Source organism: Lucilia cuprina, chromosome 5 (assembly GCF_022045245.1).
Source record: "Lucilia cuprina isolate Lc7/37 chromosome 5, ASM2204524v1, whole genome shotgun sequence".
Classification (NCBI taxonomy): Eukaryota; Metazoa; Arthropoda; class Insecta; order Diptera; family Calliphoridae; genus Lucilia; species Lucilia cuprina.
The window spans coordinates 1-72089 of record NC_060953.1 but is presented as its reverse complement, the minus strand read 5'-3'; the positions used below and the strand labels follow the sequence as shown (position 1 = coordinate 72089).

The window sequence follows — 72089 nt, the reverse complement described above, 5'->3', positions numbered from 1 at the left end:
GCCAATTAATGAGCAAGAATTTTTTTAATCCTGTTTTTGGGTCTTCAATTCGTACGAAGGCATACATTATTTTTCCACTATTCAAATCCTCACATAACTCTTCCACGCCACCCTCTCCACTTGCCACTAGTTTTAAGACATTTGTCTGACCCTCATATCCAAACAATGCCCTGTTGCAAATACACCAAATGTGAAAGTATTAATGGATGTACATTATGCAAAATCAATAAAAGTGGGTATCTATATAATTACCAATCAGTTGATGACTTGTCGTCCAAAACATCTTTCCAACCAGCTTCAATCTGCTTCCTATACTTATCAAAGCTAATGGCCATAATTTGCAGCTGTCTGTTTAGTTTGTTTTATTGTTACTTGTGCTTTTAGGAAAACCCACACCCAAAAACGAAGCAAAAACTAACACCACTGAAAGCAAGTAGACGTCGACCTTGAGTCTTCTTAATTTATGAACTACTGCCACCTATTTAAGTTACCGGTATATTGATGAGTCAAAATTTCCTATTTATAACTTTTTAATCCGCTAAACTTTACATGAAAATATTCTCACACTTTCTCTTCTTCCTCAATTAAAGCAAGTGCATTTTCTCCTTTGAATACTTTAAATTTTGGTGACTTGCCAATAATCGTTTGATTAAATGAACGATTTAATTAATTTATGTTTTTTGACAATTAAATATTCTTTGGAGCTGCAATGTATTTTTTAGCAAAACACCAATAATAAATATTTTAATACATCTTTAGCTCTCCACAAAAGTAAATGTTTCTATTCCTAACATTTATTTCTTTTATTTTTTCACAAAAGTATCAACTACATCAAGGCGAATTCACATAAGGTATTGGCAATTCACCAACTACAAAAGGCTTAAACACATACAACACTTTGCCTCCAATTGCGACTGACAGCTAAGCAATGTATACTTAACACCATCAATGTACATTAATTATAAGGTAGAGTTTAAAAAACAGCCAGCTGATTGCATTTTGATAATAGGTACACTCTTAAGTGTACACTTTTAAGGGTGATTGTTATTAACAATTAATAATTACCTTATGAAGTCACCTTGGACAATTGTTAACAAAAATTTATTATATTGAAGTTCGCATCTTTGGAATTTCCGTTCTATTCCATAAATTCCAACTTGTATTCACTGTATTGCTATGAACATAAATATGGCATCTCTACGCGAAATGGTATTGAGTGGATGGCAATAAATGTCATGTCAGATGCAGAATGTGCTAAATAAGCGACAAAGCAAAATTCCATTGAGATTCTTCGCATTCCACTTATAAAATTCATACAAGAAAATACATTGAATTGGTTTTAAATTGTTGATTTGTTGCAAAAAATTGCTAAAAGAAATGAACAAAAGTAATAAATATTTCATTAATATTACCGTCAAAGACTAAAAAGTGAAAATAGTTGAAAAAAATATAAAATTTAGCTTTTATAAAAAAGATTCTCCCCGCGATAGTGCAAAATGTTTAAATATTTTATATACGCTTGTGTTCGTTAATCAAATATTTCTATATGTATAAAAATATACTTTCATATTTATATTTACATACATATGTACATATCAATGTATATACATATAGTATATAATACATAAGTGTATTCGCTGAATAAGGTAAATAAATATTGAATTCATTCTATTTAATAAAGCATTTATTTAGTAATGTTTTGGATAATAATTTACGTAAAAGGCATGGTGTTTTGAAAAATTCAAGTCTATGGAGAGTCATAACTGGAGAGTAACTTGAAATTAATCAAATTTTAAAGATCAAATATATATGTATGAATGTACTTACATTACATACATACATGGTTTTATGTACAAAATTTGCAAAATTGTTTATATACCTATCTGCAATATATTATAATTAATATGTAGTTTTATTTTTATAAATTATAGTATCTGATGTGAGCTATAGTCGGTATGGATACTGCATGTGCATCCTATGCTATAACATATTTTTATAGTAATACATATTGTAAAACACTACTTCCATCTTAATTTATTAAATACTTTAAAAAGTTTTGAGAATTATTTTGTGGAAATGTAATTATATACATAAATAGTATTCAAAAATTGAGCTTTTAAAAATATTTGTGGTAATAGAATAAAAATTCGAAAGCATTCTGAAACGTTCTGTACAAAATTTTGCTCAAGTTTCTTTTTGTTATAAAAAATATATTACGTTTGTAGGATGTATGTATGTAGAAATACAAACCTGTCCAAACTTCATCGTGCTTATTACTTCTTTTACGTCCCACTGATTTTGCTGCGTATCCATTATAACAGAGTTTAAAACAGCTGCCTGACTTGTACATACAAACATATAACAATTTCTTAAATGACGGCCTCCACCTCTGCCTTCTCATAATCTCCAGCTTTTGTATTCTTCAGTACACTATGACTAACAGCATACATACAAAGGCATTAACATACAGATATACATACATATGTACATGAAATACCCATACAGAGAAAATAAACTATTACCAGCAAAAAGAAGCATTAACAACAAGTTGTTACCATATGGGCTTGTTGGTTTGTTGTTATAGCTCAGCTTATTAATATCATGCTACTACTTTATCGATGGCGACCCAAACACCAGTAGCATTTTGTTTAGTTTTTCTCACCCATTCTTAAAATAAATCTGAAAAACAATCTGAATCCTTAAATCTTCCCGTACACATCCGTGCTTTAAATAATACAATGTATTCCAGAATATCTACATACATATGTATGTACGTATATAGTATGATCAAATGAAAATTGCGTATAAAAATTAATTTGCATTAAATTTACAGTATTACTCATGTATGTAATGTATGTACATATACAAAAAAATCCGAAGTGTCGAATAAAGGGTAAATTTTAGTCGGTTTTGTCTGAATTTTTAGATGAATTGTGTATATGTTTATACGATTCGTTTCTTTTGGTGCTTTTTAAGTGTGTGAGTGTTTGCTGTTGTGCTCATTTGCCGGTTTTTACTGCCATTTTTCTGAGCCGTTTTGGTTTTCTTCGATTCGTTTTCTTATACAATTTTGTTTGACTCCAACAAGTTTTGTATGTTGTGCAGTTGCATCCCAAATATTAAACAATATAAACTATTAGCTTCAAAACTTAAAAAGTAAAAATAATAAAAATTCATGGATAAATTTTCTTTTAGTTAACGTAGGTTAGAATTTTAAGATTTTGATTAAAAATAAAAATAAAATCGAATTTTAATCTTACATTTACAGATTTCCATTGGAATTTAAAACAACGTACAATTTAGCCAGTCAGGATCGTTCGCACATTCAATATTTGCATTGTGGATATATAAAAAAAGCTCTAAGATACTTAACTTAAATTTAAGTAAGAAGTTGTCAATTACTGACATTGTTGTTTTAGTTTTCTTTAAAGTTGCAGTGTTTAATGAACGAAGTTTACGCGCTTTTAATTATTTTCTAAATGATAGTCTTTCGTTTTGGTTCGTGTATATTTTCTCCTCCCACTCACCTACAAACGTAAACATTTTTTTAAAGAAAAATAAATATACTTTAAAATTGTAATAAAAAGATAAATAATTTAGCCACGCCAGACATACTGACGTCGATTTAATCGAAAACAATTATTGGTTCTTATGTGTTTGAATGCTTGTGTTTAGTTTGCAACAATATAAAACTTATTTCAATAAAAAAGGATTTATAACGAAACATTGCAAAGTGAAAGTGAACAAAAGGTATTTTATTAAAAAATATTTTTTACGACAATAATATCAAAAAAGGCTGTTAAAAAGCATGGAATCTGCGTTAGATGTTTTATCACGTGCTGCTACAATGGTGCAGGATAATGCAAATGGTATGTATTTTTTTTGTTCCATATAAACTCATTTTAAGTAACATTAGACTTACTCAAAAATTACTTTTTTATGAAGCGATTGCATTAGTAATTACTTAAATTTTAAATAACTTAAATTTTTAAATTAAAAATTTAAATTACTTAAATTTTTCATTACCATTATTTTTGAACCCATTCGGCCTACAAGAACTAGTTAACTGTTATAAAAATTTTAGTTTTCTATTTTTTTAAGTTTTTTTTATCGACATATTACTTTAAAGACATAAAATTTTTTTCGAACATGACTTCGAATTTCCTAACCCAATTTCAAATATTCGAACATATTATTGTATTGTCATTAGCTACCCAATTTCAGCTAATTTGGGCTATGGGAAAATTTTTCTGAATTCATATTAAATATAAAAACATTTTTTGTTTTTATTTGATTCAAGGACTTCTAAGGACATTATCAATAATTATTTTTTATGCCCTTTTTTAGGAAATTGATTTGTAGTGGTTTCCTGGTTTAACGAAGTCTCAGTTTATCGAATTTGGGATTTAACAAACGGGTAATGTTTTCCATTGAATACCTTATAAATATTAACAGTGAATGAGTAAATTTAATACAAAAGGCCACTAAATTTCATTATTAACTAAAAGCTATTAATAATCAAGATTCTAAATTTATCTAGTTGGGTAAAAAGTACCCTTTATAGGGTAACCTTCACCTTCGTTTTTCAGAAGACCCCAAATATGAATTTTTATTAATTCTATCAAAAATCGGATGAAATAGAATCAAAATATATAATATTATGGTAAATTTTGTTATTCTTGTTTATAAAATTAAAGCAGAGCCAGAGCAGAATCCATAAAAGGGGATTTATTTTAGTTTTCAAAAGGTACTTTTTAAATTTTCTATTGAACCTAGAAACATGAAATTAAGTATGTAGAGCCCGGACTAGGTTAGAACCTATAAGGGGTGATATTTTGGTACTTTTTTGTTTTTCAAAAGTTACTATAATATGGAACTTTTTACCATATCGTGGTGAAGGGTATATAAGATTCGCAAAGCCCAATATAGAACTCTTACTGGTTTTAGCTCAAAAAAAACTTAGTACAAAAAATATATCTGATAAATGTAATTCTCTAATATCGTTTTATGCGAATGTGAATTTATGCGTTTTTAGAATTCTAAACATTTTGTTTGCAAATATAATTTTGAGGAAAATGTTGGTTCAAATACATCCAAAAAAATTCTCAACAAGGAACTACTACTGATTTTTCATCAATTCCGGTTCAGATATGTACGTATTGTTTAAATTCTTTGTACATGAAATACTATTTTTACTTTAAAGATATTATATGTATTTTCGTTAAAAAATCATATATGTATATGTTCGTTACCTTTATTTTTTATGGTTTCAGTAAAAAATTAAATTTTTCTTGATTTTTTATTTGCGATTTTGTTAGATTTTTAATGGAAGGATTTAAAAATTCAATTAATCGCATAAAACGAAATTTGAGTGTACATACTTCGTTTAATTTTTCCTGGGAAGTTACTCAAACAATTTCGTGTGTAGTGTCTATCGAATTTCTTGAGTGAAAGATTTTAAACTTTTAATTGAATATTTTTATAATAAATTATAAAAATATTCAATTAAATTTCAGTTACTCAAACAATTTCGTGTACTATATAGTGTAGAAATTATTGAGTGACAGATTTCGACATAAGGAAAATTATGTTGTATGTTTAAAATTATTTAAAAACATTGAAATATGAGAGGTTGAAGGTAATAGGGAAAAATGATATTATTTTGATGTATATTGAATATGTGACACTGCTCTTAAACATTCACGCCCATATTCATAAACTATTATTTGATAAAAAGTTTATATAACATAATTTTCATATAAAATTTAATGAATGAGTGCTATCTTTTAAAAATAAAGGAATTTTATTGAAATTTTCATATATGATTTGTAGAATTAAGATCTAAGAAGTTTTTCGGGGAACATTCATGTTTTTAAGAATAAACTTCTAGCTTATTTTAATCTCTAGTGGGACTTTTAATGTTTTTAGTTTTTGATACTCTAAGCATTTAATTATTAAAGAGATGATGATGTTTTGCTGGGGAACACTATTTATTTATAAGGAGTGAGATCGAAAAATTCTTAACATACATATATGTTTATAAAAAAGAAACCACTAAACTTACAGCTTTATTTTTTTTTTTATTTGATTCAAATTATTATAACAATTTACAAAAAAAAATATTTTTATAGTTTTAATCACTAGTGATGAAATTTTGAACCCTTTTCGGAAACCCTTCCATTAACGTTTTTATAGTGCTTTCTGTCACTTTGCTCGAACATGTAGTCCATCTCCGTTTAAAATCTATCACACTTTTGGACACCTTTTTTGTACTCTTCAATTCTCTTTTAACAAGAGCCCAATATCTCTCCACTGGCCTTAGCTCCGGGCAGTTTGGAGGATTTGCCTCTCTTGGTACAAATACCACATTATTGTTCTTGTACCACTCAAGGGCTTGTTTACCATAGTGACAGGATGCCAAGTCAGGCCAAAAATAAGTGGACACATTATGAAGTCTTATGAATGGAAGCAGCCTTTTTTGTAAACATTCCTTGATGTAAATTTCGGTATTTATAGAGCCCTTTGTAACAAATGATTGGCTTCTTTTGCCGCAACTGCATATTGCTTGCCATACCAAGAACTTTCTGGGAAATTTTGTCTGCTTTTGGGTCCTAAACTTTTCTTCAACATTCCCTCGATCATCAGCAACATAAAACTTTTGACCTGGAAGTGGCGAAAAATCTGCCAGAACATACGTTTCGTCATTCATTATGCAGCAAGAATATTTTTTTATAAAACTTGACTTCAATTTCCGTGCTCTGTTTTTGGCCTCTAAATTTTTAGCAGCGTTCCTGTCAGGAACTTTTTGAGCCTTGTATGTTTTTAAACCTGCATTAGCTTTAACTTTTCGTACCAAATAGTCCGAGCACTGAGCTAACCGAGCTGCTTTCCTACCGGATGTGTTGGGAGCTCTTTTGAAAATGCGTTCTATTTTTTTGGCTTTAGAAACACCATGTGGACCATTCCTTCTACCTGAACCAGGTTTTCTATCAACTGACAAGATCTCCCGGTACTGTTTAATAACATTGGAAACAGTTTGAAGGCAGACCTTTGTATGCTTGGCCAACTTTTTGTAAGACCAAGTTGGGTTTAGTTGAAAATATTTAATAATTTCAGTACGCACTTTTTTCTGGTCACTCATTTTAATCAGATTAACAAAAAAATTAATGTAATTGACATTACACATAATAACTGACATGTTTTTCAAAGGTAACTTGATCAAAAAAAAAAATCAAATAATACTTTGGTTGAAAAATGTAATGAAAAACGTGTGTTAAGAATTTTTCGATCTCACTCCTTACATATTTTTTATATATATTTATATATTTTATTTTTTAATATCTATTAATTTGGCCAAAAGGCTTTTGTATTATTAGATGAATAAATAAAAGTAAAATAAATAAATAATCTACATCTTTCTTCATTATAATTGTATCAACTATATATGTAATTAAACAAATTTTACTTAAATTTATTATTATTATATTTATTATTATGTATACTAAAATGAAAATTGCCAAAATTGCAAGGAAGGATTAACCTTGTAAATGGTTAAATTGTTGAAATTTTTCGCATATTTTCTTTATAATTATAAACTTATAACTGAAAATAATCCTAAATCAAGCCTTAAAAATATTCATAGATGTTACATTTATCATTAAATTCTTGTTTCATAGTTATGTATATTAAATAATAATATACATATTTTTGAATTTTTAAATTCCACTGACGGAATACCAAATTCTCAAAAATTGTTTATGAATAAACAAAAAGAAATCGTGACAAATTAAAAAAATATAAGTGCACTTCTCATGTGTAAAAAATATACAGAAATAAAGTTATTGAAATTTAGCTTGCCTTGGAATTTCAAGTATTTTTCAAACACAGTTTTTGTGTATTTTATTTTCTTTATTTACTTTTAAAAAACTTTGATTTAAGTGCAAACAAATATTTTCGAGTTTCTTTATATTGCTACAATTGATTATTATTAATCAATAATACATATGTTTAAAAATATTATTGGTAGATATTATTTCAATAATGCTTTGCCGCCGTTATATTTCCACAATGGATTTCATTAATGTAAATGCTATAAAATAAGTTATTAATAAAATTTTTCATGATTTCTAATTAGTTAAAAATAAAGGCTTCTCGAGGTGATATGTAAGTTCTATACTGTACGCAATCTTTGTACGTAGACGTTTTTAAATCGTTGTTCTTAGTGTTTCATATCTAAAATTATCTAGTTTTAATGGCAAATATTTTGATATAATTTCGGTTTCTTTTTTTTTACATGTTTCTAGTTTTAGTTTGACGTTTTTACATTGTTATTTACTTCTGTATTTATTGTAAAGTTGTTTAACAACTTTTCCTTTGAGTACTGATGATGTTATTTTGTATCGAATCAAATATAGATTTTTGTGAGAAAGAAAATTCATGTATCTTTTTCACAAAAATCTAATTATTTTCATTAATTTAAAATGAATCTAATAAAATATTAGTTAGGTTATTAGATCATAAAATAACTAAATTAAAAAATGTCGAATTTGGCCGACGAGCATACATAAAGTGATAGAAATGTTAAAATAAAACAAATTTTTATTGAGGCAACAGACTTTAGTTATAACTTTTGATTATAAATATAATTTTAGGTAATATTTTCATATTCAAGATAATCATAGCAAAAGCAAATAATAATTGCTAATTTTAAATAATAGCTAAAAAATTACATTTTGCAGTGACTGGAGACCATCTTTGTAGAAATAATATTATATTTAAGAAATATATTTATGGTATTGGTAGATAATTTCATAGAAGAGTCCGTATGATGTGATTTATTACAAAAAATAAATAATAGAGCTAGTCATAATAAACTAATACCATAATACTTTAAAAAAGGATAAGATGTCCATTAAATAATGTTCGAGACATCTGGAAGATATCACACTAGATGGCGTTAGAAATATTTATATATAAATAATGCTAGCATATCATTAGATCCGGCAAGACCCTGTTTAGATAACCCTTATTTCGAGGAAAACCAACGTTTTAATAATAAAGTTTGTTTCAGTTCAAAATTTAGTTTTTAAGTAAAATAGTGGATATCTAAATAAGAAAATATCCGACACCCAATTCAAAAAGATTCCAGAAAAATTTATACTGAGGTCAAAATTTTCAATCGCTGGTAGGGAACTGAAGATCTTTTTTTTATAAAAATACTTTTAATTTTCTCGTGTTTAGTACATTAATGTGTTGTTTCTAAATAACGTGTTAGTAGTTTGAGTTAAAATTTTACTTGTATTTTGTTTTTGTTACAATAAAAAATACAAGTAAAATTTGTGCTCAAACTACTCGCTCGTTATCAAGAAACAGCACATAAAAAGCATCGTTTAAGAAGTATTACTCCTAAAGCAAACAATAATATAAAAAATATATACGATTTATTTGTGTCGATTTATGGGACGTTATGGGTTAATATTATGCAAATACGTAGACATCATTGTAAAAACAAAATGGATAATGAACTTTAAAAGAAAGCACATAGGTAGAAATCCCTACAGCTAACAATTCCATTTTTATAATAATATTACCATTAAAAAAACCAAACTGATAAACACTAAGCTACAGAAAACAAGAAATTGCAAAATAATAAGAAATATCAAAAAAAAAATAATAATAAAATAAACAAATAAAAGTAAAAACAAAACAAACAAAAAATACGAACAGTTGAGGCATCAAAAAATAAAACGGAAATTGATTAAACAAATAATAGTAAAAAGAGAAACATTACAAAAGAGAATATGAAAGCAAGCTTTATGTATGTAGTATGTATCTAAAGATTTTTAAACTATATATGTACCTACGTAGGATATGTAAAAATAGGTATATTCTTTACCACCTTACCTAGTGTTCTTCGCCACCCCATTCATAATGGAATAAAATAAACGAAAAAGTACCAGAAAAAAACTAAACTTATATGAGCCAAATTCCTCCAAAAAATGACTTTAACGCCCATTACTGGCTTAAAAATACATGTTTATCTCTAAATCTCGATATACATAATATGTTTCTTACTAGCAAAAATCTATCTATCGAATTTTATGATGATCGGTTCATAATTAACCCTCAGAAAATTACTTTAAAGCTCATTACTACCTTTAAAATACAAGTATGGTACAGAAATTCAACACAAGTAAGTTTCTTATGAGCACAAATTTCTCTACCGAATTTTATGAGATTCTTTCCATAACTGATCATACCCAAATATATAAGTGTCCCTGGCTTATAATTGCGAGTATAGCTTTTAAATGTTTCTTACAAGTCAAAATCTCACCTTATGTTTATAGGAGAACATTTTATTTAGTGCATACGGTTTGATGGTGGGTATATAAGATTAGGCATAGTACCTGATTGCTTGCTTTTATATATTTAGATTTATTATAATAGAAAAAAAATACCCATATATCCCATTCTATAAATTCTCATTATCTCTGGGCCCCCTATGCTTAATTTACTGTGCCGGAGTTTTAAGAAACGCCCCGTTAATATATTGTTAATAATTTATTAAATTTAGTAATTTCTATAATTTTATTAAAATTTTCTCAATAGTTAAATTGACAAGGAGTCAAAGCATCCGAAGAAAACAGTGATTTCCATTTACGTCTAACCACCTGATTGACAATATACGGATGTATTCTTTGTATACGAGGGTGAAGGCAATCATTTCTTTAGTGTCTCCTTTGTAAGCGAGAGAGTGGACACTGAAAAACAAACTCTAAATGGTAGGTTTAATAGGTAGTTCGGGACTGACGGACCGAACTGCTGGGTAATTAAAAATTTTAAGTGATCTTTTAGTAATGCAAAGCTTAGAGTTGAGATCTCATAGTTATTTAATAAAATGTGATTTGCATGTTTTCTTTTAATAAAACCGAGTTAGTTCCGAATTTGAACATGTTTGATATTTATTTTTATTTTATACCATAAATATGTACTTATGTATTAATATTTTGTAACTCTGCTTTGCTTTCTGTATTTTGTGAAAATAGGTTTATTATTTACTCTTTGAAAAAATCGCGGCTTTTCTGTATTCTATTGCTTTTTGAAGTTAAAAAGTTGACGACGCTGCTTTATAGTCAAGCTATCGTGTAGAGTTTTTTAACAGAGTTTAAGAGAGTATTGTTCGTTTTGTTTTTGACTTTGTTTTCTTTTAAGAAATTGAGTAGCTGCGGAGAGTCTAAGTAAGTGAGCTTCAGTCAGTTTTGTAAGTCGATAATTAAAGCACGAGTTAACGGCATTGCAATGCCTGCAAACAAAAGTTTTTCAAACAAAAAATATACCTACTTACACATATAAATAAAAATATTTTATTTTGCAAATTTTATTAAAATTGTGAAGACTAAACAAATCTTAGAGATAAGTGTATGTATTAACAAATACATTCATAAATAAAATGCAATCGAAACCATATGTTAAAATACAAATAAATTATAGAATGTGATGTTAAAAACATATAATTAGTGTCAAACGATTTTTAAATATTCAGTACAAGAACAAGAAATACATATAAACGAGATAAATGTGGAATGCTTTTTAACTAAATGTTTAAACTCTTTTGAAGAAATTTTAAGAGAATAATAAACACCCACTTTATTTTTGCATTCCCCTCAGCGGTTTGGCATCGTCATTGCTTCCATCACAAACAAAAACTTCGATCGTAAAACACCGCTGTCAATCTTTCTAATTTTTAACTTTTCACAATACTTTTAATTCAAATTGAGTTCTGTGTTATTGCCAGTTGGCAATGTGCAAATATATTTTATAATATGAATAAATACATGTATATACATGTGTATATGAATACCAGTATACATACATATGTATATGTAAATACTGATTTACTACTGTGTATATAATCTTTAAGTGTGTAAAAACGTGTACTTCGCGAAAGTCAGCAAAAAAGTAAACTGAAAGAATCGTTTTGCATAATATAAATATCTATATTCGATATATGCCATACTTACGTATGTATGTATATATGTATGTACATATATACATATAAGTAAACGTACATTTGTGTTTGTTTATGATTTATTTGTTCATTGTTAAATAGTAATGAATAATAGTAGAAAATGCTAAAAAGAAAATAAAAAATATACAAAGTAAAATATCAGACTTGTTATTGGATAATGATTAAGGAGAATTGAAATATAATTGTTGTCGTTTAACACAAATTAAAAAAAAATGGATTATCTTTATATTGTTAATGCTTTTAAACAACAGCAACAACAATTTTTGCTGCATCAACAACAACTGCAACAACAATTACAAAGTCAATCTTCTACAACAAACACTTTATCGCTCCAACAACAATTAGATAGCTCCAATATGTCCAATAGTTTAATATGGCAACCTTGGCGAGATTTGCAACAAGCTGCTGTTCACCATCAATTATATCATCAACACCATCAACTACTGTTTAAAAAAGGTTTGTTTCGACATACATAGATCCATTTGAAATGATATACAAATGTATTTACATATCTAGATAGGTATGTAAACATATTTTTTTCTAATGTCGAAAATATCGCAAAATGACAAATGAATAAATACATACAAACATTAGATGGATTCGCAAAAAGTGGTTCTTAAAATAGTCGTTGTTATATCATATGGCAACTTAAATTATTTTGGGTCCAGCTCATTCGTTAGCTGGACAGTTTTCAAGAAAATGTCTAAGGGGGACACTTTAAAGTTTTTTGAAGCCGCGACTTAATTTGTATGATATTTACATAATTTGTACATAACATTTACACATGTATATTAATCCAATAATTTCGTTTTTTTAATATAACCGTTATGAAGAGACGGTTATTTAACTGAACAAAATTAAAAAAAAAAATAAAGTAAGACGATATCATATGTGACGATACCTATGTGTAAAAGTATACGAAAAGCTGTTTTCAAATGGCATCCTCTTATTATGAAAATAGGCAATATGGTTTATATATATTTTTGATCTGCCGATTTTTGATGAAGACAAATGTGAAATTTTGCATCAATTCCAAATGTTTTGATCACTACTGTGTGTATATAAAATACATAATATGTGTTTTTCTATCAAAACATCAGTTGGCCAACGCGTGCTTAATACGTGACTATTTGAATTGTCTATCAAATGAATACGTTTGGGAATAAATCCTTGCAATAGAAATTCAATATGTACATTATTTTCTTTACAAATTCGGGAGATATTGCATTTTAAAGTTTTAACTGTTTCTGAGGTTATTTTTGATAATTTAAATTTAAAAAGAAAACACACACACACATAGAAAAGTAAAAGACATGAAATTAGAGTCAATTTGAATTATTATGCATTTATATTTATTTGTTATGCATTTATACATAGTATGTCTATGCCTGAAAACTTTTTTCAAAATTAAAATAAAATATCACCTCATAAAAGTTCATACTTTAAAACGCTCCCGATTTTGACCCAACTTTTCAAAGCGGAGGATGCCACTAGATTCTACGACCCTAAATTAAGTTTAGGTGTTTTGGCGTTTTTCTGTGTCTTTTTGATATACAGTGTCATTTTAGGAATACAAATTTCGTAATTATCAAAAATGTTTGCCTTAAAATCGTGGTAATATTTATTTTAATTGCTCCAATATTCAATATAGGGGGAATACATCTAATCTAAAGCTCTTGTTTTTATCACAAGAATTCGCTTAAAGTGTAACGTTTTTATTGTTAAATGTTATAAGTTGCCATCAAACTTATAACATTTAACAATTTCGAAACAAACAAATTTTCTTGAATTTTGAAATCATTTATTTGATCAATGTTTAGGTTTAGGTAAGAAAAATTCCATCAACAAATTTTACAACAAGGGGAATTTTTCACGATAAAAAAGATAATGAACGAAAAAGTGAAAAGGGAACATATTTAGATATGAGTATATGAAATTTTTGCTTAGAAAATTTATAACAAAAATTTAAAATAAAAATTATTTTTGATTTTTATTCTTTCTGTTCCAATAAAAAATATTTCTGATTTTTTAATACTCACCCAGTAATTTTTATTTATTCAAAAAAAAAAAAAAAAAAAAAAAAAAAATAGAAATCAATCAATGATTTTTATTTTTCAAAACAAAGAATGAAAATCATCTAAAGAATTTGAATTTTTCAATTTTCGAATCTAATTTTTGCACAATTTCAGCAAATTTGGTCGATGATATCAGTGGTAAAAAATTATACCAATTTTTTATTAATCTCTGTTTAAACCCGACAATTTTTACTGTCTTTTAAAGGTAAATATCGCATAATGAGTTTTATAATTAATTTCAAAAAATAAAAATCATTGCCTGATTTTTATTTGTGTCTTATGGCTTAAAAAATATTTGTGTTTTTTATTATTGATTTTCATTTGCAAAGTTCTCAGTAATTTTTACGGAAAATATAAAAAATACAAATCAAAAGTAATTTGTATTTTCTTAGAAATAAAATACAAACCAAATAAAATTTTTAATTTAAATTTTAATTTAAATAATAAAAACTTCTGTCTCTATTATATTCACAATTCGAAAAATATCAAAATCGAGTCTAAAGTTTTTTTATTATTTTAAAAATAAAATGCTTTTTCTATAAAAGTTATGACACATTTTGTTTTGCATGGAGTTTTATGAATTTTTATCCATTATCCACTACTTCCGTTATTGCCATTGACATTTAGACGTATGCATGTACTCTCATGCTTTAAAACAATATATAAACAATTAAAAATTTTATTTTAATTTTGTCACGTTTTTTTGTATTTTTTTTTTTTGTATTTTTTTATTTATTAGGAGTTTGGAAGGAATAATAATGTTATATAATTACATGCATATATAGTCACTTAAAATGCATTCAACCCCAAACTAACAAAAATTTAAATTTTCATCGATTCTCGTGTATTGCATCAAATGCGATTTCGCATTATTACGCGCGAATTTGATACAATAAATTTAAATTACGATTTAAAAACTGAAAGTGGTTTCATTCCGAAAGACTTTTTGTTTTCTTTTTCTGATTAATTCCACTATCGATTGGCATGGAATTCTTTAACAGGCCTCTATATTGACAGTAAAATATACAACCCGATATACAAAAGCAGTCAAAAGACGTATCAAAACAATCGATGATTTATTATTTAAAATTTTAGATATGGCCTTTTGCGTTTTTGGTAACGATATAGTATAGGTCGTATATGTACATATGTATGTATATCATAAACGGAAGTTCAAAATAAAACATTACAAAGAAATATGATTGATATAAAACATAAAAAATATTTTTTTCATTTTGGATCACGGTACTCAATTTAGCTTATACACATAAGTTCGTTTTAACATAAAATTATGAACTGTTTTTTTAAGGTATTTTCCAAAATTTTATAAAATATATTTTGTTTTTTTGTTTTAAAGGATTTATAAATCAAATTTCGTATGGAAATTTTGTTTTATAAACCTTTTATAAAATAAAATGCTGTTTATGAAAAAGGGGATTATAAAACAAAATTCCCATACAAATTTTAACTTATAAACTGTTTATAAAGTTCAAGTTTTTTATGAATAAGGGGTATATGTATAAAATTCATATAAAAATCTTAGAATTTTTCAAAACTTAAAAATCGTTATTTTTAATAATTTAATCTTGTGGCATAATTTCTTAAATTTTTTAATTTTCTATGATTTTTTGACTCAAGGATTTTAAAGAGAGTGGTTGATTAAACATGATTGCTAATATTCTTTAGCTTCTATAAACCTTAAATAAATTGGAAATCTTGAATACTTTGTTGTTGTATGGATATTATTCAAATAGATTTTAAACAATTATTGCAGTTTAAATTGATATATTAAATAGAATAAGACAACGACAAACAAAAATTTCTCATGTAAAATATCATACTGTTTATAAACTTTTAAAAATCTTAGAAAATATTAGAATTTTTCAAAACTTAAAAATCATTATTTTTAATAATTCAATCTTGTGGCATAATTTCTTAAATTTTGTAATTTTCTATGATTTTTTGACTACTATTTATGAACTTTTAATATTCTGAATGAAAAAAAAAACTTATGATCGATCATACTATTTATTACAAAATTTATTACAATATGAAAAAGAATAACCAATTCCATTTCGTTTCATAGCTTTACGATTGTGTATATGTGAAAAAGTCAAAATCGACTTTTTGATTGATTTATGATGCATCGTATCAAACTACATGTTCCTGCTAAATTTTACACTCCTACAATTAAAATCGACGTCCCTATCAACGATATTCTAAAAGATTACGTTCTAAAATTCTAAATTCATAAAAATTTCAAAATTCTTTTGAATTTTTAACTTTGAAATTGAAAATTGTTGTAATTTGGCATTAAATAAAACAACGACACTTTAAGCGAATCCTTGCGATTTAGATATTATGTACCTTAACAGCTTCATAATTTTTTCAAAAATGTTAACAAAAACAAAAAAGCCTTCCAGTTTCGTCCTATTTGACCAACAAAAACCGATTGAAATTAAGTTAAAAATGTTAAACCTTACTATTTTTAATGTAATTTACGCCCCTTTTGGTTTTCAGAAAAAAATAATTCTCAAGGGCGTAAGTTTCATATCTCCGTATGTAAAGCGTAAACCGCAATTTTTTCTTCAAATACTAATTTATTAATAAAAAATTAAGTTAACTTGAGAAAATGTTGAATATTTTTGGTATATTTATCATTTTAGAAGGTTTTTTTGCTTCTCCTGAAAAAATTGTTACTTAGGGCTTTTTGGATTTTATATAACTATATGTACATACATTTTACGATACTTTACTATTTATATGATGACGAAGTGGTCCGATTTATGCTGATGTTTGTAAGCGCATATACGTACATTTATCATTGTATGGCGTAAATGTAAAAGCAATTCCATTATAACTCAATGAATTCTGCCTCTTTAAAAAACGGCTAACAATGGCGTATTATTTACTAAGCCCGTTATAAATGATTTGTTAAGCCCTCAAATTTTTGACCACAAAACAAAAATTTTGTGAAATTGAAGAATGAACTAAACTTTAATTTTTGTAGCGAACATCGTGACCACCCTAATATACATTTTTTACATACAATTTATACATACAAAATACATTCTATATATACATAGATTTAGTTGTTGTTTGTAAGTTAGAGTTTCCTCCAGATTTTAGTTTTGTTTTCATTTTTAATTTATATACATATGTATGTATGTTTAATATGTATGTACATAATATACCACCAATAGATCCAATGTACTAAAAACAAGTAGGTATCCATTAGGAAAACATAAACAACAGCAAAAAAACTCGTTTTTAAAAGAGAAGAAAATACATAAGCAAAGCGAATGAGAATATGAATTTTATTAAAAATATCACGTTTGTTGCCAAAGTCTTTTGTTTTTTTTTTTTTTTTTTTGAGCGAGTATATGTGTATGTACATATGTAGATATATTTTGGTTTTGCCGCAAAAACCTAACGACTAGCTAAAATAAAGAAAACAAAATAAACTTTATATTACAAAGATCAAAATGTGTAATGTGTATTGAATGTACACTTGGATTTTGTTGAATATATGTATGTACATATGTAGTATATAAATTTATGATTCATAACGCCCACTTGTAGTAAATTCGAATATGTTTAACATGGATGAGAAATATTTCATAAGTGTTTTATTTGTTGTTGCAGAGACCCGGTTAACTTCCAAAGAATTGCCAACTACAGCATGGCGCCGTGAACGACGTTTACGTACGGGTGAGTATCATCATCCACACCATCACCCATCGCCGGGTTCCTCGACAAATAGTGTGCGTGCTTCGTCCCCCAGTTCGTCGCCGCCGCCAGCTGCCCATGTCCAACACTCTCCCATATCCTCTGGATCAGTATCTAATGCGAACACGCACATACACACTAATGCTCATCAGATTTCAATAATGATGGCTGCCGCCGCAGCAGCAAGCATGCGTCCTTTAAGTGAATCTGCAAGTTGTTCCGCGTCATCTACACCGCCCCATTCTACTTTAACGGGACAAATTAATTTGGGTCAAATTGCACACTCTCAGGTTTTGCAACATATTCACTCGGTTCAAAGTGACGACGCGCCATTAGATATGTCTGTTGGTACTTTAAAACAACGCAATTCACCTCCACCACCCTATCGGGAGCCATTACCTGGTTCTCAATTTGCTTCATCGTTAGCGCGCCCTAGTGTAATAACACAAGCACCACCAAAACGAGATGTTAGAGAGTCACCTCTAGTAGCGAATCGAGAAAATGACAATCGTAGTTGCGGTAAATAAATTAGAAATATTCGAGAATTTAAGCAATGTTAATACATTAAACAAATATTTTTCTTTTAGAATCTATTGACGAACATTTTCGACGTTCGCTGGGTCCGGGCTACCACGCATTATTTTCGAAGAGATCTCCTGCTAACCAGTCGACGAAAACACCATCACCCCAACCCCAAAATCCACAGCCACCAAGAGCTCATGTCAGGAGTCCATCTCCAACATTACCGTCATCATCTGGAGCATCATCCTTGCCCTCTCATACTGTCTTAACACAATTAGAATTGAATCCTCCACCCGCTTACCCAACCAGTTTACCCACAGACAATCATCAGCATAACACACAGCATGCACACCAGAACCAAGTACATGTAGCACCTAAAGCTAATTCTGTTTTACTATCACCAGCTGCCATAGCAACCCAAATTAAAATATCGACAAGACCAAATTCTCCACCTTTGCCATTGGTGGTTAGACCATGTGGGCAGCCAAAACAGCAACAGGCTATTAGCTTGCAGAAGTCTTCGTCGTTAATAGCTATTACGCCACTAACTTCACCACATTCACCTGCACCAATACCAGGGGTTAAGTTGGGCAACACTACGCAAACGCCAATATTTAATGCGGTTGGGTCCAGAACAGCTTCCCCATTGCCTTTGCATCAGCACCAGCAACAGTTACCGGCAGTTGGAGTGACTATTTCTCATTTTGCCTCAATTGATAATTCTCCATCATCATCACCACGTCGTACGCCACCGGCAATGAACGTGCCAGTTTCAAACCCTTCACCCAATTTGCCTGCTATAATGCGTATAAAAACTGAACCTGGGTTGCAAAATGTTAAATCCCATAATCCAACTCCGCCAGCTTCTCCTACTTCTACCACTAATCATAACGTAAGTTCTAACTCTACAACCTTTTCTTCTAATACGTCTTCTCCTTCACCGTCCTCCCCTATAACTTCAAACTGGAAATCTACCAATGCCGGCAATGCAAGTGCTGAAGTTTTAGCATCAGTAGATGACCATTTCGCAAAAGCATTGGGAGATACTTGGAAGAAATTACAAGAAAGTAAAGAAGTTCGTAAATGAATTCATTAAGAGAATAAAAAAACCTTTGCAGTTCATACGTAAAATGAAATGGTTTAAAAAAGGTAGAACTTTACAAAAAAAAAAAAAAAAAACAAGCTAAATTTTTAGGAAAATTATATTAAAAAATCATCATCGATTGAATGCAATTTATTAAAACATTTGGAGTGATATTTTTACAAAGTGATATTTGAATAAAAACTTAGTTTTCGTTTGAATATTAAAATAATCTTATAAAATCAAAAAAATATATAATACAACAACATATCGTTGATTTAATTCAAAATTGACTTGATATGTTTCAATTAGACGAAAATAAACTTTGGAGCTGTAACCAGTCATTTATAAACACAAAGGATGTGTTTCGTCCCACATTAACTCATCGGTATATAAAATATACTCTTAATACGTATGTGCATACCAACTGCAACGTATATTTATGAAAGATCTCAATTTAAAATGTGTTTTGTTTGAACAGTTCATACCACAGTTCTATTTGCTTGAGTTATGAAACGTAACAAAAATGAATGAGATAGGACTCTAAGTATTACTGAATCTGAATTTACCCTTACCTTTCTATTCATTCATGATGAACGAAAAATCATTTTTTGTTTTTGCTTTAATAACTTGTAACTTTAATTAGTTACATTCTGATCTGTATAAATTGCTTTATTTAAGTTTAATAGTAATAAAAAGGTGTATATCCTTAACCTTCTCTTGAAGTAATATGTTTTAAATTAAAAGTTTTGTTTTAATTTTTTCTCATATTTTAATTAAACTAATATAAATTATTCTAACAATAAGAGATTAAAACATGATCTTAAAAAAAATTTCCTATAATTTTTTAGAATTTGTATAATATGTATAAGTTTTATAATGAATTCCTATTATTTGCTAAAAAAAAATTAATAAGCATTTTTTAATTAAAAAAATAGACAAAAATAAAGAAATTTAATAAAATTTCAATGCTGGAATTTATTTACATATGGCATTATTTTGTCACAAAGAACTAAAAAAAAACTTAGTGGAGTGTCGATTTTTTTATTTTTCAAGTAAGTAAAACTCATTAATAATTTTTATAATTGTAATCACTTCAATAAGATAAAATATAAAACTGAAATGAGAAAAAGGGGTCTTATAAAATAAACACCTTAGTTTTTAAATTTTGATTGGAAATTTTATATCTGATAATATTTTTTTGTTTAAATCACAAGCAATTTTTCAAATTTTTGTTACTATTTTTTTGAATATAACTTCAAATCTCTAAAGGAATTTTGACGGTACGTTGTTATCTCCATATGTTCCAAATTTGAGCATATTTGAGCTACAGGACTTAAAAATTCAGTTAAAATTTTCACCAACATTTTAACATATCATCGAATTTTAGAATTTAATTTGATTTTTCAAACATACCATTGCATTGTTATCAAGTATCTTGAGTGTCAAGTTTGAAACAAAACGGGCTACGAGAATTGGAATCTAAAGCGGATTTTTGTAAAATGTCCCATGAAAAACGTATTGTATTGTGAAAATAAAATGCAATAAAATGTTTTTGAATATTTGAATATTTTTGAATAAACAAATAATAAAAAATTGTTATTTTGTTATTTAAGTACATTAGGGGATCCCGTGGACCACTTTTTAGGTGGAATGCCTCTTTAATGTTTTAATATACTTAACACGAGAAAATAAAAAAAAAACGAGATAATAAAACGATTAAAAATCTTGATCTTAGTATAATATGTAGGTATGTTGAACTATTTTTTCTGCAATCTTTTTATAACTATACTTTGAATATATATGTTTTTATTGCTAAAGTGCAGACTGAAATATTCCAGTGTTTTTAACGTAGCTTTAAGTTAAGAATGATAATTATACGATAATTTTGTAAAACAATTTTATTCATCTTGTTTGTCTCGTTCAAGACGTACAGATTACTTGCGTCGTCTATACCTGAGCAAATAAACATTGTTCAATACCCGGGTATGTCATACGAAAGTACGTTTTTTTTGTAAAAAATAAGCACTAATATTTTATTTATTTTAGTACTAAACTGAAAAAAGGAGACAAACAACATTACACAATTATTTTTAGAAATTACATAACATGAAATCCTTATCTCCTGTTTACTGTTTTCTGACAAAATTATTTTCTAGTTTTTTATTATCGACTGAAAAACTAGCCAAAGTTGGTACTCAATTAACCGGAAAATCGAGAATGCTTTCGGTCCCGACCATCGGTCCAACGAGGTCAAACTGTAATTTTGTCAGAATACAGTAAACAGTAGATATGATCAGGATTTCATGTTATGTGATTTCTAAAAATAACCGTGTAATGTTATTTGTCTCTTATTTTCCAATTTAGTATTTTCGTTTTACGGGAATTCCCGTAGATGTATAACAAGGTCCTACTGTATATTCAATCCAAAACGAATATAAAAATGTTTGTCGCCGGCTGTTAAATTTTAATCGGCGGCAAGATTTAGATGACTTTAAGCATACTCGCCGTTTGTTTCTGACCCAAAGTCGTTTGACAATCCATTGTCCCAAAATATCACAAAATGTCACAAATCTCATAACTGTTGGCAACACTTACCAATCATCGTTTCGCAGGTCGCTTTGTGTAAAGAATTTTCGTGGGTTTAACGAAACAAAAAATTCACAAATAATTTTAATAAATACTGTTTAAAGTGTACAAATTAAGAAATACAATGTAAAAACTGAAATGTTTTAACAAATTTCTTAGAATATATTCATGTTTTAATAGGAAGAAGGTATTTCTGTATATTTTCCATCTACATTACTCTTGCTGTCAAAAAAAAAAAAAAACAAATTTGACAGATTGGAAGAAAAGTAAAAAAGAGGAAATATTAATAATGGTAAAAATATTATAAATAAAATACTTTCAAATAAATTGTATTTCATAAACAATGAACGTGAGATATTAAGGTATAAAAAGTAAGTAATAAATAAAACAAACAACAAAAATTGTGAAAACAAAAATAAAATTAATTACAAGAAAAATGTGAAAAGCGAAACAAAAAAGGTGAACATGCAATATGAAATGTCAAACAAAAGAAAGAACGCTATTTACAGCACTGCCACACCAAAATTAGTTACAAAACAATTTGATTATAAATGAAATAAAAAAATAAATAATAAAAATAAAAAGTAAATATTTTATATAAAAACATTGTTGGAATTATTGCGGATTTCTCCCTTTTGTTTAATACTTGTTTTACCAAACCCAAATGGCTATATTCCATCAGCTGTGGTTGTCAAATATGTTTAAAGAAGAAAGAAAGAGAGCTTGAGTGTTATAATTCAAAAGAGTGTAAAAGCAAGAAAGGAAAATCACAAAAAATCGTGTCAAATGCAAACAATTGCAAAACAATTTTCTCCCTTAAAAAAAAACGAAAAATATTATTTTTAAAAGTTTACAAATTAAATAATATTAACTAATCAATCTATTAATTAATAAAAAAATTAATAATACTTGTCTGTAACTTTTTAGATTCAAATTATAGTTTACTTTTTTTTCTATAAAATGAAAAAAGTAATGTGCAAAAAGTGCGTATAAACGATGGATAACAATGTATGAGTGTAAAGGACCCAATAATATACAAAAAAAATAAATCATAAAAATTTATTGTGTTATGTACAATTAAATCCTAATTATATAGTTTAACTCATTGATTTCCTTATTATATATGAATATAAGTGTTGCAAAAAATTTTTGTAATTCATTTATTTTAATGTGACAAATAATATTTAAGCAAAACAAAAATTACAAAAAAAAAATTAATTTACAGAATGAACTTTTTATAGAATAATAAACTAGTTGAAAAATAGCGCTGAGATTAATCCAACTAAAAAGGCTTAAAGCGATAAAAAATAATATCCATCAAAATTAACAATAACATAATATACCTCTGCAGCAACATTAATAAATATATATATTTTTAAATAAGCAACTCTGTTTTTGTCTGCCTCTTTTTCTATTGGAGCCTTTATACGTCAACTTTATTTGTTATAAAAAAAACAAAAACATCACGAAGATTTATAAAGGATTATTAGTGTCAATGGCACCAGATGAAAAAACTAACAAACTATTTTATATTGTATTGTGAATTGAAAAGTAAAAAAAAAACTATTTACAAAGGCTTCAAATTTTGGACTTAATTATTAAATCTGAAATCAAATGTGCTTATAGAAAAAGTTCCTTTTAATGAAAATTGAATCAATCGAATTATAAAATTCCATGTCAATGCTCCAATTGATTTGTAAACGAAAGTCACTACTGGCACAATGCAAAGCTTGGATTCATCATGTCAAGAAGCTGATGTAAGTAATTTAGTATTGTTTAACACTTTTGCTGTACATATAAATTTATTTTGATAACTTCTTCTTGTAGTTCATAATAAATGACACATTGAAAAAGCTTAAAGGCTCTAACACTGCTAACAGTAGCGCAGGAAGTACTGTACAAACATTGGCTTCAAATAATCCCACAACGGCGACAATACTTAGGCAGCAGCAACAACAATTAGCCTATCAACACTTACCAAATTCATCAACATCCCAGCAGCCACATAAATTTCAGTACCATCAATTACAATCTGCTTTGCAGGGTACAAATGTCTCCTCAACAGCTGTTAATATTGCAAGTGGGAATAATAATTCAACGACTTCCTGCATACAAAATGTGGCTCAACAACAGTTATCACCGCCTACTCCACCGACATTGGTATCATCGTCATTTTCTGTTACGTTTCCTCCGAAGTCATCTCTTATAGATAACAGTTTATTGCATTGCAATATTTCCCAAATTCCCAGTCAACCTCCTCTTTGCATATTTGAGGACGATGAAGAACCCTCAAATCCAACAGATCAACCTCCGGTTGAGTTATTAGCTCCAACAAATTCGTTACCATCGTCTTCAATATCGAATACCGGCTGTCAAAATCAAAATTTAGATTCTACCATTAATTTGGACAATATCGTAATTTTGGCGCAACCTGCTCCTGCACCTAATCCATCTATACAACAACACATACCACTATCGCATCCATCTCCGCAAGCGGTACAATCAACGTCATACTCAAATTTTAATACAATTACCTCACCATCCCCTATTGTACCGGATTTATTACTATCAACGCCACCAGGTGTACATAACAGTGGCTCTCATACTAACAATAACAATAGCAACCACAACAATAGCAACAAAAAGGCTGATAAGCGTCCTTCCTCTTCATCTTCGGTGAATCACCATCATCAACACCACTATCAACATCAGCACAATCATCATGCTCATAATTCTCATCTTTTAACTTCACCAGCGACAACTGGATCCCCTACCTCGTCGCCTAGCAAGAGGCAAAAAATTAAGGAATCATCTTCTTCAAAATCTTCACATTCACCATCGCTGTCACGATCAGTATCGACTTCTTCTAGTTTGGGCTTTTCTAGTGCACAAACAACAAGCACTAATACATTTTCTTCATCATCCTCAACAACAAGTGCTTCTAAGCGGGAAAATACATCACACAAATTTTTCAACATACATGAACGAATTAAAGATCACTATTTACAGTTGTTAGCAAATGATTTAAATTTGTTTGCTGAAACTGGGGTAAGTTTGAAATTCACAATTTTTATTTGACCAACAAATCTCTTAAAATTCAGATAAGTTTCGAAATTATTTATGTTATTGCATTCTACATAAATGAGAGACAAAAAGTTTGAAAATAACATAAGGAGAATTGGTTAAATGTTCCCCAGTTTTTAGGTACATATTTAATGTACCTAAAATCTGGGGAACATTTAACCAATTCTCCTTATGTTATATTCAAACTTTTTGTCCCTCATTTATGTAGAATGTAAATAAGTTTATTATAAATATATTAATTTGACAGAGTAATAATATATATTAGTTAATATGGGCACAAGGGTTATACGTTTTTAGGGCTGCAAAATACTACACCACTACATTATAAAAGAACATAATGTAATATAAATGAAAATGTTGGCAAAAAAATACTTATTATCTTATTTTGAAAAAGTAATTTTTGTTCAAAACTTCTTGTTGACCATGTATTTAATTTTTAGGGAATAAAATTTGATTTATTTTATACTATAAATATTTTTTGAATATATTAATTTTAATTTTGGTCACAGAATTGAATTTCAAACGAAAACGGTCTTATTTTTTCACGAAGAAACAACTTTCTTTGATTTATTTTATACTATAAATATTTTTTGAATATATTAATTTTAATTTTGGTCACAGAATTGAATTTCAAACGAAAACGGTCTTATTTTTTCACGAAGAAACAACTTTCTATTCTCAAAACAATAATTGAAATTATCGTAATTATTGCTTTTCCGTAACTTTTATATAAAATACTTTATTAAAAAAATAACAATTTATAATTATTTTAAATTAACAAAACGAATGTGAAAAGAAAACGATCGGAATAATAACTAGGGACTAGAAGCAATTCTGATCGAAATATCTGAAATTACAATTTATAGTTATAAAATTCATATGATTTTGATGTATTAAAATGTCATTCAAATAATTTTTTGTGTGAAAGGAATTTATTCCATATTTGCTCATTCAATGTATGAATAATTCGCGAATAAATTCTAAAATTAATGATACATATATTTGATATATATAGTATGTATATATTAATATATTTTATTTTTTAAGTTTGACATCGAAAAAATAATCAAAGCCTAATGAAGCTTTGAATTTAAGCTATTTGAAACGTATGTGTTATAGTAGCTGATTTTTGAGTTGAATTGAATTAATATATTTATTAACCATTCATAATGTAACTAACATAATTACCATGCATAGTATAATATATAATTTTTTCATAATAAAACAATTTTTTCTTGATTTTTTCTGTTTATTATAGCTTAAACAACGTACTCGTTCTTTTATATTAGAACGTGTTGTTGAATGTGAAAGACTTAATACAATTGTTATTAATTTATACCCTGGAAATAAAGGCTATGCGTTGGGTTTATACTATGATGATCGCAATGTAATACCTGACACAGAAGGGGAGCTGTCGACCTCCCTTTCTTCGCTGTCGTCATCAATATCATCATCGATGGGCTCAGTGTCTTTAAAAAACGTTTCTAGTCGCAGTTCAAGCATTATGATTAATAACAGCAGTTTTAATTCAAGTAAATTATATCCATCATCGATACCACCAGATTTAAAACAAAAGACATCTTGTGATCATGAAGGCTCTTTCACAGATTTGAGCAACTCAGCTAGTGAATATTCTTTAGTTGAAGTTTTGCGATGGCCATATGAAAATGATCAGTTGCTGCAGTGCATTGATCGTGAAGTACTACCAGACTTTTTAATGGATATGCTCGCAGCTACCACAATAACTTTACAAGCTCCCCAAGACGACAGTACAGGGACACCACGTATCTTTTTTAAACCCAATGTTTTCTATGCCGGTTGTGTGGTGGCACAAATACGTGACTTTCGACAAACATTTGCCACTTCAACGAATATCTGTGATACGAGGCACGTGTTATTGAGACCCACCAATGCAACACTGTTCGCTGATGTCCAACATGTTGCAACGACACTTAATCAAAACGCATCTGCTTGCGCACCGGAAGATAAACTAGCACTGGAGAGTCAAATGGTATTAGCTACAGCGGAGCCACTATGTTTAGATCCAGATCCAAACATTGGACGACATGCAATTAATTCGCAACATGAAAGGCAGCTTTTCAATACTCACGAATTGAGACGACAAATGAAGAAGTACACACAAATATCAATAAATCGCAAGAGAAAATTGGATCAGTTTACTCATCACTATGGTCTTGAATTATGCGATTACCTAACCCGATTACGCACCAGGCCGAGGGCTGGACTGGTGCCTACTGCCGCAGCTACATCTGCCAATATATCATCTACCAATGCTGGTGTTAATCCTTTAGTCAGTGCAACAATGTTAACTTCATTTGCTTCTAAAGTACCGAAACGCCCTAAAGATGTAATACGACCTATACGGCCACCAAGACTAGACTATCCAGCAAATCTTAGGGTACCAGATCAATTAATAAGTGTTGAAAAATACGCAAAGACGAATGAAAGGCCGCGAGAGACTACTGACTGCCAGCCGCAGTTGATAGAAGAGTATATTTTGGAAACAGAACGAGATGACAACGAGGGTCGACGTGTTGTTTATCATATTAAATTATCGATTTTTCAAAGGCCATCAAATTCAGAGTACCTGGGAGAATTGTATGTGGATCGTGATTACAGGGAAGGTGTGCGAAATGGGGAATCGTGCCGTTTTCCTTTGGGTACACGAGTACATGCAAATCGTTATATACAACAATTTACTGAAATATTTACGGAGGAGGGACGCAAAGCTGTCAAGATAACCCATTTGGTTCCAGGTCATTTACCAAAAGTTACACACACAGGAATAACACCAGAACAGAGACAAGCACTCATACTGCAACAACAACAATTGCAATTGCAGCAACAGAGACAAGCAGCATTATTGGCAGCTCAGCAGCAGCAACAACAACAGGTGATACAACAAACAATTACCCAGCAGCAAACAGAACAACCACAATCGCATCAACAGCAACATTTGGTTGTTGTTGGTCCAAACGGACAACAACAGCATTTATTACCTACTACCGTACAACATATAAATACCAACACTCTTCAAACTCAGTCACAAACAGTACAACAACCACAACATATAACTAAAAACATAAATATAGTGAATGTTACTGGAAACAATGTAGCTGCCGTTCAGCATGTACTAAGACACCAACAACTACATCATCAACAGCAGCAACAGCAACAAGTGGCTACAACACAATATATAGATGCAAATGGTGCAACTGTACAGTTGCAGCATGCTACCCTTACTGCCACTACTTCTAATAATAACAGCAACAATACGACAACTAATACCAGTAGCATCGCTGGTGGTTCTCACCATATACAGCTGCAACAAATAGCAACTTCTGGTCCTTCTTCAGCGGGAGTTGTAGGAGTTAGTAGTGGTGGTGCATCTACAACGACACATCAACTTAGTTTAAGCAATGGTTCCTTAGTACTAGTTCAACAACATTCAGCTACTGGTTCACAAACATTACACCAACAGCAAACAGCTCAAGCTCTGCAACATGCTGGAATTACGATACAACCTGCATCGTCACATCAACAGCAAAAGGCTCAAGTCATTACAACCACCCAAATGAATACTGTGCAGTCGGCACAGAATTCCGCACTTAGGACACAGCTTAGTTCAAATGTTCCAATTCTGGTAATAAAAAAATACTTGTAATAATGTCTTTTTCGTTTTTTGGTATTAATTTATTTTATAATCTACAGCAAGCTCAATTGAAGGCAGCACCTATTGTGACTAACGCAAATCAGCAACAACAGCAACAGTTAGTTCACAAACAAAACACTGCCAATAGTTCTACCAACACAACAAATGTAACTGGAAATTCTGGAGGCTCAAGTAGTACCACTAACACTTTGCAGGCTAATCCAGCTATTAGCGCTATCGTTACCAGCATTATGAATACTGCTAATCAATGGCAACAGCAACAACAACAACAGAACTGTAATTAAATTTATTAAACTACTTAAAAAATATATTAACATAATTTTAATTTTTAGCTGCCTCTATTTCTAACACTTCCAATACTGCTACGACTTTGAAAAGTTCTAGTAATGCTTCCATATTAAGTTTACTAAATAGTGCCCCCGCTGCTATGACAAGCACTCCTGTCGCAAGTGGCACGTTTACCACATCTACTGGGCAAACTCAACAACAGCAGCCAAACCAACAGCAAAACGTTACTTTGGTTCAACACTCATCTCATCCGCAGCAACAGCAGTCACAGACAGCGACAGTTGTTGCCACTGAGAATTTTGTTCAAGCTACACAATCCCAAGCAGTGCCAAATCAATCTCAACGTAAGCAAAACGAAGTTCTGCAAAACCTTTTAAATCCGGGTAGAAAAATTAATATTGTAAGCAGCAGTGGTACTGGAAATGGCGGAACAACCGCAACGTTTCGAACAAATGCTGCAGGCAATTTGATAGCGGTGAATCTCAATCAGTCATCTAATCACCCGCAACAACAACAAAACCACCAACAGCAAATTCATCTCCATCAGCAGCAACACACACAAACACAACAGCATCAACAAGACCAACAACCTCAAACAACGGTTCGTGTTTCAATGTCAGCTTTAGCATCACAATTGGCATCTCCCCCCGCTATAATGACCAATAGCACAAATTTCGGTGGTTATACATTGAGCACAGTAAGTGGAACAGGGTCAGGTGGCGGTAGTATAAAAATACTTAATAGTGGGATACAACAGCAGCGTGTTTTAGCCAATGCCCTTAGAAGAGATTCTCTGAGTAGTACATCTCAAGGTCCACCTAATGCTATAGTTGTTGGTGTAGCGGCTCCCTCTCCAGGATCCGATTCAAATGCTTCCAATGCTAGTGGATTTGCTGTACCTCAAGCTACTTCAAGCTCAGGTGTTAGCGGCTCTAATTCGACCACCTTGAACGCATTGTTGGCGAATGCTGCAACACCTTCGCCTTCCGGTTCAGAGCACTCTCAGTCGTCTCAAAGCCAAAATCAAAGTCTGCTCGAGAGACTAAATAGTGGTGGTGTAACAGCTGGAACGGCACTTCCCAATATGTCGCCGCAACAACACCATCCAGCTACGCCACAACAACAGTATATTACAAAAACTTTAGTACAATCCCCCGCCACATCATCAATACATTCGCCTATGTCTAGTCCGCACCCACAGCCGTCGCCATCACCACATCTTCCACCACCACAGCAACAGCAACAACCTCAACAGCATCAGCAACAACAAAGCCAAACGCAAACACAAACTGCCACGCTAAATTTGCAAGGCATAAATTTTTCCACATTGCAAGGGGCTATGGCCAACTTCCCTGGCCTACAAAATGTTCAAGTGCAAATACCTGGATTTAACCAACCTATTTCTCTTCAACTAACGGGTGGAAGTTTACATGCCGTACAGCAACCTCAACAGTCTGGAAGTTCAACCGTATCTGTTGTAGGCGCAGGAGGTAGTGCAAATGCAAGTAACAACAGCAGTGCTGTTGTTACGACACAAAATCCCAATTCTGCCCAACAAGTTCATCAACAACAAAGAAGTCTCCTGGTGTCAGTACCAGTTAGTACGGCTAACCAACAACAAGGCCAAACTCAACATACTATAACACTACAGCCCCAGCAATTGCAACAACATTCATCGGCAACTGGCACCGTTGTCAACTTACCAGCTGGTGCAGTTGCTACTGCAACTGGAGGCACTCAAACTGTGGTACTAACCAATAATTCGGGTGCTGGAGTGACAAATACAGCCGGTGCAAACAATGCCGGTACGAATTCTACAAATACCGGAACTACGATGTTAACGTTACCCATCGGTAAGTGTAAAATAAAGTGCTGTTATAATTATAAAAGCGATTAAAAATAATAAAAAAAACTTTTTAAGTTTGCTATAAGAATAATAAAATAAAAAGCAAAGTATTTAATACACAACCTTTTTTGTATTTTGGAATGAAAGAATTCTTCGCTTTTCTTAAAAAGTTTACGTTTTTTAAGGAAAATATAATTTATTTAATATTATTTTATTTTATATTTTTTCGTTTCCTTTTTACTTACACACAAATTAAAAAAACTAATTCGTATTCTCTATTAACAAAAAATTAACATTATTTTCCAATCAACATTATTTATTTGATTATATTTTATCTTACATTTTACACAATCCTTTTTTCCAAAAACCTTTCATTTTGTTTTCCCTTTTCTAAAAATGTCATTATTATTTTTTTGTCATTTTCCTACAAAAATTTATTGAATATCAGTTTAGTATTCGATTAGAAAATCGAAAACTATAGTTTCATTAAATGTAGTAAAGGAAATTCAAATAACGCTTTTTCATTATAATTAACTTAACAATTAAATAACAAAATTCATGTTGCCAGTTCAATCAATCGAATCAAACAAAAACCAAAACCCGAAACTTCCCCTTTTGTTACAGCTCAACTGGTAGGATCTGGTGTACAAAAGTTAAATTCTGCCACTTTAAGGACATCATCTACTTCATCAACTGGAGTGACGACAACGAATGCAAATACGGCCACCGGTGGTAGTATTATTGTCCAGCAGCAACACAGTGTTCAACAACAGCAAAAGGCTTCCCACCAACCGCAACAAGCTACAATAACCGTTAGTAGTACGGGAACAGGAAGTCAAACCAATCAATCTATACAACTAGTGGGTACAATACAGCAGGGCGGTCGCAATATTCAAGTTGTGGGTACAAAACAACTGGCTGGTAGCCGTCAGTTAATAACCCAAAGACAAATTGGTGGCTCCACTTTAAAAATTGCAGCTGCTTCTCCTATAAATGGTAACTAAAAATTTATCTTATTTTATTAATAGTTATTAATGTTTTTGTTAATTTTCAGCCAATTCCAATACGAATCTTACCTCTTCAGCAAACTTAACTGCCACGCCTATTGTAATGTCGACACAAAAATTACAATTAAAAACAATTAAGGCTTCTACTCAACATCAGGCTCAACAGCAACAACATCAGCGTATTTTAAATCAAATAACAGCTTCTCAAGCATCTCAAACAACGCCTCAACAACAAACTCAAACTGTCATTTTAGGTCAACAACAAACGACACTAGCCTCAACGCAACAGCAATCTACTTCATCTCAGCATTCGCAACAGCAACAACATATTCAGATACAGGCAAGGGCTGGTAGTAATTTAACTCAACGTACAATTTCTGCTATTGCTTTAGCAAAACAACAACAGCAGCAACAGGCTGCGGCAGCAGCAGCTGCTGCCGCCGTCGCTGCAGCCAATCGTAGGCGACCAGCAACAGATGTAAGTAAATAATAGGCGCGTAAAGAGTAATAAATACTAAATATCTCAATTAAATTATGTATTATTTCCAATATGCCCCTTTTATATTAAATAATATACTTTTTTTCGCTGGAAGAAATCAAAATGTAAAATGTAATATTATCTTCAGCCTTCGCGCTTTGGAAAAGAAATACACACATAGTATACATATTATAGTGGTTCAAAATATTTATTTATTTATTCAAAAAGTACGAATACTGGAGAGGGTGAAAAAATATGGATCCAATTGAAATCATTGACAGTGTGTTACATTTTATTTTCATATAGAGTTTCTGGTTTACAACTGATGTCATTAGAAACCAATTTGGAATTAATTTTTGTGCATACATACATGTATGTATGTGTATATTTTATACTCGACTCATGAATTTTAAATGTATAACTGAAATTTATATGGAAGTAATTTCAGTAGCAATAAATATTTTTTAATAATTTTAACAATTGAAGTTGAAGGGAAATTCTCTATTGTTCTTAGTGAAAGTGTTACAGTTTAGTTTTCAGTTGAAAGACCCCTCCATTATTTTTTTATATATACGTTAAGTTGTTGACTTGATCTGTTATCTGCAAAATTATTTACTCTTTTTTGAATTTGAATTCTAAAAATTTGTGAACACTCTTGCAGCAGAAAAATGCGTTACAATATAAAATTATTAAACTATAAACTTGAAAATAAACAAATATTTTAATAGAAAAAAAAGAAAAGTTGAAAATTAGCAATAGTATGAAACATATTGATATTTGTATAATTGTAAAGAAAATTATTAATAATCATAAAAATAAATTTAATATAACTCTAAATTTAAATATTAATTAAATACAAATATAAAAATATATAAAGGTGCATACACATAAAAATAAATACATTAACAAAAATAATTATTATAACAAATAATAAATGCTTAAAATTATCATATATAAGTAATTGGTATCTAAATGTTTGGCTTTTAAAAAATTAAGTTATTGTAAAACATTGGTAAAGAAATCTATTTTCTTTTAAAAAGCAATATTTGAGCATGTTAGAAAAAAAAATACATTCATATAAAGTTTATAATAACAAATTTCTATTATTTATTTTTATTAATAAATTAAAAAAAATAAAGTAAGTTCGGCTTAGTCGAATTGTCCGTATCCTTTAAATAACTATGATGGACATTAATTGCACAACATGCAGATGTATTTAATAATTATTATCCATAAATCGACATACATACTTACAAAATATAACAGTGGAATGCAAGAATATATGTATGTATGTAGGCTTATATTCATCAACATCTTTTAATGGGTAAAAATTCAACATTACATACTTAAAAATTATATAGTACATACATACACCTTCGCTATTATTTAAAAAAACTAACAAGTTAAATGATATTAAATTATACAAAACCCCTAAAACATTAATTTAACAATAATTTAATTTTTTTCAAATTACATAAATTACAAACAACCTCTATATACCTTCTTTACAGATTTAAGTATAAAAATTTAATTAAGTAAAAACAAAATATAAGAAAAGCATTAAATATAAACAGTTTTCAGATCCTTAGCCATTAAGTCTTATTTAATTAATTGTCTTAAAAACTAAGTTTTATTTGGCTTTAGTTTATTATGTGAAACGCTCTATTCTATAGATTATTTACAAATTTATATAGTTTTTTATTAAAAATAAATAAACAAATTAAATATAGAATAAATGAATTTATTATAATTTTAGTTCTCTTATTTTTTTATTTCTTTCCCAAATCCTTATTCTTACTACTCGTACAATTACATTTTGTGACTCTAAAAACAGCTAATTTTTATTTTTTTTTATAAAAAATTAGCTTAATATATTATTGTACAATTGTAAATCACGAAATATTTATGTATATCTATAAAAAATATATAATGTGTGTATGTTGTATATTTTTTATATATATGTATATGTAAATATTATATTTAATTATAAAATCAGTTTTCATTTGTTTTTTTTTTTTGCTTATTTTATAATTTGTATAAAATGATTATTTATATAAAAATTTTATTATTAAACTAATTAATTAACCCTAAAGTAATTATTTTCAATAAACCATCATTAGTCTAGTATTAAGCAATTATTAGCTTCAAAATTCATAAACAAATATATGAATCAATAATAAAACAAAAACTAAAAAATCTTTGAGGATAATAAATTGTAGAAAAGAATTTATTCTATACTTGAAAACATTTTTTTTAGCAAAAATATGATTAATTTTGTGTTTTACATATTTGTTACAATGTAACAGTTACATATGTACATAAATAAATATATGTAACTAATTTGTTAATCGAAAAGGATTATTATTCCGATCGAAACATTCCGTTCGGAACAATTTTATTCCCGAAGTTATTACTCAAATGGAAGGAACAAAAGACATACATTTTATGCGGTTTTCCTTGGATAATTGAATAATATTGCTTATAAGTGAATCAATCATTGATGTTTAAGTGTTTATAATGTTAAACATTGCATGGCAATACAAAGTAGTAAAAACAAGAAAAAGTAAATTGCTTTAGGCACAAAGTATTTAAGCAATAATTACGTATTAGAATGGCGGTTTTGATTCATAAATTTATGAATTAAAACCGCCATTGCTACCCAGCAAAAAAGTGTGGAAAAAGATGTAGTATTTTCAACATTACGAGTAACCCAAAGTGCTTCAAATCCGAATAACAAACGTTAGCGTGTAACTGGAGGGATGTTGTTCAATTTTGACAACATTTAACTACTTCAACTCTTATTTTAAGAAGCAGTAAAAATCTTATATTTGGATGTCAATGACATTTTTATGCAAATTTAATTGTTTTTTTTTTTTTTACCAAAATTTGATTGCAAATAGAACGAATATTAGTACTAAAGTGATTGAAAATATATAAAGTTTCATATTTATTGCATTGTGCTATTGCTGCAAGTATAAACCCTGTTTTAAGCTACCACATTGGTGTGAAAACATGCGCAAAGGTTTATAGCTTGTTCCCGTACGGAAGTTATGTAAAAAAGAATTAATAAGAAAAATAATTCTGAACTGTTAAGTCCGCCATAACCTTCATTTATTGTTTAACCAGTCGATATTCTGCCTTTTAAAAAAAATTTTGTTGAAAACTGCCAATTTTGCGTTAGGTTAAAAAATAACTAGACATTGAGATAGTTGGGCTTAGAAGTACAAATGTATTAATTTTTTTAATATTTTTAAAATTCGTTCCCAAATCTTAATAACAATATTTACTACAACAATACCAAAATACAATGGTTCGCATAAAATGGCTTCGATTGTTTTGTGTTTTACATATGCCACTTAATAATTTTTTAAATAACTATTAAAGAATTTAATTATTCAGTTCAGTCTTGCATAAATGAACTACTTCCAATGAACATTTATGGAAATAATAGTGAATCAATTATGCGGGTTTCTTATACACCAATTATATTTCGTTGTTATTTCATGACGATTCAGAAATTTTTTATTCTATTAATTCGTTTAATTAGCTGACATCTGTAAGTACAAAATGCAACAAAAAAAACATGGTAATTTTGTTGTTGTCGAAGTGCAAAAACTTACAAAATAATTATTTGTGCCAAATTTTGCATCAGTTGTAATTCTGGTCTGAATTGGGGAACAACTCTACCGTCATCGTTTTTATATCTTTACTTGTTGCCGAGGTTTCGACAGAATTACTTTTCACCCCCGCACCAATGTAATGCATTACTTCGTATAACTGGCCGTTATGTGTTGTCTTCATTAAACGAGTGTTTTTGACTGGTGGAGATAAAATGCTCACAATATGACATGTTTGAGACCATTTAGAATCAAAGATATACTGGTGGAGATCAAAAAATACTTTTAATATATGTAATTCAGTTCGGTGCTCCAACTTCCAATATGAAAGTATAGGTCGTTTGGTGGAGTTTCTCCGGATACACGTATGATAACCTGGCAATTAAAACCCAACAAAAAAAAAGCAAATTCTGTACGAATAATTTAGCAGACATAACATTACCCTGCAGGAAATGAAGTAATAATTGTCTTAATGCCACTAGAACAACAGACACTAGTACAAATTGGGTTAGAGTTTATATGGAAAAATACTAGTACTAGAAGTAGTTTAATGGCGCCACTTGTAGACTGATTTTTGTTTGACATGTGTTTTAAATTATAAATTTTTTAAATTAATAAAATATAATTTTGAAACATTTTCCATAAAAACAATATTTTCAAAAATAATAAATTTTCCATAAAAACAATATTTTCAAACAGAATAAATTGTGTATGCAAATTCAGCTCCGGTTGCAAGCAAATTCCTATGTAAGTACGTCTATTAAATTTAAAAACTGCTTAATATTTGTTTTATCGTTTAGCGAATGTTTTTATAACGAAGTGGAGATATGGAATGATATCAACGTTGTAAACGGATAGAACCAGAATTTCTTCAAGCTTTCATATTGAATTGTTAGGTAAACGTATTTACAAAATTTTTTATAGTATTTTTTTTTTCGTATCTTTAGAAATAAAACCGTATAAAATACTAGTTGTGTAGTAATTTTCACTCGTAATTGTGCAGGAGGATTGCAAGAGAGCAAAACCACCAATTATGGCGATTATTTTAGAATATTAGAACTAGTATCAAACTGGTTCTAAAGAAACTAATTGGGTCCAAGTGTACCAGTATAAGTCTAGAACTAATGGTACTAGTATTTTTCAAACACACTCAATGTTAATTTGAGCATTATGATGGTATAGGAAAGTTTACAGTTGGGAACTAGTACTGATGATTTTGGTACTAGTTAAATACTAGTTTGGTACTAGTTCCATTTCCTGCAGGGTAGCGTGTCATAGGCGAGAAAGGGTTCGTATTTGGAATAATAGCACGTCATTAAAACGAATGCTTATAACCAATGAACATTCGATGATTCTCATGTAAATTTTCATTGGTGCACTATATTTATTTTAAAATGCATTATTAAAAGTATCATGAATAAATTAATTTAAATAATTGTTTTAGTGTGATATTTTTAAAATTTTATATACACAATAAAACATGAATAACTCATTTCGAATACTTGAAAATTCATTAAAGTAAAAATACCCAATATATGTATGCATTTAAAATCCGTAAAGCATTAACAAATATTAAATACAAAAATCTAATAAAATTAATGGTATTTTTAATATTTATTATATTAAATGCAGCTTTCTTTTGAATCCTAAGAGAATGCCAAATTATAGTGAATTTTACAATTCCTATAATAGTATTTTACATATGTATGTAAGTGAATTGGGTGCAATTTTTTATGGCTTCACTTAGACAAATTTATAAGAATTTTGGAATGTATTTAAAATGCATTAACAAGAATACATAAAAAAGAAATCATGATCATCCTCCTTCATGTTGAACAATTTCATTTTTTTTTGCTGGGTAATAACTTGCTCACTCTCGTTTACAAAGAATAGGTATATTTGTGACAAAAAATTTTTAGAGATACTTTGATATTAGTGGAAATGACCATATTGTCTCTTTGTCGAACTGCTTTGTGATGTATGGGAATACTTTATCAAATATTTTAACTTGTTTTTTTTTTTAAACAGACATATACACCGATTTGTTAAAAGACGGAACACTTATTAATTTAATTTAATTTCAAATTAAATTCTGTAGTAATTGTTTAGATTGCATTTGAGTTATTTCTAAAACTAACCGCATCAAAATTTCACATAAATGAAAGAATATCGTTTTAGTTAGGTTTAAATTCAGTAGTAAAATGTTTTTCTTTTTTTGGGGTTTTAATTAGGATTGCAGTGCATTATTGCCAGGTTATTACACATTTGTCCAGAGAAACCCCCACCAAACGACCTATACCTTCATATAGGAAGTTGGAGCATCCGGACTTAATTTCATCAAAAGTATTGTTGGTCTCCACCAGAAATATGTCTTAAAGTTTTAATGGTCTCCACCAGTATATATTTGAGTTTAAATGGTCTCCACCAGGTTATATCGTGAGTATTTTATGGTCTCCACCAGTTGAATACATAACCTCACTCTGAGGTAAAACGAAAGTACGCGTTTAATGAAGACAACGTATAACTTAGAACAGTTATACTAAGTAGTGCATTAAATTAGTGCGGGGTGAGAAGTAATTCTGTCGATAGCCCAGCAACAAGCACAAGCCTCACCGTCCTTAAGAAAAAAAAAAAAACGATGACGCGTGAGTAAATCAACAATTTTAGAATAAATCAAAGCTACAGGTTTTATTTTTCTTAGAGTATTCGCTATAAAGCCTTAGGGGTTACTCTGTAACTCTATTCGAATGAAAAACATTTAAAATTTGTATGTTAAATACATTAGGTTTCGAATTTTTTTCTTTCGAATCGAAATACGTAGTAATCCCCCTTGATTTATAAACATTTTTTAGCATTTTTATAAAAATATAAAATTTAATAAATTCAAAAAGTAAATTTTAATAGTTATTAAATTCATATCGAACTTTTTCGTTTCTGTTTCTAGTTTTTATGTTCGGAAGTGAAAACGTGAACACCACGAAATAGTGTAAAATGAAATCTAAAGCAAAAAAAAAAAAAGAAATACACTGCACATTGGGGGAATATTCAAATTAATACTTAGTAGCCGATAATAGAGTTATAACGTTTCATGTATTTACAGTTTTTGTGTGTCAATATACAGAAAGCCTTCAAACAATATTTAGTAATATATAGTTGTGAGAATCCATATCAAAACGGAAAGAAAATTTAAATTTTCGGATTTATCAATTCTGATTTTAATGAAATTTGCAAAACATATTAAAGTTTGAATGTGTTCCTCAAATCAATGATCAGAATTCCGTTGCATACCAAAAATATCGCGTTTTGGACTTTTAATTATTGCCCACAACTTTGAAATTCATTTAAGTACAGAATAATTTTTGATTTCGTTTTAAAGCCAAATATATGGTCTTTAAAATCCTGTAAATAGAATTTTTACTTTCAAAAGGTCAATTTTCACAGTGTATAATTCAATGTCAAATAGGTCAGGCAGCCCTGTGTTAAAAATTATAAAAATTCATGGTATGAGGATACCTAAACTCTCTTCCATTCGTAATTCAGCTCTGGGTGGTTAAAGACCTACGTGCGTCATTGCCATTATTGTTTAAGTGTAATCAGGCCGTCCTTCTTTCGCTGCCTTCGAGTGTTTTGCGTTTTACTCTCGCATTGGTTTAATGTATCACATAAACCAATAACTGTATCGCGTTACGGTTCTTCGAAATTTCATGCATTTCGAATTTCGAATTTTGTGCATTTTTTGATAACCTGAAAATTTCTTTGATATATGGTGGAGTACCAAACAAAACTCGTTTAAGATAGTTCTAAGTTATAAATAAAATAAAAAAGGTTTAATTGTTTAACTTTTGTTCGCTACTTTATTTAAGTTAGTGGCCTCCGGTATGTTAGTGGTTAGTGTTCTAGTTTTGTAGACCGGAGGTGGTGGGTTCGATTCCAACCTGAGTCATTGGTTAAGGAGCGCACTGCAAACCTGATAGAGGCGTAGGTGTATTTCTTCGGATTTGATGTATATACATCCTCCTTTCGAACTATCTAACTTATTTAAATTATATCTCTTAAACCCTTAAATTTAATTAGTTTTGCAATACGGATTTAGCTTTACTCAATTGTATAGATTGCGAAAAGATTGTGATCAGTTAAATTTCATCTTATTTATAAATGCTAGAAGCTTTAAAATAATTCTTGAAGTCACTTCTACCACGCTGTTTTCCTCCTTTTATTTGAATATTATGAATATTATTCACAAAAGTCGAATAAATTGAACTTATCTGTAAAAATACGTGGAAATCGTTATGAATCTTGATTTTTTGGAAGGTGAAATTAAAATACAATTCCAATAGTATTTTAGTTCAATTGAAGCAAATCCTAATATTTATCAAATATGCAACTTATACTAAATGGTAAAAATAAAGACTTATGTAAAAAATATTGTTATAAAATAATGCTAAAAGAAAACAGGAACTACATATGTATGTAAAAACTGACAAGTTTTTAAATAATATAATTTATAAAAAATTATGATTATAATACAAATTGATTTATTATATAAATAAACTTACAAAACAATGAAGAAAGGGAATTTAATTTTAGATTTTAATATAGATTTCCAATTGAAAACATTTAACCGTTTCGTATTAAAAAATCTAGATCTTTATTTAAAACAGAATAAAAATGTGGTCGGATTGGTCTTCATATATTTATACTTTACAGTGTTTCGGCGAACAGTATTTTCAATATAAGAATACCTCTCGCTGAGTGTTAATGTACTTTTTCTCGAAAATGATCTCAGTTTCCTGCCATCAATTGAAAATCTTGATTTCAGTGCAATATGTCAAAAAACATTTTAACATAACATAACATATTTCCAAAATGGTTTTCAAAAAATATAAAATTTTTTAGTTCTACCTTCATCCTAAACTTGTTTTAGTTCTACCTCCATCCTAAACTCTTTGAGTGTTTCGTGACATTCACTCTTTTTGTTTATTAAATAAATACATACTTTTTCCGTAAAGTCGTCTATGAATGTTGCGAAATAAAGTTACTTACTTATCGATTCTACGCTCATCGCACCATACAAATCTGTGTGCATTAATTCTAATACTTTACTCCTTGTTTAATTTATTTATTTATTTATAAGTTATCTTAAGATAAGAAATTAGGATAACTTATTATTACTAAGCAATGGCAACTAAGGCCTTCAGCTAGAGGAAATGTAACCTTAAAAGCATTGTCTATTAATTAAATACTATTTATCACTAATTTCCAACAGTGTATGTAGTAAAATATTTTATGTTGGAAATCCACTAGTAGCATTAAATGCTTGTCTGGTAGGTTTATACTCAGATGGTAAGATATATAATAAAAAGTTAAGAAGTCTTCATCAACACCATCAATCATATCATTTATATTAAATATTCAGTTATTTTTGGTTTTAATTCATTTTAAATTTAATATTTTACGAAATTGTTCCGAATTCTTTCTACATTAGGAAAGTGTTTACTTTTTATTAACAAATTATTTTTTGAAAAAATTGCAGTTTTTTTTAACTAACAGAGATATAAAACTAACGCCCATGAGAGTTCGTTTTTTTGAAACAAAAAAATCCTTATATTGAGTGGTTTGTTATATAAAAGTAACTTGTTTTATTTGTTTGTGATTGTTCGTAAATGCAGTGCAACATCACTATAAACATACCTGATGGCAATGATTAAAAATTGATCGAAAAACTGCAAATTTACGTGAAAGGATTCAAGATTTTCTAAAATTCTATTTTTTTGTTCGCTTAATGATTGTATTTTATTAAAATTATACTAAAGTTGTGTTTAAAATCAAATTGGGATAAAATCGTAAACCCTCCAACGACTGATCTCTGCATAACTTGCCGTGGCGTTCAGCAGCTAACAAACGCTCTTTGGCTAAAAGTAAAGATATATTACACAATTTTGCTAATTCTTCAACTGCCAACGATTTAGATTTTTGTACTAAATCGAATGTTTCTGATGCTGTTAACTCATCGTCTTGGGATTCTAACTGCAATACCATAGCTCCACTAGGAAAACTTCTTAGTTTAATAGGACCTTTTAACAAACGACATGCATTGAGCAAATCTTCGGGTGACAGTAATTCTAAACCACGCGCACGATTAACACGGCAATATACGTCTGCTAACGACATCATGCCTCCAGATTCCTATAAATTAGATGTCTTTAATCATATGTATTCCAAATGATATTGTTTGCATACCTCCAAAGGATCCAGAAGCATAATACACAATTGCTCTGCTAAGCTTTTGAAGTATTCTGATTCATTTGAAAAACCTTCTCTAGTTACTGGGTCTTCAATGCCCAAACTTAAGAGATATGACTTAAAGCGCACAGTCTCATCATTGGAAATTTCACCTCTTTGGGAACGTATTTTATCACTGATAACTCGTGATATGCTGACCATATCCTTTGCCATTCCCATCAGAACTCGGAGATCTTGAAACGCTAGTGCAATATTTTCGTCAGTTTCTTTCGTTTTCTGCTCTATGGCCCTTTCAATTCCCCCAATACCAGTACGCATTCTTAATCTTGTTTCTCTTGTTATATTATCTTGATAAGTGTCCTCCTTTTTTTGGTTAACCACATCATCACTACTACTTATTTTGACATCCCATAGTTTGGCTTGCAATGTTTCTCTCAATGCATTCGAAAATTCTGGTAACACGCCATGTTTGCCTGAAAGTTTAATAAATGCATTGGTACTGTTGTCTAGAGGCCCTGGTAATTTGTCGCTGGTTGGTTGCCGTAAATGTAAGATCAAACGCGTTTTACGACCAAATAAGAAATTACTCGCCTGTTCCTCGCTAACTGAAATGACATATTTTAAATTTAGACATAAACAAACTGCCGCTTTAGCAATATCTCCTGGCCTTCCCCAAAATAGTCGATGTGATGTTAAAACTAAATCCCCTTCCTCAAATTGGGTCTAGAAAAAAGTAAACAAATAATATATAATGAGTCAATGTAATTTTTCTAGCTTTTACCTTTTGGTCACCATCATATAATTTTATTTGTGATTCTTTACTAACAAACGCCTCATTTTCATATAATCTTGCCTCCATATATTCGAAGCGATTCATCTTAAAATGCAAGCCAATTCCAAAAAAAATGCGTCAATTTATTACTGATATTTTAAAAATATTTTTTTTTTTGTTTTAAACAAATTGACATTTGTATATTAAAAGAAATAGGTGTGCTAATTTGTCAATACCATCTGATAGTAACAAAAAAATATAAGAAAAATCATTAACAATTGGCAACACTAGCAATATATTAGAAAAATAATGTATTTAATAGTTATACTTATACGAAAAGATCAATGTAAAGCTATAAATTTTAAAAACTCTACATACAAAGTATTTACTTATTTATTTTAAATATCATGTATGTCGTCTAGAATTACTGTTATTATTATTGAATTAAGGAAACATCGTTTAAACGTTGCCAACTTATTTAACTTCATATGTTGTTAAGTTGTGGACATTTAACTTTACACGTCGTGTTTTTATTTTTAGTTTCTCTAATTTTTATTAAATTTTGTGATTTTTTTCATATTTTTGTACAATTATTATAATAATTATGGTATGAGTGCAAATTTGCTACAATTTACATAATTTCGTATAAGTAATAAAAAACGCCTACATTTATCTAAAAAATAGTATGCTGTAATTCCCATATTTTGGGAATATAATCTATAAATAAAATAGGTATTAGCTTTTTTGAAAAAAATTCTGGGTTTTTTAAAAAATTTTAGCAGTGATTAGTATTATAATGGATGTCAAAACATCGACAGAGGCTAGTAAAATGTTAGAGGCCGCTTTACAACAAATGGATGGCATTATTTCGAATGCCTCTGCAAACAGCCAAAATGGAGGTGGGTCTTCCCTTCCCCGTACAGATCAAATACAAAACATGTCAAGCCTATCAATTAATACTGAAAACGGAAGTGCGAATACTTTAAATGAACGTAGTATTATATCAGCGGAAAATGTACTATCAACGGCTAAAACTTTGGCTTTGGCATTGCAACAGGTATGTTAGTCTAAATAATATATTGTATAAGTAGAGAATATAGGCGTGTTGCAAATAAAATATTTTTTGTATGACTGTTTATTAAGTAAATAATTTGTATGTTGCATTTAATATAAGGTTGGATTAACTGCCCCGGCACCAGACCCCGTAACTGCTGCAATTATAAGTGATTGGCTGGAGTGTCATATACCTCGCCAAGATTCCGACGAGCGATTGCGCCGATTACAACGGGATAAAGAATCAATATCTCTTCAATATCGAATGGTAGCTGATAAAGTATGCGAACAGGCAGATAAAATTCTAGAGCTTGAACGTTTGTTGTCTGAAAAAACGCAGCAATTAAGTGCCAAAGATGAACTTTTACAAAGACAATTATGCACACGTTCGGAATTGGAAACTCAAAAACTAGAGCTCATGTCAGCATTGAGCGAGCTAAAGTTGCATAGAGCGGCTTTGGAAAAAGAAAATTTGGAATTGAAAAATTTTGAAAACTTAAGTATCTCCAAAGAGCAGTTAAAACATTTTACCGCTCCATTCGGTAGTATGGGTAACTTGACTCAGTTGAATTTCTCAAACAAAAGTGGACATTCTCCAAAGACGCCTCCAACTGCTTTACGACATCAAATACATCCTTTATATCACAGCTTACCACGTTCACAATGCTATAAGAATGGAAATAAGCCAAAATTGCCTATAAATCCAAATCATAACAATAACAACAACAATGGAAACATAAGTAAGCAACGTAATGTTGTATTTGCTTCGAACGAAAAAATTCTTATTGATGACACCAGTATTCAAAATGATTCATCGGATCTGATGTTTAATAGTTTCACGAGCAATTCAAATGTCAATTCGACACCTTCACCAACTTTAAAAGAAAGATCAGCTAAAAGTTTACGAAATATTTTTGGTAAATTAAGGCGTAGTAATAGTGGCAATTTGGAATTACCTGCTCTAGAACAAGCAGAACCTGAATTTCGTCGAGGGGATCGAGCAAGAGCAACGGCCGGTGGTCGTATAGAATGGGCTACACAATTTTCAATAAATTCAAATAAGAATTGGTCGGAATGGTCTGAGCAAGAAGTTTGTAATTGGCTAAACGAAATAGGCTTGGCGTGTTATGAAGAAGATTGCAGGTAAGCCCGATATTTATACCATTATAGTAAAATAAAACACTTTTTTTGCATGTAGTAAAATTATCAACTTTTAAGAATTAAATACATATTTAAATTCCTTAACTAACATCGTTGTATACTAACATTGCCACTACTAAGTACATACCTACATATACATATTAGTTACATATTTATGACATGTATTTATAATTTTAATTTCACCTTCAACTTTTTCTACTTTCGAAATTATTTAATTTATCTAAACACTTGATGCATGTTTTAAAAAATTAACATTAAACGATAGCTATCTCTTGAGGAACGATAAATTTAATTGAACAAATATTTACATCCAAACAGAAAGTGGCTAAAAAACAAACCTTCAGTATGCTTTTTTACTGCATCGCCTGTGGACATTGAAAAAGAATTATGTTTAAAATCTCCTTTACATCGGAAAAAAATCATGCTTGCTATTGATGAACTCACAAGTAAAGAATTAGACCATTTATCTTTGAAAGCAGCACAATTAGACATTGGCTGGGTTATGCGATGGTTGGATGACATTGGGTTACCACAGTACAAAGATAATTTCTTACAAGCTAAAATTGATGGACGGATGTTACATCGCTTAACAATGGAAGATTTGGTACAGTTGCAAGTTACATCTTGTCTTCACATAGCGTCTCTTAGAAGAGCTATACAATGTATGCGTGAAACTGAATGGAATCCTGATTGTTTAATTAGGAGATCAACAAAAATATCAAAGAGAAATAGCACGGAGTTGGACGAAAATACAAGTAATAATGAGGAATTGGATACAAGTATTGAATTCATATCATTATGGACAGCCCATCGGGTTATGGAATGGTTACGTGTTGCCGACTTATCAGAGTATGCGCCAAATTTAAGAGGAGCAGGTGTTCATGGTGCCTTAATGCTTTATGAGCCTCGATTTAATGCGGATTTGTTAGCAGACTTATTGAGTATACCGCCAAGCAAGACATTATTACGCAGACATTTAGCTACCCATTTTAAAGAACTGTTAGGACGAGATGTTATACATGCCAAGCGTGATGCAGAGGCACAAATTGGTTACCAACCTTTAACTATAACTGCTAAAATAAGACCACCTAAAAAGACTCAATTTTCTTTAAAACGAAGAAAATCCACCAAAGGTCTTCAATGTGGTTCGAACGAAATTGAGTGGACCGATTATGTCTGTCCTATGAACACTTCGAACAATACACACAATAATTCGGCAACGTCTTCATCGACAACCTCTACAAATACTTCAGAACAAGCGCAATAAAAATATATATATAAATCTTATTTATTTATAATAATTTCGATTAAACTGTGTAAGATTCAGTTTAATTGAAAAAAGTTGAACGAAAAAAAAACATTTATAAGGGCCTCAATTGCTTTTTAATGATATTAACGATTTAAAAACAATAAATAATTTAGGTACAATTAACAAATATAATATCATTAACTCAAAAGTATGAGGACTGCATATCATTATTCCAGAAATGAATATTTAAATTTTGAGCAGTGCCACTTTTTCTGCAAAATTTCTTCCCTTAGTGCGAACTATAAAACCAGTTTTAAATATTTTATTCATATTTACTTTTTGGTACCAAAAATGTTTATTCAAGAATCAAATACATCTCCATTTTCACCTTAAAAAAATTTACCACAACTTTTATGTTTCTTAATTAATTCCACTACAATAGAAACGCATTTAATCCAGAAAATGTAATTTTCAATCAATATGTCTTCCAAAAGTCTTAGCTGAGTTATTTATTTTAGTAAATATTTGCTCAAGAGAACAATAAGCCCAAACCAAAACGAAAGTATTGCAAAGCATTACAATTACAAAACTGTTATTGAAAAGAATATTTTTTTTTTTAATAAAAAAATACATTTTATCTAACTTTAAATCAATATTATTAAAAATACTCACCACGTAAAAAGAGTATAATTTTATATATTGTTATTAATTAATAATTTTCTGCATTTTTTAAAAATAATTTTAAGTTGTCTTCAGTTTTATGATTAGAAAATTGTAAAGAAAATAATTATAAAATATTTCGCCTTATTAATCAAGCGTTAAAATTACTTAAGAAATATATTTGCACTTATTATTATGAGTTTGTTTTTTATTTCATGTATTAGATGCTAGCTGAACTTGGTCCGCGTTACCTGTCCTAACGTTGGCTCACATTTCTCTTGATTTTACCTTTCTTGACATTTGGAATATCAATTATAATTTTTGTACCATACGTTTGTTCTATACTATTGACGTTACTTTAAATATCACAATAAAGTTGGTTTATTTCAGAAATCGGAGCTGGTGCGTGATGTTTCTGATTTCAATTGTCCTAAAAAATTATGTTCACTACTTATACAACATTACGTGATGATATGCAAAAAATGTCGCCAACATTAGTTATATCCCTATTATGTTATCTAGATAGATGGATAAAATCCTTATTTTTTAATCTTTTTGATGTTATTTATTTCTGTAAAGGTCCGTTTCAAAATTATGCTTGTTTAAAAATATAATGGGATGGTAATGAAAATGGTAAGTAAAATAAGCAATGCATTGAATGATAATGTAGCAATCTTTGTTAAATATGAAAAATATTACTGATTTTTTGACATGTGCCAAACATTTAGTTATTTCTAATTTAATTTTAAGAAGCAGTAAAAATTTTATATGTTGGATGCAATGACGTGCTTATGTAAATTTCATTAGTTTTTCACCAAAATTAGATGTATGTAAAAAGGTAAAATATATGTAATCGCATTTTAGATGCGAGTAAGATGTTGTTTGTAAAGTATTACTTGCATTATTTTTGTTGGGCAATTCGAAACTTTTTTGACAAGAAAAATAGGTTCGTTATTTACAAATATTTGCTTGAAATGTAGTAAAATATTAAAAAAATGCATCGCTGCACAGCACTTGCATATTTAAAAAAGTCACAAGCTTGCTTTTGCAATAGTACAACACAACCCAGCAAAAATGTGTGGAAAAAGATGTAGTATTTTCATCAGAATTAGTAACTCGAAGTGCTTCAAATTCGGGTGAAAAAAACTATGAATTTTACATTAGCGTGTCATTAAAGGGATGTTATTAATTTTTGGCAACTCAAAACTGCATCTAATCTTAGTTAAAGAGGCTGTTAAAATGCTATATTTGGATGTCAAAAATAAAACTCATTATCTGTAATGAAAATTTCACTGGTTTTTCACCAAAACTTAATGTACTTCAATCATGTTATTTGTAATGACTTTTCAACACCTATTTTCTTACTTTTAACTGGGTTTTGATTTGTAAGGAAATATTTGGTTTATAATAGCGAAAAGTATGTAATAGCATTTTTAGATGTGATTAATATGTAGTTTGTAAAGTATTTACTGGGAAATAAATTTAAATAAAAAATTGTGAAGGACAAGCATTTATAATTTTTTGGTGAAATTTTCATTTGTTAAAAGTGTTTACATTTAAATTATCTTAAAATGTTCTAAGAAAAAGTACTTGCTAAAACATTAGCTAAGATTTAATAATTCGCATTCGTTGCATCCCTAGAATTTAAACACACAATAGTTAGCAGCTTGATTTTTTATTATAAATAAGGCCGATAATTAATTAGCCCACCTATTTCGTTGTCATTTTAAACTCAGAGTTAGACTTATTTTTTATTTTATTCATAGTAATATATAAAGCCACTATTGGCCAATAAATATTTATATATTACAAGGCAGTAATCCTAAATAAAAAATTTTAAATATTATAATGGCAATTTATGTTATAAATTTATAAATCCGCTCCATTATGATATTGGTTCCCAAACCAATGGTAATAAACAATGTAGTAAGAATTTAGAAAGGCAGATCCGTTATGTAGGTACTATTATGGTATCAAATGTATTGTCTTACTGTCTTTTAAATGGACTGATATTTTGCTTTTGGATTATAATTAGGAAGGCAGTGCTTTAAGCACTTGTATTGGCAGTTACAACACGTGTGTTTGGAGAAACCCCACCATACGACCTATACCTTTATATAGGAATTTGTAGCATCGAAGTCAGTTAAATGAAAATAATTGTATAGTATCAACCAGAATTAAGTTTCAACTTGCTATTTCTCACGAAAGCATCGAATTAAAAAATACGATTGTTTTTTGATAAATATTTAGAAACTTACCAGCTTTAATATTCTATTGCCCAGAAAGTCTTTTATGTATAATAAATTAAGAAAAATTCAATATTTTTTTTTTAATAAAATCGACTGATTTTTTATTTATTTACAGTTTTAACTACTTAACCGTATAGAGTTTAACATTTTATATCAACATTTGCTTATTATATCTCTCGGAATAAGCGAAACATGAGTAGCAATTTTAGGATCAATTTTAAAAATATGTTAAAAATTTATTTAATTGCCACAACTTCTTAAACAAATTTGAGTAAAACAAAAAAGTTATTTTTTATTTTATTAACAGAACACATTTCAAACATACTTACAACTATTTCAGTTATTTATTAAAAATTATAAAAGTGGCGATTTACTCCTAATTTTTTTAAAGTTACAGTCTATTTTCATTCTGATGTTAGTAGAAGAATTATGCAACATATTTGTAATTAGAACGCAAAAATTTTAAAGTAAAATTTATTCAATAATTCAAGTGTCGTTTTTTACTGTTTATTTAGTACAAAAAATAAATACAAATATTCTTATTCTTATTATTTTGCATATTTAATGAATAAATATTTAAAGAAATTTAATAAATATTTTTTTTCACATTATATACAAACACCTAGTGTATGAATAAGTAAAACGAGCGTCAGTAAAAATTATTTTGATACTTATAAAAACTAAATATTATTTTCTTAATCAGTTTGTAACAATTATTATAACCAGTTAACATATTATCGTGCAATACATAGACGTGTATGCATTTTCAATATATTAAAATATCCTTTTCCTATCAATATAAATTAATTATTCTTATCTTTGGCAGCATCGTGTTTTCATATTTACATCATCTTAATTTAAATAAATGGTGTCGAAAAACTTTATGATCTTAAAAGTAAGTTTATAAAATGTCTAGAATATATTAATTATCTATATTTCCCTAAATAGTTTGTGCGTGTTTATTGTGATTCCTTATCATCCGATTTTAATGCATCAGTATTTGTATGTTCTTGCAATCTGTCTGGCAAATAATCTTTCCAATTACGAAATAAATAACGTGTGAATTTTTTCAGTTGCCTAAATTTGCAATACGTTGCACCTTCTGCAGATTCCAATTGTTGCGTCTGTATAAGAAATCCTTGTTCTTTAAATGTCCTTTCCAGTTTTTCCTTTTGGCTTGATTTTCTAAACTGTTGCTGTTGAATATTATTTTTACGTTGTTCCGCACAGCGACTTGTTGATAACGTTGTTGGACTAGAAGATGAATAGGATGAATATTCCTTAATAGAATTTGAACATGCTTCATTTTTACTCACTTCAAAAGATGTTGATTTTGGTGAAATGGAATCCGCCATGGTGTTGCCACTAAGAGATCTGCCAGAAAGCATCACTGATGATGTAGGTGACTCCGGAATTTGTAATAGTTCATTACTTAAACCAGCTGAGGGTGGTGGTATATCTATCGATAGTTTTTGTCCAGTACAATTGACTCCAGGTAGTAGACCGGCAGTATGCTGAAGACTTTCTCTTGGAAAGTATTCATACCCCCTACTAGATTTATCGCCAGTTCCACTAAAGTAGCGATAATTGCCACCCGCATCAACAGATACCATTTTTTTCTCTTGCAATGTAGGCTTAGAACCTCCAGTAAATTTAAATTTGCATATACTAACTTCAGTGACTGGATTTGTTTTATTTTCGACGTTCATAGGAGGTATAAAAATTGCCGAGCGCTTACGTTTTTGAGGAGCTATTTGCTGTTGATTTGTTGCAGAACTTATAGTAGTTGCTAAAGAGGTATCCGATTTGAAAGAAGAAGGCGTTGACAGTTGTTCCGGATATTCCAAGTTTAGAGTAACAGGACTAATCGTAGATTTTTCTATTTTTTGTGGCAGAAAAAGACCACTTGGTATAGGAATTTTTAAAGCTAGTTGATTGTCTTTTTGTATAGTCTTGAAAGGACCATTGGCGTTGTGTAAAAGCACCCCACTCTCCAACAGTTTTTGGTAGTAAGCAGTAATAGGATGTATTAATTTTTCTTCACTGGTTGACTTGGAAGGTTTGTTCGATGTTTTAGGAGTATTTTCTTCATTTATATTACTTAAGGAGTTCTTCAGATTATTAGCCAAAATGGAATCGCGAACATAATCAAGTGGGGTGCTCACAGGTGTAGGGCAGCTAGAATTTGTTTCTGATAATTCATCTCCACTTGAAATTGAATAGGAATCATTCAATTGGTCGCGTAAGCATAAATTTAATGGTTGTTCATATTCTTCATTTTTATTAGCATGATTGTCCGTATTAAAAATAGTAGGTGAATAATTACAACCATTATCGGGCTTGGTTTTTTTCGACAATATAGTTCCGTAATTCTTATATATTAAATGACAAATATCAGCCTTTTTTGGCTTGCGACCTCTTCGTGGTTTGCAATTATCGAGTGTTATTTCTCCCATATAAGGAAGATCGGAATAATGTGGACGTTTAGCATTAGAAATGTTACTGACTTCCGCCATCAAATGGTCGTTACGTGCGTCAATCTGTTTTAATCTGCATATATTTTGCTTTTCATTGCCGCTTTGCGTTTGGAGATTATTGTTAGTGTCTATTGGGGCGATCGATGTAGTTCTCTCGGATTCATATGCTTTGTCTTTGTTAGATTGATATTGAAGTTTTTGTGCCGTTTTTTGTGTCTCTTTTGATGCATTAGCGGTCCTTTGAATTTCGGCAATCTTTTGAAGCCAACTACGCACATTTTCATGAGAATTTCTCGGTTGAGATTGTTTATGAAGGTTATTTGTTGACTTTGATGAACCACGTTGATTAGTTGTATTGAGTTTCGTTTGATTTTTACATATTCGTTGTTGGCCCTGAGTTGCCTCGTAATGACTTAGATATTCTGGAGGCAATGCCTGATGATGAAATCTTAATTTAACCGTGGCGCCCTTCTTATTTTTGGTTTTTTGAGAACGTTGCTGCTTTTGACAGACTGTAGGAGGGGTTGTGGGTATATTTTGTGATGTTGTATTACTTTGACTTTGTTGCTGCTGTTGATTTCGAGCACTCATAAGATTCGCTTTTACTTTAAGCTGTTGTTTTGTTAAATTACTGCATCCACTTTTAACAGGGCGTTGTGGGACAGTTTGTAAATTGGACAATTTAGGTAATGTGTCTTGGTTGCTTTGCTTGCTTAAAGAATGTTGAATATGGCTATTAGTTTGGGTATTAAAACTTTTTGCAAAATCGGCTGGATGATCATCATCATGCGATAACACATTATTGGCTCCATGACTAATTAATGGATCATCGGATCCCTGCAGTAACAACTTTGTATTATTGTGGTCAAATCGATTGTGATTTGTAAACATTCGATGGTGTCCTATGTCATGACTTGCATTAATGGGATGTTGCTGCCAAGTTGATGAATGTGATGGAAATAAATCAATTGTATTGATATCTTCCAATTTGACAGCAGCAAATGATTGTGCTGCATTATCATCATTATTTAACTGTTTTGGCAAGTTTGTGGCAGGAGAATTTAATGGTGATGTATTTTGAATTCTGTAAATTAGTGTTGGACACATGTCCTTGTCGGTAGGATGGGCTGCAGCATCACCATCATTTAATATAGAGAAATCGTCACGTGAAATGTCTTGCATACTATGGCCAACTAAACAAATTAGAACAAAAATAAACAAATTAGAAAATTAAATAAAACCACATTATTAAATAATTAAAAAAATATTAAAATTAAATTCTTTTGAACTTTATGACTTTTTTACCATTCATTTACAACAAAACAAAGACAGGTTTAGAGAAATCATTATTTACAATATAACATTATTTTAAATATAAATAAGCCTTAGAAACAATAACATACTGAATACCAAAATATTTCATTTATACATATTTGATATATTTCAATTCTTCGCTAAAAACTCTTATACATTTTATACGATATTTGTAGAATGTGTTTTTAATAGAATGGAAATGTAAAAGTTTTATACATCTCTATAAGTACTTTTTATTTGAATGCTATTAAATTAAAAAAACTAAATTTTGAGCTGTATTAATAATGTATGTAATTTTTATTGGCCAATAAGGTTTAAAGGTTGCAAATGAAACATTCGTCCCAACCTTCATGTAATGTAGATTTTAGACAAAATTATATAAGTAATTTAAAGTATAGTATTTAAAGAACATGTTTTTTTTTTTAAAAACGACTTTTGAGCAATTCCTAAAAACTGGTAAACTGGTTAATTATACGCTAATTTGGAAAAATAATTTTTAGCACAAAATAAAAAAAATCTTAATTTCTTTAAAATAAAAAAATTTCTGTCGAATAATTAGAATTAATAAATATTTAAAATCGGCTACCTTTTAAAAAGTTTTAGCAGTGATGAACTACCAGCAATAATAACATATTTTAATTCTATTGGTATAACAAACATATGTACATAGTTCAAAACGTTTTCTTGAATGATTCAATGACATATTTTTTATTTAATATACATACACAGGAAAAATTTTAGAACTTGTTCTAAACTCAACTAGTTCTAGAACGAATACAAAGAGAACCAATTCAGATTATTAAACAACAACCTTGGAACTAGTGTTGTCGCAACTGCTACTGGAACCCGTAGCTCGGAACATTTCAATTAACTGGTTCTTTGACATGAGTTATACATTGATACAACACTAGTTCAATGGAACACATACTAGTTCCGAAACAACTTTTTAGAATCAGTTGAATAAAATGTCAAAAAATTAAAAATTCATAAAAATATTTTTATTCATGCATCTATAAGGAATTAAAGATACCCTAATTAAATTGTACATGGAGACGGGGAAGTTAGCTGCTGGATTCTTATATCAAGAAATAGTTTAACAGATGAATTTTATTTAAGATAATTGTAAATAAGTTTAAAAAAAATTGGTTCAATAATAATAATAATAATAATAATAATAATAATAATTCCTTAACAGTTTCTCAAAATTATACTTAAACTTCATAATTTCGAACAAAAACGCTTAAATAATGAACTATTTTTAAATAAAAAGCATACGTTCTGTAAATCTTCCAAAAAATAGTTCAGAGGTTGACAAATTGGAACAAAAATTATTGATTAAAGAACTAGTTCCGGAACCGTTCCAAATAACGAGTTTCGACTCCATAACGCTTCCTCAGAACCAGTTTCGAACAAAAATCATTGGTCTCAACGCCAAAGTATAACGAATTCGGACTATAATCATGCGTTCTAGAACTAGTTGTATATATGTATAATTTTTAAATATAATGTAAAATATATATTTTTATAATTACCGGTAAATAAATATTCTGGTAACATTTTCAAATTATCCATTTTGTTAATATCGGAAAGGTGTGTTAAAAACAAACAGAACACAGATCGTCACTACATAACAAAAACATATAGATCATATAGATATATAATAAATAAAAGTTTATTTAATTTACCGGTGCTCTTAATTTAAATTGTGCATTTATATTCGAACAAAACAAAGTTTTGTATATTGTTCACTTTCTCTCTCTTTTTCACATCGACGGGATCGAAGCTCTTATCATTCAAAGCAGAGAAAAACGTCCCATGTATGTATATATTTGTATTTATATTTGTTTTCTTGGGGATCTTGAAATTTGATGCCCTTTATTATATTCTGAATTCTGCCAAATACGGTTTAAAAAACACATTTATTTTTCCACAATTTTTAAATCTTTAATTTGTTTATATTACAAATATTAAGTTAACTAGTTATTTATTTAATTGAAATATCTATAAATTTGAATCTTTTTTATATTTTTGACACTTGTTAATATAGATATGTACATATATATTTTATTTGTTTTCCACAATCTCGTAGCACGTACATATATAATACAAATTTCAAAATCTATTTTAATTTTTATGTATATATTATTAACACAAGTATATGTTTGTATGTACATTTAATTTATTTGTGCTCTCGTTTTTCGCCTCAACTTAAAAGACATTTTAAGTTTTTATTTAAAATTTTGGTAACAATACGCGTTGACATCCAAAACGCAACTAAAAATGAAAAGTTGAGAAATATCTTTATTGTCTAAGAATCTAAATATCCACCTTAGATGGACGTTGTTGGTTTGTTCGCTATTCACTCTCATTCACTGCCCCGCTTTTCACAATGATCATGATCCAACACCAACATCATGAATAAAACAACCGACCATAAGAAGGCAACGTCATCATAGCCATCTAATGTCGACATACTCACGATATTTAGAACATTTGTAAATGTATTCCTCTGCTTTTCTTTTTTTCAATATTTTTTATGTTTATTCTCGCATAGAATTAAAACGACGTGAAATATCACCGTGTATGCTGTTTATTTCGAAATAAAAATATATTTAAAAGAAAGTTTAGGTTTTATACTGAAAGGAATGAAACGTTCAATTTTTAGAAAAAAAATTGTATTAAACACTGATCGTGTGATAAAAATTGTTAATCAATAAGCGATCAAGAACATTTTAGCATTGCGCTTAAAAAATACCTAAACTATTTATGTATGTATGTTACAAAGTCTAGCGATATATCAATTCTATAAATAATTTAACGGCGTTATAATCAGTTTTAATTAGTATCAATTTTGCAATAACTAATCGTATGGGTGTTCTTTTTAGAATGGTTGAGGATATTTCGCAAATTTTCAATTCTCAAAAAGTACTTACATAATTTACAACAATTATCTTCAGTTTGTAATAAATGTTAGTTTTTTTTTCAGAAATAACAGGCATAATTTTACTATTTTAAATAGTTTAGTAATCACATTTGCTTGATAATTTTCAGAATTATATGAAATTCATAAATTACCTAGTCAGAACTGGATTGAATTTATGATTTTTAATAGAATCAATTATATTTCATTAAAGTTATTATTATGTTGGAAATTTTAATGTTTTGTCGATACAACTATCAAAATTCAATATGATACTTTCCAAAAGTTTTTCGAAGTATCAGAGACGCCTAACTTTACCAAATAAACCAATATCAACAGTTTAATTAAAATTTATATTGTAAAATGTACATATGTATTTCTATCGATTATTTTGTAAAAATTTTAGTTTAACAATGTTCATCTTTAATTTCTGAATAATTTCAATGCTAATTTAACACGTAAGCGCTTAGTATTCTATTTTAAATACTTTAAAACAAATATACAAAACAACATTTTATTTGAAAAAATCTAAAGTTTCCTCATTATTTAAACTGTAATTTCAATAATCCTGTAGTCCTTAACCTTTATCATAATAATGTATGTTATATTAAACATCTTGTTGAAGATTTATACATACGTTCGTATGTACATTTTTTTTATTTTAAACTTCCTTTTATATATTCATATCTCTTGATCACACGTTCTGTGCTAAATATTTAGTTTTTTAAGACTATTTTTAAAACATGGGTTGTTGTTATTATCATGCATACACACAAAATTCGATTATATTTTATTCAAAAACATTGAAACGATTCTTTATTTTTTTCCGAAGTATATCAAATTCGTGCATTTTTCTTCTTAGCGTAATACATATTTGGCATACCAAAAAAATAAAATAGAAAAAATCAGCGTACGTAATTTAAAAGTGTGTAGGTTGCGGGATAAGTTGAATAGTCACACATACACATGTAATTATATAAAATTCAGAAAATAACTTAATCAAAAAATTTCGACTGATGCTTTCTTGAAAACAAGAGAACGTCAAATGACTCGTTTATTGGTTTGAAAGTGAAAAGTTCATGTTTGCGGAAGTTCTTTAAATAATACTCTCAAAGTTGAAAACTGTTTCAAAAATAAAATATTTGTATTGCAACAATATACATACATATGTATGCATGTATGTACAAAACTATTTTTAGCAATATTGCTTAAAAATTCAATAACAAAAAACCAACATCAAACAACAACTTTATTGACTAAAATAAAATAATCTAAAACAAGAAAACACAATTTTACATTTAGCCACTTGTTTGAATTTTTCTCAAAAATCCTACAGTTTCCCACACACAGTATAAAAATAATTTTACTAATACAAATAGTATGACTTTTCTACAAATTAAGAGTATTTCATTTACTCTTAAATATTCGAATATCTACATATATCATTAATAAAAATATATATTTTTCCTTTAACACCCAGAACTCGGTATAGAAAGAGAAGCATTTTGTAAAAATTTTCTATATAAGGTAAAGAAAAATCTTAAAATAAAGATCAGCATTGTTGCAGTATCGAAAATCAAAAATACCATACATATGTATATCAAAAGTTATAAAACGTGTGTTTAAGTTATGAAAACATTTATAAAAATTCATAAATAATCAAAAATATTGCAGTGGAATTATTTGTACATGTATAATTTAAAATTAATAATAGATTTATACCACCCTTTTCAATATCATGCCTTTGGAGACAGTTCTTAAAATTTGCTAACAATTATAAAAAAGGGCATAAGTTATTTAATTCTTGTGAAACATTTTAACTATAAACATTGTTAAGAAATCAATTTCAAATAGTTTAATTATATAAAACTAATTTCGCATTAAATGACATAAGAAACATTGTTTTAAAAAATTAATTTAATTGTTGTAAGTATAATTGTTTATAATTACAGAAAACATATTTCTAACCAATTCTTAATTATATTAAAATCTTTAAAATTAACTTTATAAGAAAACCTTATCTTATTGTCATATTAAATTAATTATAAATGTGAAGAAAATAAACTACGTATTTTTTTTATATTTTTAGAATTTTAAGAACGAAACAAATTTAGAGTCGTTACACATAATTTGTTGAAATTAAATATTTTCACTAAAAATAGATGTCATATTTACATTGTATTATTAGAAAGTGTGTCAATAAATTAAAGATATTTATAAATTCATTCTAAGAATTCAAGTAAGAGCAGATTTTTTAATAATTTGCTTTAAGATGCATACTTACCCCCATTTTCACCATGTCTAGTTATTTTTTAACTTAAAAATTTTATTCACAATTCTCATACAAAAATGGTCTTAACTGAAATAATAACTATCACTTAAACGATAACTGAAGGTGGTGAAAATGGGGGTTAGTATATTACATAACAAAAATTAATTATTCAAATATTTGAAATTGGTTAATGCGAAATGTAAACATTCACATTACTATTGTTGAGAGAAAATATTTGCATTTGATCGCTTTATTTGTACCAAAAATAAATGTAATATCAAATTTGCAAATATTTAATTAAAATTAAATTAAGTTTTTACTTTCCGTAAAGAATTTTTAAGAGGAAATAAAGCGTTTGCTTATTTTATAACATTCATTATAATATTTCCAAAATCAGATAAACTAATACATTTCTTTTAATCGGAATTATAAGAATTGACTCCCTTTACAATAATGCCAAACATTTATTCAATAATTATTAGAAATTTGGACATGGCTTTTGAAAAGAAGCCTTAAATATTATTCATGTCTGTTCTGTAAATCGAATCGGATTCAAAATCGAGAAGCTACTAAACCCGAACTTGGTGTTCTTTAAGTCAAATTTTATTTGAACGTAAAATTCAGAAACATGAAATATCAACATTGAAACAATTATTTCATATATTAGAATACAATTTAATTCGATTTACTTTCGACTAGAATTGTGTAATCGGTTTTAAAACGAGAAAAATTATGAGAATTCGTTTTTAAACGAGAAATTTACTCGCATTCGGTTTACAGAACAAACAGGAGTGTTTACAAAAATAACTTGAGAATTTATATATATCACTTTTAATTGAGAAGGAGATTAACTAAAAATAAACCGAAAATGTTAAATATTATTGGATTATCACTGCCAGTCTATTGTCTATTTAATGGCTTGAATAATTTAATAGCTTAGTTATAAGTCAACAGAATGATAAATACCGAAAGCATATTTGAATACATTTTTATATAAAATAAAAAACCACCTCTCAAAAGATATGAAATTGGGAAAATACGCTTAAAACGCGATGCCGAATATTTTTAAAGGTAATATTTACCTATCTCGTAAATTAATAAATTATGTATGAATGTCTTTTTAATTGTTTTAAATTTACATGTCTTTTCATATAATCATATATACAAATGTTAACTTTATAGTTTTATGATCAAAAGTTTATTATCACGAAACAAATATTAACCAAAAATTCTATCTTGAACATTCGCTCATCGGTGCGTTTTTATTATTACCATTCATTTCTAGTTTTTCACGTTTTAGATGTAATGTCAAACAAATTCAGATATACTTTAAACAATATTATAATAAGTTTATATTGATTTATTACAATGGTAATATATATTCCGTTTTTACATTCTTAAAATCGCATGCATATACAGACAAACATTCATATGTAGTTTTATCCATAAATGCAATATTACATTTTTTATGTCTTCAAACCACGTCTAATTTTTGCTGCAAAATGTGCGCCCACGAATATAGTCTACCACATACATTTTATGTATCATTAACAATTTAAACAATTCTTATAATTTATTAAAATCACACAGATGCAAAGTTGTTTGTTACTCTTCGTCTAGCAAACCTAAAGACATCAGATACTAAAAGTAATTAAATCATTTTGGACTTACTGAGAAATATTTATAGTTATATATTTATCTTTCGAGCCATCTAATACTGTATTCACTGTGATCTAAAAGTTTTCGCATCTTGAAATCGATTACAGATTGCAATTCATTGAATCTCTAAAGATAAATATTATTAATTTTATGGTATTACCCAAATTCAAATGCATGTTATTATAATTTTATTTCCTTAATTATAATCATTTGTAGGTGTTTGCTTAGAAATATTTTTTCAATGCATTTAAGTGCGAACGTACACAAATACGGTACTAATTACAAACAAATAAATATGTATTTAACAATTTGTTCAATTGTATTTGCCCCAAGTTTGGACATAGTGAGGGAGCTAGTGAATTATTGTATTTGTCAGTTAATAAATCACATCATGCAATGATGTAAGATGGGTTGTTATAAGTATTTTGTTTTTAGTTGCAATTGCTCTTGAAAATATCATAAATTGCTTGCGGTTATAGCCTGGTTTTAGCCATGTACATATTTATTATATTCCATTAACATTTTTATTTGCTAGAAAAACTAATCAAGCAGAATGAATGTAAATAAATACAAAATTAATAATATTTCGCCATTGCAATACTTATTGGTATTATACAAATTAGCAAACAGGTTTTCACCATTTTCGGCTTAAATATTAATTTAAAACATATTTATTTAAGGTTTTAAGCTGTCCACCCTCTATGCAATGCGTAGTATATGGTGAAAAATCATTACTATCAAAAATATTTACATTGATTATTGCAGGCAATGTAAAAATATTTAATTTGTTTAGATTAAAGTTTTAGTTTTTTTCCAAAAAGCATAGTAGGAGTTTAGATAGTTTAACGTCGAAACCTTGATAACTGTCTACAGATAATAAATTTATAAAGAACGTTGTTTAATAAGTATACGTTATACATAAATATATATGAGTAAAAATTTTATACATTTCGTTAAATACATATTACACCCGATTTTAATGTAAAAGTATAATTGTTTAAATGTTATTATTTACATTTTCCCTTAGAGAAATGTATAACGAAATATACTCTTTCGCTTTTAATCTATATACATAAAGGAGCAATGTTTGTTCGCAATCGATGAACTTAGGAAAAGCGGCACCTAATAAGAAAACATTTCAGGAAAAATATATGTTTCAGAGATCTTGAGAAGTGTTCATGTAAAATGTTTAATTTGTCTGACGGAATGCGACGAAGTTTTAATTTTCAGTCAAACCGTCAAATTGAGTATTATTTTAAAATGTATAGATTGGATCAAATCTTATATGAAAAGTCAACATGTTCATCAAGGCCCAGCAACGCGGTCCGGGCACCACTAGTTGTTAATAAAAGCTATTTGTATAGATTTCTGAAATTATATCAAAATTGTATTCACTATTTTGTATTCCACTATTTTTTGAAGGATACTTTTTATGGGGAATTGGAGCAAATATACTCTCGATTCGCCATTCTTTACAGAACAATTTTTGAGTACATATAACTAAATTAATAACGCTTGATACAAAATTTACATTTATGATTTTTAACTGTGTTATGGGCGCTATTTCTTTCAATCGCAAACAAAGCTTATTAAAAAAAATAATTTTGTGAAAAATGTCATATGTCTAACTCCTTTCGTTTGGAATCTATTGTTCATTCAACATTTGCTCGGAGGTGGCTAGACTGTCTTAGAATCTAACATGGCCCACTATTTGAAACATATATAGATATTGATAAGTTAACGATCAACATTTACATGTTTCAAATGGAATGAACAAATTGTTCTGAGTGGATGGTATACATACATTAAAACGTGAAATAAAGCAGAATTAAATTATAAACTTTTAATTTTCTTAGAAAAATTGTGAAACAACATACATATTTATGGATATAGGATAAACTAAACACTTTAACTGCACATATACTTATTACTTTGCTATAAAATTAATATTAAATATACAATTCGGAACTAAATCCAAACCTGCTAACCAAACTACCAAAGGTTATTTTGTCAATCGAATTTAAGTGCGAAAGATTAATTTGTTGTCTAACATTTGTAAAAGTAAACATTATTTGTATATATGTATATAAATTAAAGAAATTAGCGGCATTCCAGACACTACTCATCCAATTTTTAAATTTAATTTCTTCTACTTCTTTTAAATTTTGAAAGTATGTTATTACAAATAATTGAAATAATCATACAAATATTTTTCTAGTGAAAAAACATCGGAAGTACATTAAATAGATGTTTTAAATGTTTTAACGCCGTCGCTTATTAACAACAATTAATTAACAACATACTTTGTGGCAAATTAATTGATGTGTTGCAAGGTATTATAACTTAATCTAATCTTTTATTTACATAAAAAACCCATTTTCGATTAAAAATTGCTTTCGGAGAGAAAAATATAAATATAATATACTGTTCGTAAGCACTTCTATAAATAATTTTACTTTTAATATAAAGAGGATCTGTTTAAAAGAAATACCAAGGATAATTTTCGATATTATCATATGTATTTCGGTTCTGCATCTTTTGTAATAACACGCAATTTTATTTTGTACATTTAATGTTTTACTTCAGTACAAAAAGATACTGCTACAAAAGAAACAAATTATGTTAAACTCATTTTTGAAACAGGTCGAGTCTAATTGAAAATCTATTGAAGACATTGATAGTGACCATTGTTAATTTTGGATGAACCTAGTAGCAAACATTTAAAGCTGGTACCTAAGTAGCAAACATTTAAAGCTGGTAAATTATCAAATATATTGTTGATTTATTACTAATGGATTATCAAATTAAAACTAATTTAAACCTCTTTCTGTTAAACTCTTTTTTGGAACAGGTCGACTCTAATTGGAAATCTATTGAAGACACTGATAGTGACCATTGTTAATTTTGGATGAACCTAAATAGCAAACATTTAAAGCTGGTAAAGTATCTAATATATTTTGTTGATTTATTACTAAAGGAGTACCAAATTAAAACTAATTTAAACCTCTTTAATTTCAGAAATATTTTAAACAATACTATGAAGACTGGTGGAGTATGAATTAAAACTAACAATTTAGCATGTGTTCAATTATGAGAAAAAATCTGGTTGTTTGAATAACGTTAGTGGTACACTTTTAATTATAAAAACTTTGTTTAACATAGTACTACTAGCAGAAACATCGGCTATATAAACTACTTGCAGCACATCTTCTGGAACTATATACATACTACTCTTAAATATAATCTTAGCGCCTATTAACCTTTCTATACACACGCCAGAAACTGTAACACTTATAGCCGCGTCGGTTTGTGGGACCGTCATTTTCAAAGTAATTATAATGTGTTTTAATAAATTAAAAAATAAAATCATATCAATGTTTAGCAAATATTTTGCTTCACAAAATAAACAAAAGTGTAACGTAGTCTAACTACTCTTATCGATAAATAATGGATTTTCTTTAATCAACTTTGACTGTTTTTGTTAAATGTCGAAAGGTTAAAAGTCTGCACAAGACAACAATTTGTTAAAATATGTCTCGTACCACAATTTGATTCACTGTTATCTTATGATGATGCGCACGACATTTTGTTTACAAATTGTTGCCTTATTGTTGTATTGTTCGGCCCCTTACCACCTATGGTGAAGGGTATTATACAGAAAATATTCTACAATTTAGTGTCTGTTCAATAACAATCAATTTATAGAAATTATCACAAATTCTTATTGTATTTTAATACCAATTCAAAATAAATAAATAATGTAACAACATTCAGTTATTGAACTGGCCTACAATTCATCATCCAACACCAAATTAATTAATTTATCCCTTGTTATTTTCTTTATACGCTGTCATTTGAATTTATTACATATAAAAAGTTAAATTAATCAACTACTTTAACTTTGTATAGCGCGCAATGTTATTTTGTTGCCTCTTAGGTATTTTTTGTTCATTTAATTTCATTTGGGTTTACCAAAATTTTTTATTTTATATAATTGTTGCATTTTTATTCGTACATTTGTGGGTTGTTTGCTTTTGGTGTTTCACTTATTTTTGTACTAAAGCCTTAATAAATGTTGTGGATTGTTTATTTTTTAAGTCTGTTATGGTCATATGTTCTATAAATGGCAAAAATGGGAATCGTTAAATGTTTTCGTTTGTGGATTACCTTTTAAACAAATGTTTAATACCATATAGAACAAATACAAATTTTGCGCTTTTAAAAAAATGTCCATTATGACAACACAATTTATGACAAATCAAAAGTTTCTGCCAAAAATGTACTACAATATTTTCAACATTCAAATTCGTGTTGGTGCTAAGACATACAATTAAAAAATTATTTGCCATAAAAACACATATTAAATATTTGTTCACGTTAAGAAATATACATATTTTTCAATTTCAAATAAAAAATAATATGAATCTAAAAACTCAGTTAATAAAATCACTTGATCAGCGGTTTAAAGGTAAATTTATTAGTCTTTCAATGATAAACATAATAAAATAGACGAACTTTTCAATAAACATATTATAACATACTTAATTATTTTAATAATAAAATAACTTTCCTTTATATCTCATTGTAATGGTTTATATAATATTTTGTTCATAATTTTAATGTTTGCAAACCAATTGTTTAAAAATTATTGTGTAAATTAATTTATTATTTTCAGATGTAGCCATAATATGAATTCTTCGATTAAAGTATTTGGAAAAGATGTCAATTAAAGTATTCCGGTATTCAAAAACTTTTATTTTATAAATTAAGTCATTATATTCTAATGTAGCCGTAAATTCTTCGATTAAAGTATTTCAAATAGACTTTAATGAAAATATTCCAGCATTCAAAAACCTTATAATAGATTCTGCCGCTAAATATAATCACAAAATGCAAATCCTATTAATCATTAAATACCTTTCATTATTTTGTAACTTAATTTATTACTTTCAGATGCAGTCGTGACATGAATCCCTCGATAAAAGTATTTGGAAAAGAAAATATTCCTGTATTCAAAAACTTTTTAATAGATTCCGCCGCTTAATTGTAAACAAATTAAAACTTATTAATCTTTAAGTACCTTTTACTTATTACTACAAACTACTAAGAAGAATTATCTGGCCGTGACATGAATCCTTTGATTAAAGTATTTGGGAAAGACTTTAATGAAAATATTCTGGTATTCAAAATCATTATAATAGATTCCGGCGCTAAATTTGATAAAAGAAATTAAAACTTATTAATCTTTAAGTACCTTTTAATAATTACTACGAACTACTACTACTTGTATGTACAAACAATAAGAAACAAATTAAAAAATAGGAAATCAACAACTAAAAAGAACTATTTTGCCGTGGCATCAATCCTTTAAGTATTTGGAAAAGACTTCAATGAAAATGTTTTGTATTCGGTTCATAAAGAATATGTTAAATTAGTCCACCTAAGTACATTTGTATTTTTTTCTGTGTAGAAAATTAACCTTCGCAATTAATTTTACAAATTTTAGTTTTTCTACTACACAAAGTATTTTTATTATTTTATTACTTACCATTTTTGCATTTTCAATAAACATAGGCAAATGTGTGTACTGAAACACGTCGATCCATAAGTAAATAAAAATACTTGGCATTCCATAAAGATATTCAACGGCCACAACAAGCTTTTGTTTTAAAACATAGCGATGAAAATAATCCGATTATGTTTATTTATAAAGCAAAGATAAATTATTCTTAAATAAAAATGCACGCAATTGATCATTATATCCAAATTATTTGAATGCTTATAAACTTGAATCACATAGCTATGTTTAAGTATTAAAACATTTATACCATTTCATTGCCGAAAAATAAAGACCAGAAACCCATTTGTTTCTACTCTATACACATTTCTATACACAGTTTTGTATGCACGAACATTAAAAAGCAGAATTGTTAATTTATTTATAATTGGCATATATTTTCTTTAAAACACTTTATTTTACCATTCATTTAATGATTTGTACAAAATAATTACTTCTTAATATGATCTTTTTAATTAATTTTACTACGCATTTTTAACTATTCACAGCTCTAAATATCGACAAAAGTAAATTTGTATTTTCAAACATATAAGATATTTACTGCTTCCGTAGTTTTGTAACCATTATTCTTTTTTAATTATTTTTAATTGTTTTGGCTTTTATTATATAAATACACAGTCGAATATGTTTATTTACAATTTTTATCAATGCAGTTGTATTATAGATACTAAAAACACCGCTGAATATATTGTATCTGCTAATGTTCACTTAAAAAGACAATCAACAAGTGAAATAAAAACAAAACATTTTGCATTTTGTTTGCTAAAACTCTTTATATTTTATAATAAAGAGAAAACATTCTCTTTTGTATCTCAATTAAGTAATTTATAGAGAATACAAAAAGTTTATGTTACTTAAAACCCACAAATATAATATATAATTTGGTTTCTCAAACACATTACACCAGAACAATACATACCTGACAAGTATTTCGATCCCAACACGCTCATGTTAGAAATAAATAAAAACACGATCACCTAACATTATAGGTGTTACTTGTGATGGGCACATAACCACAATCAACTACTCTTTCTTCCTTTTAGAGTGGATACATACAATAGTGATATTACCGAGTGGACATTTTCTCCTGGCCACCCAATGAGTTGTATTAACTATTGGCAGCTGCTGATTTAATATAAACTTTTAATTTTCTTCCGAATGATTTAAAAGTATCGGACAGCATTTGATATATCAAAATATGTAAAAAAGAACATGTTTCCCATATCTGGCCTCCTAATGATTTGTATTAACTATCGGCAGCTCCTGATTTGATATAAACATTTAATTTAATTCCACGCTTCCATATATACCATAGTATTTAAAATGGTTATCAATCCACAAACTCCGAATGATTTAAAAGTATCGTACATTATTTAATATTTCAAAAGATATCAAAAGGAATATGTTTCCCAGTTACTTAATGATATGTATTTACTTTGGGCAGTTCCTGTTAAGATGTAAAAATGCAATAAGTTTTAAAATTAATATATTATCAATTGACAAACACCCGAAGATTTCATAGAAAGCATCCTGTATCATTCCGCACGTCTATATTTTGTAATCGCTTAAATAGATTAACATCCCATAAACTCCAAAAATAATTTAAGTAAATGTTAAGAGGAATGGATGTTTCTATAGATAATAAGAATACTTGTAATACAATTTGTGTTGCCCAAGTGGCTACATGTATTACATTTGAATAAATAAAGAAAATTATTCTGCAGTATTTGATATCAAAATGAGTGTGTTTCCCGTTCATCTATTTTACTTTGGGCAGCTGCTGTTAAGATATAAAAATGCAATAAATTTCATTATTTTTACTTTTGGTATTAACCTGAATATATTACCAATTGGCAAACACCAGAAGAATTAAAAAAACTATCCTGTATCACTCCAAACTTCTATACGTATCACTGAAATATATTAATAATCCAAAAACTCCAAATGGTTTAAGTGAAAGTATCCTTCAGCATTTGATATTTCAAAGAATTTTGTTCCCGGTCACCTAATGATTTGTATTTACTTTGGGTAGTTCCTGTTAACATATAACAATTAATTAATTTCCATATTTTTACATTTGATATTAACGGGAACATATTACCAATTGGCAAACACCAGAAGATTTCAAAAATTAGACTGTTTCACATCAAAAGAGGTATGTCCGACTTTACTTGACAGTTTGCGTGCAGTGAACTACCACGTTAACCAAACATTTTGTATCATTTGCTAACGCGAAACAGTCAAATGTTTAACCATTAGACGAACAAATTTAAACATTGCCAACTTCAATTTTTATTGAGTGTCATTCGTTATAAAAAGCTGCAGTCACAATATAAATATATAAGACATGGAGCATCATCGTAAGGGTAAGTGTTACATTGACTTACTATTCTGTGTATTAATCCTTTTCTCTATCCATAGGATCATCTGCCAATGAAGTCATACTCAATCCAACATCCACAAACACCACCAAAATTAAGCTACCCGAATTGACGCTTATTTCCCAAATCAAATGTACACAATATTGTTAAATCCATCAACTGCAATTGTTATTGTGTTATTCGTTATAAATAGTTGCAGTAAGATTTTAATTCATAAGCATTGGATAAGTAAAATGGATAAGTGTTCCGCTGACATACTATTCTGTGTATTATTTATGTTTTCTATTTATACCAGAGGGTCATCTGCCAATGAAGGCATACTCAATCCAACATCTACAAACATTACCACCAACATTGAGCCACCCGAATTGATACTTGTCTCCATTGACGCTTATTTCCCAAATCAAATCTACACAAAATTGCTAAATCCACCAAAAACAATAATAATAACTGACAAATATCACAAAATTGATATGTACTAAAAAATATTATTGACAGAACAATCAATAAACTTGGTAGCATTGTGGGAAAAGCTATCGATAGATAAATAAATCAATAAACTTGCCAGCATTGTACCAACATTTGTTATTGACATGCCATTCGATTAAAATAAAAACAAAATAACAAATATAAATTCGCCAGGATTGTGACAAAAGCTATTGATAAATGTCTAAAAAATCGATTATGTACTAAATATGTCGACAGATAAATCAATAAACTTCCTAGCATTTGCCAACATACTATTTTATAAAAACAAAAATAAAAAATTCTACACAAAATGGGAAATTGCTACCTTGTTTATTGAAAGTAACAATAGTTACGCCGGAGGAATCATCTGTGGACATTTTAAACTATGTGTTCCAGGATCACGTAATGGATTTTATTGCCAGCTGCTGGTAAGAAACAAAAATTTTCCCTTTTACAATTCATTAACTTTTTTATTTACAGGAATGCATACATACATATGTGTGTGAAAACTTCCAAAGGAAGTGTGTGACAACAAGTTTTTTACGGAGAGGACCAACATATGGATTCCAATAACCTTACTGGTAAGATAATTTAAGTGCATACTAGAAATCCATCTTAACCTTTATTATTTTATTACATAGGAATACTTATCAGGCCTTATTTTTGAGAGAATGCCGTGGTTAAAAAAATGGGATATGGGTTTATATATGCATGTGTAAGAACCCAAGGATGATTATAAACACCATGATACGTGGAGTGAATTGTTTACTGTAGGATACGCCGATCATTTATCCTCCGGTCAGCACGAATTCTAGTTAAAAATCTAATTAATAACTTCAAAACCATTAAGCGTAAATGGTCGAAATAAAAATTCTCATTGCTGATATTTTGAGTCACACTTTTTAAATAAATAAAGTGTTCTATACACTAAGACTTCGGTTTATGCGATTGATGGAAAAAAATGATGTCATTTAATAAACACCTAAAGTCTTATTATAATAATAAATCAAATAAAGAACAAGGGCAAATCTATAAATAAACATATACATACTTGCTGGAATTGTGGCAACAGGTGTTGTTTGTTATTGACATTTCATCTAATCAAACCAAAAAAGGACAATTCCACTCAATATAGGAAATTGTTACTATATTAATTGAAGGTAACAATAGTTCATCATTTACGCCGGAGGAATTATTATTTGTGCACTGTTTAAAAGATGTATTCCCGGTCTCCTTTACTAGTCAAAATTAGATGAAAAAAATTATTTTGAATGTGATATTAACAAGTATTTGGATACAAAATATTGTGTGATATTTTTCCAAATTATTAGGCGTCGTAAAGGTAAACCTTTTAATATTGTTTTTCTAAACTTTGGACAGGATACATATGTATGCGGAAGAAAAAATACATATATTAAAGAAACTGCAAAAAATTACAAATTTATAAAAAAGAACAAGAAAAACAATTGTTTACATTTAATGGGAAAAGGTGTCGGATAGGAAAACAAAGACGGAGACGAATACAAAATAAATAAAAACGATAATCCAGCGTTGAAAGATTGTGTGTTGGTAAATAAACAACGCATGTGTACTAGAAGGGAGGGCGAAAAATACAACGACGACGGAAATTGAAACAAGTGAATGATATTTCTCCTATGCTTCATTTCTATTACGATTCCGCTTTCAGGTTCTTCATATTAAAAAATGGGAAAAGGGCGGAGGGGAAAAAAGGATAGATACGAATAGAAAAACTTTAAGATTGGGTGTTGTTGTTCTTCTTCTTCTTGCTGTTCTTGAAAAAAGGGGGAAGGAAAAAAATTCAAAAAGAATAGGACGGAGGGAAAAGAAACAACAATTAAGGCCGGATATGGAAAAGAAAAAGTCTAACAAAAAAGAAAACAACGAAGAAGAAAAGAAAAGGAACAATTAAAATATTAAATAAAAGGAGAAAGGCGACGACGATCCTAGGACAAAAAATTAAGACCAAAGTGTAGAGAAAGAGGGAAGAGAGATAAAACGTATAGAGTAGGAGAGAAGGAGGGCGGAAACTTGGTTAGCATCTCGTCTTAAGTGGAGTTTAACCGGTGGCATGTCTAGCTTACCATCTACCATTCTTTAGGGAGTCCACATATTCAAAACCTCAATTTTTCAACATGTTAACTTTATTTGCTTTTTTCTCAGAAACTAATGGCCAGATTGGGCTGGAAACACGATCTTAATTGGTTTTCAGGTGCTGAATCCGAATATGACCACTAAATTTTGATCCGACCAAGATTTCATCGAAATCCGGAAAATTCCAAACATATTTCGAGTATGTGTCTTAAGTCTTCATAAATTTAGTTGTTATATGTGTGCCATCTGATGAATAAAAAAATAAATAAAAAGGATCGTTGTTATATGTGCGCCATCTGAGTGGAAGAAAATTAATCAAATGTTTTTAAAAGTGTCGCCATATGTTTGTCAATAGGAAAATAAAACAAATGTTTGTCAGTTATTTATTTGGAGAAAAATTTATGGCATCATTGGTAAACAGCTGTTATTAGAGTATCATTTTATTAAGAATGCCACAATAATAAAAAGAAAATGGAAAACATTTATTTAAAATCTATAGATTTATAGATCCTTGTGTATTTTTTTAATTATATTTTATTATACATTGCGCCGGAGGAATTTATTTAAGGTAAGTAGAAAGAAAAAGTGTTAAATATTCATGTTAATATAAATGTGGCTATTTACATTCCTCATTTAAAGTATAAAAACCAATTTACTTATTAACTTTTTTATTTGCAGGACTATTTGTGAAAACATTTAATGGAAAAGAAGCAACATTTACGTAGAGGGACAACATTTGGACTAAATTAACATTACGGGTAAGTTAATTAGAGTGCATACTATCAATCCATCTTAACCTTTAGTATTTTATTACATAGGAATACTTATCAGGCCTTATTTTTGAGAGGATGCCGTCGTTAAAGCTATTAATTGTCACTATTATTGAATCATGATGAACCGATTTTTACTTCTGGCTGCTGAGGAATTGGCATAAAATGTTTCCAAAGCTGCAAGGAAGTACACATATAGTTCTTGAAACTATAGAAAACCTGAATGATATGTTTCCAGCTTGCCTAGTATTTTTACGAGGACGCTTTGGATAAAAATATTATTGTTAATAGTGGGTGTTACAGATAATCGAATAAAAATTTCATTTCAATAAATATTTTACTCATGTTTAATGAAGAATAGATATAGAAAAAATATCTATTCTTCAACGATCGTATTTTATTGAAGTTAAATTGTATAATTTATGTTTGTAGCGGTGAGTTCCGGGGAAATATTAAATTAACAAGCGTCCGTATGAGAAAGAGTTATTGCAAGTAAATTTTATAATTAATTTATTTACAATTAAAATTGTTTACAATTAATGTGAAAAGGTGTCGAATAGGAAAAAAGAGACGGAGACGAATAAAAAATTTATAAAAAGGATAATCAAGCGGGGAAAGATTGTGTGTTGTTTGCAAATAAAGAACAAAGAAACAACAATTAAAAAAGGGGAAAAAGGCTTCAACATAAGAATAAAAAAAGAACTAACAATACA

The 72089-nt window shown here is 28.8% G+C and overlaps 6 protein-coding genes and 2 long non-coding RNA genes across 27 annotated transcripts in view; 5 read left to right on the top strand and 3 right to left on the bottom strand.

Annotated features, from left to right (window-relative positions):
* The window catches only part of LOC111690823 (drebrin-like protein), a 4692-nt gene extending 3861 nt beyond the window's left edge, over positions 1-831 (bottom strand). For 2 of the 5 annotated variants that reach the window (XR_006941061.1, XM_023453412.2), the window contains exons 1-2: positions 253-831; positions 1-170 (exon numbers count right to left, since the gene is read on the bottom strand). The exon at positions 1-170 is cut by the window's left edge and continues 2 nt beyond it. Coding sequence is in view for 4 of the 5 variants with exons in the window: in XM_023453412.2 (XP_023309180.1) it covers positions 1-170; positions 253-335 (253 nt within the window). In the remaining variant the exon portion in view is untranslated. The remainder of the gene's footprint in view (positions 171-252) is intronic. The other 3 variants (XM_023453405.2, XM_046952171.1, XM_023453397.2) reach the window with 3 other exon arrangements.
* A 669-nt stretch (positions 832-1500) lies between these two features.
* Positions 1501-19956, top strand: LOC111690782 (vegetative cell wall protein gp1). 3 transcript variants are annotated; one of them, XM_023453355.2, is made up of 4 exons: positions 1501-1646; positions 3269-3869; positions 17749-18351; positions 18420-19956. In XM_023453355.2, exons 2-4 carry the CDS (start codon positions 3809-3811, stop codon positions 19439-19441), a joined length of 1686 nt encoding a protein of 561 aa, XP_023309123.2. In that variant the 5' UTR covers positions 1501-1646; positions 3269-3808; the 3' UTR covers positions 19442-19956. The 3 variants fall into 3 exon arrangements, with proteins under 3 accessions (XP_023309123.2, XP_023309115.2, XP_046808123.1); XM_023453347.2 differs by lacking the exons at positions 1501-1646; positions 3269-3869 and adding exons at positions 11118-11418; positions 12110-12484; XM_046952167.1 differs by lacking the exons at positions 1501-1646; positions 3269-3869 and adding an exon at positions 11469-12484.
* Positions 19957-21904: 1948 nt separating this feature from the next.
* On the top strand, positions 21905-32610 carry LOC111691134 (mediator of RNA polymerase II transcription subunit 12). 8 transcript variants are annotated; one of them, XM_046951123.1, is made up of 9 exons: positions 21912-22316; positions 23250-23781; positions 23852-25072; positions 26367-28772; positions 28841-29078; positions 29135-30943; positions 31561-31932; positions 31991-32421; positions 32537-32610. In XM_046951123.1, exons 2-9 carry the CDS (start codon positions 23746-23748, stop codon positions 32555-32557), a joined length of 6534 nt encoding a protein of 2177 aa, XP_046807079.1. In that variant the 5' UTR covers positions 21912-22316; positions 23250-23745; the 3' UTR covers positions 32558-32610. The 8 variants fall into 8 exon arrangements, with proteins under 8 accessions (XP_046807083.1, XP_046807084.1, XP_046807079.1 ...); XM_046951126.1 differs by having other exon boundaries at positions 21912-22395; positions 23445-23781; XM_046951125.1 differs by having other exon boundaries at positions 21912-22395; positions 23409-23781.
* A 9035-nt stretch (positions 32611-41645) lies between these two features.
* Positions 41646-43271, bottom strand: LOC111690960 (vacuolar protein-sorting-associated protein 36). Its single transcript, XM_023453577.2, has 3 exons — positions 43063-43271; positions 42279-43004; positions 41646-42224 (listed from the first exon to the last, which is right to left on the bottom strand). The coding sequence occupies exons 1-3, from the start codon at positions 43156-43158 to the stop codon at positions 41841-41843; spliced, it is 1206 nt and encodes a 401-aa protein (XP_023309345.2). The 5' UTR covers positions 43159-43271; the 3' UTR covers positions 41646-41840.
* A 275-nt stretch (positions 43272-43546) lies between these two features.
* On the top strand, positions 43547-47372 carry LOC111690848 (liprin-beta-2). Its single transcript, XM_046953124.1, has 4 exons — positions 43547-43660; positions 43833-44110; positions 44228-45249; positions 45586-47372. Exons 2-4 carry the CDS (start codon positions 43850-43852, stop codon positions 46532-46534), a joined length of 2232 nt encoding a protein of 743 aa, XP_046809080.1. The 5' UTR covers positions 43547-43660; positions 43833-43849; the 3' UTR covers positions 46535-47372.
* Positions 47373-47536: 164 nt separating this feature from the next.
* On the top strand, positions 47537-63498 carry LOC124420417. Of its 4 annotated transcripts, none has more exons than XR_006941191.1 (4): positions 47537-47809; positions 62711-62824; positions 62919-63005; positions 63086-63498. It is a non-coding gene; the product is annotated as an uncharacterized LOC124420417 (long non-coding RNA). The 4 variants fall into 4 exon arrangements; XR_006941189.1 differs by lacking the exon at positions 47537-47809 and adding an exon at positions 57117-57313; XR_006941192.1 differs by lacking the exon at positions 47537-47809 and adding an exon at positions 59175-59479.
* On the bottom strand, positions 49508-66437 carry LOC111690935. Of its 4 annotated transcripts, XM_046953123.1 has the most exons (4): positions 54902-55542; positions 54749-54839; positions 50742-53095; positions 50491-50679 (listed from the first exon to the last, which is right to left on the bottom strand). In XM_046953123.1, exons 2-4 carry the CDS (start codon positions 54786-54788, stop codon positions 50638-50640), a joined length of 2436 nt encoding a protein of 811 aa, XP_046809079.1. In that variant the 5' UTR covers positions 54789-54839; positions 54902-55542; the 3' UTR covers positions 50491-50637. The 4 variants fall into 4 exon arrangements, with proteins under 4 accessions (XP_046809077.1, XP_046809078.1, XP_023309313.2 ...); XM_046953121.1 differs by having other exon boundaries at positions 49508-53095; XM_046953122.1 differs by lacking the exon at positions 54749-54839 and having other exon boundaries at positions 49508-53095; positions 54902-55540.
* A 1416-nt stretch (positions 66438-67853) lies between these two features.
* LOC124420416 lies at positions 67854-71781 on the top strand. The gene is made up of 6 exons (XR_006941188.1): positions 67854-68011; positions 68067-68922; positions 68975-69075; positions 69136-71174; positions 71285-71364; positions 71425-71781. It is a non-coding gene; the product is annotated as an uncharacterized LOC124420416 (long non-coding RNA).
* Positions 71782-72089: the final 308 nt, after the last annotated feature.

Excerpts from the sequence above, each read along its gene's own strand:
- LOC111690782 (XM_023453347.2), top strand. The coding sequence starts at position 12,241 with ATGGATTATCTTTATATTGTTAATGCTTTTAAACAACAGCAACAACAA. Across the intron at positions 12,485-17,748 it reads TCAACTACTGTTTAAAAAAG|AGACCCGGTTAACTTCCAAA; the intron begins GTTTGTTTCGAC and ends TTGTTGTTGCAG. Across the intron at positions 18,352-18,419 it reads AAATGACAATCGTAGTTGCG|AATCTATTGACGAACATTTT; the intron begins GTAAATAAATTA and ends TTTTTCTTTTAG.
- LOC111691134 (XM_046951123.1), top strand. The coding sequence starts at position 23,746 with ATGCAAAGCTTGGATTCATCATGTCAAGAAGCTGAT. Across the intron at positions 28,773-28,840 it reads GTTCAAATGTTCCAATTCTG|CAAGCTCAATTGAAGGCAGC; the intron begins GTAATAAAAAAA and ends TATAATCTACAG. Across the intron at positions 31,933-31,990 it reads AGCTGCTTCTCCTATAAATG|CCAATTCCAATACGAATCTT; the intron begins GTAACTAAAAAT and ends GTTAATTTTCAG.
- LOC111690960 (XM_023453577.2), bottom strand. The coding sequence starts at position 43,158 with ATGAATCGCTTCGAATATATGGAGGCAAGATTATATGAAAATGAGGCG. Across the intron at positions 43,005-43,062 it reads TATATGATGGTGACCAAAAG|ACCCAATTTGAGGAAGGGGA; the intron begins GTAAAAGCTAGA and ends ACTTTTTTCTAG. Across the intron at positions 42,225-42,278 it reads TGCTTCTGGATCCTTTGGAG|GAATCTGGAGGCATGATGTC; the intron begins GTATGCAAACAA and ends TCTAATTTATAG.
- LOC111690848 (XM_046953124.1), top strand. The coding sequence starts at position 43,850 with ATGGATGTCAAAACATCGACAGAGGCTAGTAAAATGTTAGAGGCCGCT. Across the intron at positions 44,111-44,227 it reads TGGCTTTGGCATTGCAACAG|GTTGGATTAACTGCCCCGGC; the intron begins GTATGTTAGTCT and ends ATTTAATATAAG. Across the intron at positions 45,250-45,585 it reads TGTTATGAAGAAGATTGCAG|AAAGTGGCTAAAAAACAAAC; the intron begins GTAAGCCCGATA and ends ACATCCAAACAG.
- LOC111690935 (XM_046953121.1), bottom strand. The coding sequence starts at position 54,788 with ATGGATAATTTGAAAATGTTACCAGAATATTTATTTACCG. Across the intron at positions 53,096-54,748 it reads ACCAGAATATTTATTTACCG|TTGGCCATAGTATGCAAGAC; the intron begins GTAATTATAAAA and ends TAATTTGTTTAG.